This window comes from Populus trichocarpa, chromosome 4 (assembly GCF_000002775.5).
Source record: "Populus trichocarpa isolate Nisqually-1 chromosome 4, P.trichocarpa_v4.1, whole genome shotgun sequence".
Lineage (NCBI taxonomy): Eukaryota > Viridiplantae > Streptophyta > Magnoliopsida > Malpighiales > Salicaceae > Populus > Populus trichocarpa.
The window spans coordinates 1,232,345-1,294,616 of NC_037288.2; the positions used below are offsets into that span (position 1 = coordinate 1,232,345).

Consider the following 62,272-nt stretch of genomic DNA (forward strand, 5'->3'; position numbering starts at 1 on the left):
TTATGGACTAACACGAGTCTTTTTGTAATTGATAGTCACTTAGTTCAATATTTACTTGCACTCGAGTAAGAGGATTCGAACTCCTTTTTCACACGAAAAATTGGAAAACAAAAAAAAATTATTCAGATTAATGATAATTTCCCTGGACCGAGTGGATATTTTCCAGAACTTGTTGCGGTCACTGTCTCCCATCCTCCTGGTCAGGCATATGATGAAAAGGCTAGCTCGACACCCACCAAGCACGCTGAACCACCCAGGGAGGAGATCTTTGGTGATGTAAGAGTAAATTCAAATGGCATCTTGAGGAGAGGTATTGTGCATTGTGTGAGAAAGAAGTTCATTGAGACCAGTCTCCAATGTTGTGCGCAGTACTGTTGCTCTGTGTTCTACTGCAGTTCTCTTTGCCAGAAGCAGCTCAACATCATGCTTTAAAAAGCACTGCAGCAAAAGCATCATCTCTGGGTGCTTTTGCTGGCGAGGTGTTAGTGCAACCATAGCGCATCACGTTGTCAAACGGGCACGAAGAAAAACAGGATATGCGACACAGAGTTGCGGTACAATAAACTTTGTTCAAGCACTTGAAGATCTTCGTGACAGGGTCATTATTTGTGGACATGGTAGGTTTCACCAGAGCATTCCAAAACGGTGGATCTGGAATGGGCCAACCCTACTTGAGCTACTTATCAAGTTGTCAAATCTCGACAAGAATCTCTCTTAATTGGTGCAAGACACAGCTCTATTTTCTGTTCTTGTAAAAAGAAATACCTGTAACAACTTGTCAAGAAATGTCCAGTTCTGTTTATGTTCATCTAGGGTAAAGTAACAGGTAGCTGCAAAAACTATCATTAGTGGATAGTTTTGTCTGATAGCATTAGTCTATGCAACTAGCACCGTAAATTTTGACCATCCACCTCTTCTTCTATAGAAGGAAAACAAACCCTACTGCAAAGTTCAGAGAGCCAATCAACTTGCAAAACCTACCCTCACAATCACAGCACGCGCGGCAGCAACTTGACCACTTGCTCTGTAAAAGGGCTAAACACCTAATCCTTTCTCTTATAAAGTCGTGCAACTATCAATATCATGCCCCCAGAGAGGTCTGATGGAGTTGTCCATGTATCATCAACCTTCACCATGGTACTATCTCCTTACAAACCCTGCCCTCTTATCCTTACAAACCCTGCCCCAGAAAACCATGTTAGTTGGTCTGAAACCCCCGAGTCTCACATTTACTCTGCTGACCTCCCTGGTACTTGACAACTTTCTTGAGCTTCCAATGAAGGAAGCTCATCAAGTTCTAATGAAGAATCAGACTGATCAGAACCTCCTCCAAGAGATATCCACCATTAACTGATATTTACAATTCTTATCATGTTACTTTCTTTTCAAAACCTCATAATTTTGAAGAGACAATAAAAAAGAAGGAATGGAGGAACGATATGAATGAGGTAAAGATAAGTATTGAAAAAATATGGGAGTTAGTTGATGAGTTAGTTGATCTCAAAAATAATAATTAAGAGAGTAGGTTTAAAATGAGTGTTCAAGATCAAATATAATGAAGATGTCACTATACGGAAGCATAAAGCTAGAATTATTGCAAAGACTATTCACAACAGCCCATAGTTGATTTTTTTGAGACTTTACATTTGAAATCAAAATTGTCCTTGCTTTGGTTGCACTATTACATTTGCATGTTTTTCAACTTGATGTTAAATCAGCATTTTATAATAGAAAATTGCAGGAAGAAGTTTATATTGAGCAGTCTCCAAAATATAAATTAAAAGGAAAAAAAGATAAAATTTATATATTTTATAAAGCTCTTTATGGATTAAAACATACACCAAGAACATGGAACATCAAAATTGATTTTTATTTCCATCAGAATAGATTTGAAAAAAGTCAATATAAACCATCACTCTATATGAAGAAAAAGGAGAGAAGATTTTCTAATGGTAAGTTTTTGTGTTGATGATCTAATATATGCGAACAAACAAAGATATGGTTGCAGAATTCAGGAATACTAGGATGAAAGAATATGAAATGTTAGATCTTGGATTGATGAGATATTTTCTTGGCATTGAAGTGAAGCAATCTCCAGGAAATTCAACATGTCAGAATATAAATCAACAGGTACTCCTATGACAGTAAATGAGAAGTTGCAGTAGAATGATAGTGTTGTTAAGATGGGTTCAAAGATGTTTTGAAGTCTTGTTAGTTATTTGATTTATCTTACAAATACAAAACCTAATATAGTGCTTCTAGTAAGTATAATTTCTAGATTTATAGAAGAACCAAGCACATTTCATCTTCCAGCAGCAAAAAAGATCATGTGATATCTTCAGGGGACAAAGGATAATGTACAAGGAACAAGAAGATAATAGGCTAATTGGGTTTACAGACAATGATTGAGTTGGAAGCTATGATGATAAAAAGAGTATATCTAGTTATATATTATGTCTGAGAACAAATATGATTTCTTGATGTTCTAGGAAGTAAAGTTCTTTAGCTTTGTCTTATGATGAGGCAAAATACATTGTTGCAAATGAAAGAATTTGTTGAAGATTATGGTTGAGAGGAATCATTTCTGATATATAGCAAATTGTCTCTGATCTTACTATTATGTTATGTGATAACATGTTAACAATTGCAATGACTAAGAATCCAGTTTTTCATGCTAGATCAAAACATATAGAGTTTAGGCATCATCTTATTTGAGACATGGTTAGCAAGGAGGAGATAAGACTAGAATTTATCGATATAAATTCCTCATCTTTCTTGTCCCTTTGAAGATTACATAATTTCATTGGTTTTGCTCAAATTGACCAAGTGAATTGAAATTAAGTATCCAACAAGCTAACTCATGACTCTATTAATCTAGAGTCTAGGTCAAACCAGGTTTTAATAAAAATAGAAGAAGAATTCACCTGGTATAATTCAATCAAAAATCCAACTTGATCTACAACCAATAAGCCTAGGAAAACTCTTCTTTTTTTTCAAAATTTTATCATTTTAACTTTCTTATAAATAAAATTAAAAAAAAATTGAATTGAATTGATTTAGATAATTCAGGTCAATCCATTTTATCAAGAGACTTGTCCTAGATCAGCGTTTCATGCCTGGTTTAAAAACTATGTTGATTTTTTGCCAAACCCTTGTGCGCTTAGCTTCATGATAAATTCTGATTAATTATAAAGAAACGTAGATAAGAAAGCATCTTATGAGATTTCTCCTAATATATGTCCCTGGCATAAATAAATCAAGATAATTAACATAGTTTTGCAATTTGTCTAGTGGTTTTTGATCCGTCGCAGCGTTTTCATGGCATCTACGAGGCACTTGCAGGAGTAGAACAGTGCTGTGTTCTAGTTCCAACTTCATGTCCTCTGCCCTAGAAGTAGGGAGGGAGAAAAAAACAAAGACAATTAGTGATCCAATATTCATTACAGTTTATCAGTAAAGAAGATCAACTTCATCTCAAATCTGCACACCTCTCAACACACTCTTTACTTTACTAAGAACCTTTGAAATTGAGACACAATGAGATCAGAAGATCTCCAAGCTCAAGCATGCAAAGATAAATTACAAGGCAATAGCAAGAACGCCTAAAAACATGGCCCTGGAACAGCTCCAGAATGTTGCATTTTCCATACCTTGTAGGGCAACTACAAGTGCCACTATAAAAATTTACTAGAAATACAACAGGCATAAATTGTATCCGAGTTTGACTACCAAAGTTTGCTATTTATCAGTTTCAAAAGTTCGACGGCCTCCCGTAATCTTCTTTCCATGTTGTCCCTCACTGCCATGCCGCGAGGTTTCCTGCACAAAGATAGGTTGTATTGAACTTAGCTATCTTTTGCTTATTGTGATAACATGTTTTTTTCTATAAAATTAACCAAAAACTAGGTTTTTTTCCCTATAAAAATCATTGCAGTTTCAGTTACACTCATCTCAAGTATAATTGTAAGGGAATAGAGTTCTGAATGCCAGCAACTTACTTCTTCTCGAAGTTTGCCTTCCTTGTTAATTCTTCCACAAGACTGTGTAGCCTCTTTATAATGGGTGGTTTCCTCAGCACCATTTCAACGCCTTTTTGATGTGAACAGATCTTCTTCATAACCTCAGAAGCAATGAAATATCCTTCCTCCTTGTTCCTGGACAACATTAGTTAAAAGACAATTTGTTCATACATAGCAAATAAAAACATACCATTGACTTCTAATCAGAACATAACAAAATAACCTGAGCAATTGCCAAAGAATTATTTCTACTACTCCTTGACTGTCAATAAGCACTTCAATCAAATGTGGATAACGGGCAAGATTCCGGAGAACTGAGAGTGCATGCTTTAAAACCTCCTGGTCAGGCATGCTTTGACTGACTGAGCGAATCAGCTTCAGTAAGTTGTCAATTGCCCCAGCAGCCACAAGTTTCTCACAACATTTTTGAGAGTGTTCTGTAGTCATATCTGGCAAAAAAAAAAAAAAAAAACTTGGAATAAATATACAAAATGATACCTTCTTTCAAGAAGTATATGGTTGACTCATTATTTCAACTAAAAAGACAAATGGATATCCATGCTCACTCAATAAATTGAAGATTCAATAACAGATCATGAACTGCGTAAGATGGCATGGAGATGCATTAGTTTTCATGCCAACACAAGCTAGTGAAAGCAAGTGTCTTTGCATCTTGTCCAATCATGTCATGATAATGTCGAACCAACCAGTACTTGCTTCAGGAAAGATGAGTGTTTTTTATGCAGGCTACAATAATTCCACAACCACCATTGATTCCCATGCTACTTCCCAGTAAAGCATGGATAACACTATCAAAACATTCAAAATTCTAAAAGATCTGAGACATAAGAAAAATCTTACCCAAAGTTGCACAAGTGTGAAGAATGCCACTAACACTTTTCATGCTTGATAGTTCTGAAAGAGCCACTATGAGCCTGTTAATAATACGCATGCTGTCATCCACATTTTTAGCAGAATTTTGCATTCTCAGGCGCAAATCCAGGAGCTGCCCTCTAGCATTTTTACGTGCAAGGAAACCTTTCCAGTGCGACTGTTGAATTTACAAATGCCAGTTAGCCTAGAAATATGTACCTTTCCAGTGCAACTGTCGAATGTCAGTTAGCCTAGAAATATGTTCCACGGAAAATATTGAATCATAAATGGGGCAGATAATATAAATGCCAACTCAGGAATATAATTGGGCTGACTAGAGGAGACCGATGCACAGAGAAAGGTGCCAAAGCTAAAACAATTCCAACTTCCAAGGCTTCAGGGAAGCAACTAATTCACCTTGGATCCGGGAAAATATACACCCATGACAGAGAAAGTGGAGAGAAAGCAGTGTGTCAAATTTAAGTAAACGCCATGTGACCAAGACATGGATTCATAAAGAAAATTGTATTTATCCAAGTCATACATGAACGACTACTAAATTCAGGGGCAAAAAAGTTTTCAATTTTGTAATCACTTGGAAATATTTTAATCAGATATCCAGTTATAACGAACCAGCTTTATTACCATGGAAATGCAACATAGAAAAATAATAGCAGAGATCTATTAGTCTTACTTGAACCACTACAACGCGCTGCCTCTCTCTAGAGGCCTTTTTCCTGCCAATCCAACCTCGAACATGAGACTGTACGAGGATTGCTGATTTTGCTCTATGCTTCAGCAACAAAACACCTCTCCACCACCTTTGCAGCTTCAGAATAGAAGACATCACTATTTTCAATTCCAAACTCTGCAAGCAGACTCTTGAGGTTTGCATTTTGCAATAACTAGCAGTAGCTCTATGAAAGTGAGAAGCCCCTGCATCAGTCCGATGCCAGATATTCTTAAGATAACTAAACTCGAACCATATTTCAATAATGCAGAGAGCTTGTGTGAAATAAAATGTGCTAGCAACTAAAGTTCAGAAGAAATTTTCACAAACCTAATAGCCTATTTCGAGTAATCTCCCCTCTGACAAACCCCTGAATCTCTATAGCAGCTTGTTTACAGCAATGAAACGCCTTCCAGCAGTTCAAACATCGAACAGCACTTTGGATTTTTAACACTGCTTCTCTCTGGAACAAAAAGTTACTGTTTATTAGCCAAAAACAGCAGTGTCAAACGTAATCTAGAAGCAGGCCAATTTCAGCTAAATTTACAGGCTCATTGACTTCACGAGTGGCAAAGATTACATAACAGCCAACTGTATAAGGTGATTGGTCTGAGACAAAGGTCTACTGACACAATTACCAGAGAATACCAAGACTTCAAAGAAAGAACTAAAAAAAAAAAACACAAACAGAATAAAGGACAAAAGAGAAACATAAGCATTTTGCAGTTAAGTTGGGAGTACACCATGTCTAGTTAGATAGGACCATGCAGAGGAAGTTTGTTTTCTATATGCATAGTTAAGGCAACCATGTAGAGGAAATTTTGTTTTAATCACACCAATATGTAACCAACCAAAAATTCAAGGGCAAGCAAATGGTTTGACCTTACACTCAATCAGATATTCTGGTAAATGTGCAAGCCATTTCCTGTAAAAAATAAAAGCAGAACTCAAAAGAAGTCACAGTCTTACTTGGAGAGCAACACATTGCCTCTCTCTAGAGGCCATTTGCCTGCCAATCCAACCTCGAATATGAGCTTGTATAACAATTGCAGACTTTGTTCTGAGTTTAAGAAATAGAATGCCTCTCCACCACCTTTGTAGCTTCAAAACTGAAGACATCATTACTTTCAGTTTCAAGCTCTGAAAGCAGACTCCTGAGGTTAGAAAATTTCCGTAACTAGCAATGCCTCCAGAAAAGTGAGAAGCCCCTGTAACAATCAGATGCAAAATATATTGAAAGCCAAGCAAGCTAAACTTGATAAGCAATTCAGAAATGAACAACCAGTTAAACAAAGAAAAGATGCAGGCATTTAAACTTTGGGAGAAGACTTTCACAAAATACCTAATAGCCTATTCCGAGTAGTATGTCCCCTGACAAACCGTTGAATTTCAATCGTAGCATCTTTGCAAGACTTAAATGCTGTCCTGCAGTTTAAACATCGAATAGCACTTTGAATCTGTGTTGCTGCTTGTTTTTGGAACAAAAAGTCCCTCCTTATTAGCCAAGCCCGGCAGTATCTCTGGATTCATTTGAACATAATGGAACTTAAAATATATAAAAGAAATTTTTTTCACTTCAGGTAAAGTTTGTCTAGAGCATAAAGCAGTGATATTTCATGGAAAATGCTTTAAGGTTGGAGCTGTAGTGAAATCATCCCCAAAACACCCAGCTTTTCCAGGACCACAGTAAGTAAAGCAAATTCTACCCAGTAGAAAAACTTCACCATCTTGCTGAATTCAGATAGCACATAGAAGCAAGAAATGCACATGTAATGCCTTACAAGTTGCTATATACAAGTGAATTTCATTCAGACAAATGAACAAAATAAACAAACATTTATCTAGATGCAAGTAGGTGTTACAGGAATTCAACAATTATGAAAACCTTTGCCACTTCTGATAGGCAGCAGAATTAGTACTTAACCTAAGTGTTAGCACCCACATAGAACATTTACTCGTGATAAAAAGAACAAAGAAACTCATTTTCGCAATCTCCCCCTTCAACCCTCAAGTGGCATTTAAATTAGTTATTTTGTCAGTAAAGTAAATGGACCAACACAAAAGCTAAATCCTATAAGTTTAAGGATTCTACATGCATTATTTATCAATTCATAAATGCATGTAACTCATATTTTGATGCAAAAAAATGTGCATACAGGAACACAATAGGCAGATAGCTTACTTGAAGCACACCAATGAGATACCGATATCTTCCCACTTTTCTCCTTACAATCCATCCACGAACACAAGACTGAATAACAATGGCTGACTTTTTAGCAATACAAAATTGTTGAAAAGCCCTCCGACATCTTAAGCATCTATAATTACTTTGAATTTTCATTATAGCTTGCTTCCGGATTAAAAATGTCCTTCTCAACAGCCAACCTTGGAAATGAATTTGAATTTTAGTAGCAGCAAGCTGCTGTTCGTGGATGGACCTGGAAATTATAGTCTTTGAAGAAAGCTGAACTGTTAGACCATCAAATTGGCACGTGGATGAAGCCTTTTCCAATTGAACATCCTTATACCTAGACCTTGCTGCCCAACCACGAATGAATTTCTGAACAGCAATGGCAGCATTGACTATATCAAGAGTGGATACATCAAGATTACCAACACAATCACTTTTATGTCTTTGTCTGATCCAAATCCTCGTGGCTTTCTGAATAAGCATAACATCTCTTCGTAGCTTGACAAATCTATGCCGGTCAACAATGAACTTCACATATCTCCCTAGATTTTCAGCCTGGCTCCACCTTTCTGCATGATTAACCAAACAAAAAAGTACGTGAGTAACTAAACAGAATTTGCAGGGATTCATACAAATGAACTGGCGAATAGAAGTACGTACCACATCTAAAATCCTGAACCGTGACACTACTGAATTTTAAAAGGAATGGTCTCTTCTTCACCATTAACCAAGCCCGAATAGCAGTTTGCAAAAAGGAAGCCGCTCTTCTCATCTTCAAAAAGTTATGGCGTTCAACTGATCTCCTAAAGTGCGATTGTATTACTTTTGCAGCATTTTCTGAAACAGTATTGATTGTTAGTTCGAAGGAAGAAATTAGTGATCAAAGATTATGGTATAAAGCAAAGAAGCGATGCGCTACTTCTAATAAACTTAGATGATCAATCCATGAAAAGATGATTTCCATAAAAGGGAAAAATTTACAACTATTTAAATTGTTGCCTCTAAAAACAGAAATTAACTGAACAGCATGGCAATTCCTAACAAATTTGCAAACAAGAAAAAACTACAAACTTCAATAAAGATCATATCAAACAACTTAAACAGAACAATTATTGCAATTTGAAATATAGGTGCACTTTTCAATTGAAAAGAAAACTTAATGAGAATACCTCTTTGACTGATGATGCCCAGATTGCTAGTTGAGTTGCAATCCAAAACAGAAGTACCAGGTTGTGTGATGAATTTGTTGTTTCGTTCCGCCATATCTTGCCACCAAGCCTTAATAGCCCTAAACTTTCTAGCAGCATCTGCATAAACAAGTTCAAATAACAGATAAAAAAGAGAGCTTTAAAACCAATATTCTCGTTTCCATTCCTACAACTACATGTGAATGGTGCTAGCATTTTATCATTTTAGTTTTAAATCCTTTCTTTTAATCTCATTCCAGGTAAATATATCTCGTTCATCATAAGCCATACATATTGTTTTTATATATGAAACAAATTTAATGAAAGGTAATGCTCATCCCTTTATTTCCCATTCGAAATGGGACCCAAGAGGCAAAACCCTTTGAAAACTTCGGTGCTTTTGAATTAAGTACACATTTGAAAACATTCAGTAATAAGAGGAAAAGGAAAGAGAATATTTACATAATGACAAGAAACACCAAAAAGAGATTTACTACTAAATTAAAGGTGGAAACCTTCTGTACTGGAGCCATCTATTATGTCTTGGTCCAGCTCTGCTTCTGAACTTAAAGAACACCTACCAACGCTTGAAGTTCTCCTCTCTTGACAATCACAACACAATAGTTTATGGAAATTCAGTTGATCCTATCAAACAGAAAAGAATTATTAAAATATATCCCAAGAGTGTTGCCTCAGTCATTATCCAGCAAAAGAATTCTAGCTTTACCATGGTTTTCTTTACAGTCAGTTGTGATGAGAGGAACACCAATAAAATTACCACACTTCGATGATTAATTGCGCCACTATGTTCAAGAATGTCACTGATATGAAGAACCTGTAAATACAATACATAAAGTCATACACATAACTTCTGACAAAAGTTCAAACATGTATATCTCTAATCAAGAAACAAGGTCACATGTTGACACTATAAAAGGCCAATTTCTCAGCCACCGACAAGCTGATCTAATCAAATTTTCAGGTCATTTAAAAAGTACAAAACTTTTTCTCAAGATGTCCTTTAAATATGCCATGCCTTAAAAACCAACAACTTCAACACGTCTAAATGTTTTACTTATTGTTTCTCAAGTTGACATGCCTTAAAACATATAAATGGATTGTCAGCTGTTGGTTAAGCGTTATGCATGTAGACAGATAGTTTATGATCTTTACCTCAGGAAAATTCCACAGTAATGTTGTAAGCTTCTGTGACAATAAGAAATTGTGGACTGAATCTGTATAATCAATAGCTGACATAAGTGATTCTTCTCTTCTACTTTCATGAGGATCCTGTGAAAAAAGATGAAGTGAAAATAAAACATGAGAAAGAAGAATTTGTAGAGCTTGAAAACCAATAAAACTGCAAGACATTCCGTACCTTTGGAGAATGAGAACAAGAAAGTTCTTTACGGAAATAGTAGTCAAGCAAACACCATATGGCTTTACCGTCAACCAACGAAGCAAAATTATCAATTTTATTATCATATTTTCCACAAACTGCCTGCAGAAACAATTTCAATGGCCATAAGCAAGTAAAACTACTAAATGAGCATAGCAAGTCAGAAAAAAATTGATAAAATCTACATGTTTTTGCTGCCAAAACAAAAAAGGAAAAGACCTGACATGAATAAGTGATCTCAAGAAGTGAGAGGAGGAGGGTGGGGGGTTGGGGGGAGGAGATCCATGCATAGACGTAGTGGCATATATTCTCTATATAGCAGCCATACCTGAATCCAACTCAAAAGCAACTCCAAAGGAGAGGAACCAGGACTGATGTTAGCGGAGTCCTATGCAATAGAAAACAATGAGAGCAACATTAATATACAGCGGCTCTGAAAATGACTTGAGAAAAAGATGAAAAGAAATACAGAAAGCACAAGTGAAAGAAATCTCAGCTACCTCTTTAAAGTTCAAAGCTAGAAAGAGAGACTTTATGTAACATTTAATAAGCAAGAGGAAACTGATCTGATTGAAGCATACCATGTTAACTCCGTGAATTTTCAAAATTTCATTTGCTAAGGTTGTTTTGTTGAGCAGAAGAGGCAACTGTGGAATTTGATTAAAGTTATAACCAGTCAACAACCTTAATCACTCCTAATATATTGAATATTACAATTCCAAAATCAAAGACTTTGTGAAATAGGAAAAACCCAACAAACCTGCAAGTGAACAAACATGTTCCAGAGCAAAGAAACAGTTAGCTCCATATCTCCATTAGCAACATCGTCTTCCAAGATTGTCATTCCATCTTCATCTTGCAATGTTACACCAGCACGCTTTAGATATTGCAGGGCAAGGCCACAATTTGCTAAATTTCTCTTGCGGGTATCTGATGGAACTACCATTTTCTGCCACATAACAAGCCCAACTAAGTAAGACAAATAATGTTCAATAATTACAAAGAGTCATTTTCCTAATGAGCAAGAAAGGGGAAAAAAGGGCCAACCATAAGAATAGAGGAATCATTTTGTAAGAGCTGGATGGCTCTACAAAGCCTCACTCCATCTTGAAGCTCCGCAAATAAATCTGTCACTCTGAAGTCATACTCAACGAGGGAACACTGCCAAAATAAATTTTTGTTGGTAAATTAACCAATTAAAAACATAACAGTGTTCATAAAATTGAACTTTGAGATGTTATTATCAATGCAGAGTGTCTAGCCCCTTTTTTAACTTTGAACAGAGATTTAAAATGATGATGATACAGCACTAGCCTTTTTATCCTGAAAAAACACACATGCAAGTGCTAATAAACAAGTTATTACGAGGACTGAACTACATACCTGTTGATAAGATACTTTGTAACCTATGACCACTAGATGTGCAAGAAGATTCCCTTCTCCGTGCATTACCTCCGATGATAAGAAATCTAGAGATAAAAGTCATTCTACAATGAATAGGATGTAGTTATAACTCAATCTGTAAACAACCAAAATAAAGAACTTCAAAAATTACCATTAATCATTTGACGGCTAGACTTTATACTAGACTGCACAACGAACAGAAGAGGTGAACCCCCATCTACTCCATCAATTCCATACTTTAAAGAAAGACCACTCTGTAATTTAGTTCTATCTAGAATAAGAACCAGCAGCAAAAACCTCTTCAATATAACATTTCCCAAGGACTCATAGTAACCTGGTCTATATAACCCTTCAACCTTCCTGTTATAAGCATAAGTTTTTGCTAGTCCAGTATGTGAAAGAAATTGTTTCTCTATCACCATCTTCAAGAATGATATTTCTTGATCAGAATCAATATCTCCACTGGGCAACAAGGAATCGCCACCAAGAATAATTTGTAATCCAATTCGAAGCCAAACTGGATTATAGCACATGAGAATTCGCATGGCTTTCTCCTTCATGCCAAAATCTGTTACAATAGGACAATGTGGCTTCATTTTCAACCTCCCTTCATCTATAGTCTGTGAAATGAATAAAAATATTCAATTCTCTGCATCGAAAACAACAGTTTCTTGACTAAAATCACAAGAAAACACATCAGTTTGCCCAGGCAAGTCCAACAAAACAAAATATCTCCTTTCACTATCCCTACATTTTAAGTAAAATGGCACTAAATACATTAATTTTTACTAATCAAATTGAACAAAAGAAACCGATGCAACTACTTAAACCAAATCAGAAGGAAAGCAAATAAATTTCCCAAAGCAATACCACCAAAATAGATTATTCAAAGCTACAGCTTCTTTAATTTTCCACTACCATGTTCAGTAACAACACATAATTCCTTCATATTACATACTAACTTAAAATACATGATTTTTCTTAATCAAGTTTTTTAAAAAAACGTTACCAATTATTTTTCCTAACAAAACTTTCATTAAAACACATAATTTAACCAATATTTTCCCTTGTCAAATACAACAAAACCCACAATTATCAAGCAACTAGCTTATAACAATTCAACAACTAAAACGAGATTTAAACAAAACGCATAATCCTCCCCTAATCAACCAATAAAACCCACAATAATTCCGCAATCGAAATCCCAATTAAACAAACATAACTCCCTGAAATCAATCAAACAAACAAAACCCACAAAAAATTAAGAGAACCCCACAATTTTACAAACCTTAACAACAAGAACCATAGCATCAAAAACTTCCTTACAACATCCCAAACTCAAATAAACCCTCATTCTCTCCATCAAATCCTCCACACTACACACTTCCTTCAATCCCTCCTTCAATTTTCCATACCTCTTAAAATTCAACACGTCACCATCCCCACCACCCCCTCCTCCTTGCCACGTCACATCCCTACTCCTCTTCGGACTCCTCCACGTATCACCCACCCCGGCTGCCCCACCTTCCCTCTTCCCCAACCCCACCACAACACTGGGCCCCACCACCGCATTCTGGGTGAAATTGCAAGAGCACCCACAAGCACTAGGGTTTTCGAACAGGAAATTAATCCAAGTAGTGAGAGATTTCGACAGTGTTTTCAGCGCCTGTTCTTTCCTAATCTGTGCCTTTCTTGATGACTGTGACTGCTCGATCTCGAACGCCTTGAGCCTTCTCCGGGCCGTGGTTGAAGCAGGCTTGGGCCTGGACTGGCCTGATAAGGAAGGACGGAAGGAGGAGGAGGACATTGGGGTTCGTTTTGAAGCAGTGAAGAATTGAGAGCTCGGAGAAGTAAATTTGGAGAGATTTGGAGGGCGTTTTGGGGTTTTGAAATTCGATACGTCTTTGAACGGCTGGGGATACGGTGACGGACATGGAAATTGCTCGTTGCCTTCCATTGGCTGTGATTTCTAGAGAGAGAAAGAGAGCTTTTTTCTCGTAGTTAGAGAGAGAGATTTTGAGAGAGAAGTGAGAGTGGGGGAGAGAGGGGTCTGGTTATGTGGGTTTTTGAATTTTGAAATGGAAGAGGAGGGAGGGGAGTTTACGAAAATGGGCTTGGAGAGCGGGAGCGGAGGTTTGAGATTTGAATTTGAGTAGGGGTATTAAGGGAATAAAAGATGCGGATCCAATGAAGACGTTAAGGGAAAAAGGGAAACCTAAATTTAGTGCTTAATGTTTACTCAATTTATCAATTGAGTACTAAACTTTTTTTATTTTTTCAATTTTGCTCCAATTGTAATCCATAGATGACAATGTTATTTCCTTATTCATATAAATTTAACGATAGTTAGAGATTAAGAAACCTTAAATTAGCCTCTAATGTAGAATTTCTGAATTTTCATTGATAATGGATGGACGAAGGGTGAAATTGTTTTTATTAATCATATTTAACGTAAAATTGATGTCGGGTAAAGTGGTATGAGCAAAATTATGATTTGTTTACCAATTATATTTAATTTGCATGTGATTATTGAGAAATTTAATGATGATTGAGAAATAATTAGTGAAATTTCATTATTACTTATTGAGACACACTTTAAAGAAGAAGATGGATAAAGAAGAGAAGAAATTATAGGTGTAGATATTCTTATCATTTTTGTTTTCTCTTCCCTTCTTGTGTCGGTCTCTATCTTTAAAGTGAACCTTAGAGAATAATTAATAAGATATCATTAATTGTTATATATCCACAATAAGTTTTTTCATGATTGTTAAGCATTTTCACCCGATATACTAAAATAAGTCTAAAGTGATCTTAAAAGAAAATTCTAGAATCAAATCATTGTATTCTCTCTCTCTCTCTCTCTCTCTCTCTCTCTCTCTCTCTCTCTCTCTCTCTCTCTAATTCTCTAGCTTATATTAACTAAAAATTTTGAAAAATCACTATGATCTAGTGTTATAACATTTAGGATAAACTAGCAATTTAACTCGAGTTTCGTTGTAGGTCACGATTTTTTTTTAAATATCAGCTATGTTGGCTGCTTTAATGTATTTTTTAACATAAAAAATTCAAAGTATAAATTGAAAAGCCTATTCAAGTATCTCATTAAATGAATTAACAATCATTTATGTAAATAAACGAGGAAAAAAATCGTTAACAATAACTAAAATAGAAATTTATAAAATTAAGAGATTAATGTAAATAAAGATATTCAACCACACAAAATGAGATATTCACCTGATTGTATTTGCTAAACTTGTTTATTAAAATCAATAAAAGATAAATTCACAACCTAAAAAACTAATAACTTAAAAGATAAACAGAAATGAAATTGAATTCTAAATGAATTAGCATAATATCTTGAAAAATCAAACACAAACAAAACAACTCTAAACAAACTTATATTAAAAAATGACATGCAAAACTCGTGACCTGAATTATAAGATCAGGATAAATTTATAAAAAAAAGAAATTAAAGATAATTACAAAACCAATATTTAAAAAAAACACAAATGCAAAGCGATAAGATCGAAGTCGAATCTCTAACAAATCAAATATCAAAAGATGAAATCAAGAAAAAAATCAATTACATAAAAGAATCTAAAACATAATGGTGAAAAAAAAATTAATTAGAGGGCAACTAAAAATTTGATTTGATATGCGCTCCATAACATGTTATAATTTTTCTTTCTAAAAAAAACTTGAATATACAGACTATTTTGATATGTTTTTTTACATAATATAAATTATAAGTGTAAATCAAAAAGTTTATCCAAACATCTAATAATCATTTATGTAAATAAATAAATTTTTTGTTAATAATAACTATAAGAGAAACTGAAAAAATTAAGAGATAGACGTAGATCAAGATATTTGATCTCGCAAAATGAGACATTAATTTACTTATTTGTGTCCACTAAATTGTTCATTAAAATCAATAAAAGATAATAGAAATAAAAACACATATGAAACAGAGTGAATAAAATAAAAGGAAAAAAAACATATAAGAAATATTATTTCAAAATAACTATTTTTTGTACAAGACAAAACCTGCTTGTATAAAGTAAAATAAAAGATAAAAAATAAAATAAAAAATCAGCAAAAATTAACACACAAAACAAAACAATTTTTTAAAAAAAAACCTTTTTATCCCAAAATAGATTGCAAAAACCGTGGTTTAGGTAATGAGACAAAGACAAACTGATAGAAAAAAATATGAAGGTAACCATAAAACATTTTTTTAAACAATGTATCATGATAAAATCGCAAAATATAATGAGGAAAAAAAAAGAATTCCTAACCGTATTAATACTTAAAATTTGTAACCCGTGTCATTAAATTGAAAGCATTACAAATGGAAAAATCATGAAGCCCAATCTCAAATAAATCAAACACTGAAGGATATATCCAGGAAAAAAATCAACCTTGTAAAAAAATTTAATTAAAAAATAAGGTTGGAAACCAAAATAAAAAATAAATTTGAGGGCATTTAAAAATTAAATTGCAGTGTTAAATCAAAAAGAAAAAAATAATTAACAAAGAGAAAAAAGAAATCAAAAGAATGAAGGCTAAATTAAAAAAAAAATAACATAAACTTTGATTGAAGGATAAAATTGAATACTAATAAAACTTTAACAAAAGATCCAAGGGTAAAAATGACAAATCAAAAGAATAAGTACCGAATTTGTGAAAAAAATATATGACAAATTGTAATTTAAGGACTGAATTGAAAACATAAAAAACTTTCCAAAAGGGTCAATGATGAAAATAAGTAATAAAAAAACATTAGGGCTGAAAATGAAAACAAAAAGAAAAAAGGGACAAACATGTACTTTAATTGGAAGAGAGAGAAAAGTAGGAAGAAGAAAGAAGAAATGACCATCGATGACAAATCGTCGGACCACCACTAACACACTCCATACCAGGAGAAAGAGCACATGACGAAGCTCCTAGTGACATGATAGAAGGCCGGTTTCGAACAAACAGTGGCATCGCACAAGCCGTTGAAAGAGCACGGACGCCACCTCATAATTTAATAATAAAAATAAATGATAAATTACTAAAAAGCCCCCCATAACTCTAAAAATAACAAATAAACCAATGTGAAAGTACTAAAACACCCCTAAATGCATAGAAGCTATTTTGTCTTATCTAAGAGCAAAGAAGTATTTTACTTATTGTAAAGTTTGTGCAAAGTTAAAAATACCATTGGTCAGTGGGTTTAAATTTCATTGATCTTGGGGGTATAAGAATATTTTACTGTACAAAATAATATGAAAATGACAATAATACTCATGTTCAATCTTTTAATGACGAATGCATCAACGTAAAAAGACCAAAATACCTTTATATCCCAGCCTTCCAACTTTTCCACCGAGGGGCACAAATGTAAATTCACTATAGCAATTCATAGTAAACTTTGTCTATTGCTACAATAAATTCACCACGTGTTTTTGAGTTTTGTTTAATTGGAGTTTATTTTGAGACACTTGAACTAAATAAATAATTTGATATGATCAAACGATTGGAGACTTGATTAAAAATAGGATAAGATGTTATGAGCTAAATTAAAGTTTTTTTCAAGAGAAGATGAAATTTCCTTTTCTCTATTTCTCTTTGGCATAACCAAAATTTGTTCTTAATTTTTATTTTTGTTCATTTTTTAAAGGTTGGATGATTCACATAAGATGCAACCAACGTAGTTTGAATTCTTAAAAACAACCTATCCAAATTGGTTGTAAAATTTTATGACTCTTGGAATAGTTTTGTTTTATGTAAAATATTTTACAAATAAAAAATATATTACATGTAAAATATTTTTCTATATATTTTCTTGTTCTTGTAAAATATTTTTCAATAATAGTGGTGAAGGAGATGGTAGTGATAATTGTGAAAAAAAAGGTGATGAAAGAGGAGGTGGTGGTAATGATTATGGTGAAAAATGATGTGGTGGTGAGATGACATTGGTGGTGGGGGATTGTGGTGAGATGACTGTGGCGGTGGTGGTGGTGGTGGAGGAGGCGAAAAAGGTGGCAGCAACAAGATGATGATGGTGGTAAAATAGTCATGGTGGTGGTGGTGGTGGTGGTGGTGAAGGAGGAGGTGGTAGTGAGATAATGGTGATGATGGAAAAAGTTGCAAGGTGGTTATTGTGATGGTGATAGAGAAGGTGGTGGTGGTAGTCATGGTGGTGGTGGTGGTGGTGAAGGAGGAGGTGGTAGTGAGATGATGGTGATGATGGAAAAAGTTGCGAGGTGGTTATTGTGATGGTGATAAAGAAGGTGGTGGTGGTCATGGTAAGATGGAGGTAATTGTTGAAATAGTTAGATGATATTATAAGTGAATCATTATTCATCAAATATTACTGAAAATTTCTTTTAGCAAATAAACTAAGTTTGAAGGTTGATTATAAAATATTTTTCATTGACCAATTTTATTGTGAAATATTTTACAGGAAATAAACATAGGAAAATATGTTTTGGAAACAAACACGAAAAAACTTTAAAAATATTTAAAAAAAAACAAACAGATTCTTAATAATTGTTTAACTAGTGAGTTGTGATTTATTTGTATTCTAACCATAGCATTTTGAAGTTATTGATATGATTCAAATAATAAAGTTTAATTAATTAACAAAAAAACTAGGGGGAGGGTTATTATACCCCTGCTGACATAACATTATTTATTGGAATGATTTTTTTCTTTGGTTTTTTCCTTTCTAATCTATGTTTTTTTTTTCAATTTTAATTATATCATTCAACATTAGGTCTATTAGAGATTGAATTTCATAATGTTTTTTAATTTACTTCTTATGAGATTATCCCAGTCTCATAATTTGGACCACGAGTTTGATGAGTTAATTTGGTTGACTCGAAATTTTTTTTCTAATTAATTCCCCCCCTTAATTTAATCCTTCAATAGGTTAATTGAGAGTTAGGCTATATAATTTATTTTGATTTGTTTTTTATAAAGTTATCCCCTCTCATGACTCGGATCACGAGTTTAGCAGGTTAATCATGGTTGACCTAAATTGTTTTTTTATACTTTTTTTTTATCAAGTTCATTCGTATATAATTGAAGAGCAAACATAACATCCATAAACACAATTTTAATTCGTATATATTTCGCACACCAATTTTAAAAAAAAAGTACAAGGTCCGTCCTGAAACACTATAGCAGGACAAGATGAGATTGGTAACCGATAAGTGTTTATTTTCTTCTATATATAGAAAGTAGAACAGATATGATCATGGTGAAGACAACTCCTTCCAGCAATATAAACTGACCAGATCAGGCTCGATCGTGTGCTTGTTTAGTGAAGCCATCTACTCTGGTGAGGAAGGCAAGGCCAAGATGTCCGGATCTTGTTGGAAGTGAAGCATATCAATTTCCTTTAAGGTCATCCATGCCTCAATTCCATCTCCAAATTTGTCGTCCTTCAGAATACTAACATCTATAGGAAAATTCATTGCACTCATCCATGCAGGCTTTCCCCAGCCAAAGTTTGCTTCCTCCATACCCAGCCTACACCAGCTTGAGAACTTGAATGAATCTACTTCCCCCTTGTTCAATTCTTCAAACAACTCTTTATGGTACTTAGTTACCATTGAAAACACATCGTCGCTGTTTACTGCATTTGCGCAATCTGAAATGGCTTTCCTCTTAGCATCCCTCAGCAGACTCGCAATGTCACTTAACTCTAACCTATTGCTCTCACCATTTGCATTGAATCTAGAAATGAAAGGCATATACATGTTCCCACAAGCATTTTCTGGTAAAGGCATACTCACCTTTCCTCTCAACGTCATTATCTGGCGCACTGAAGATGCTCTCAGCTGTCCGTGCTGTGCTTTAACTGAACCAATGAGAGCCTTCCATATAAGTGCTGTGACCACCTCCAAGCGCGAATGATGGTACTTGACTCCTGAATCGGTGCCACCACCAATTTTAGATTTCAGCTTGTCTATGGCTTCCTTGTTAAACACAAATACTTTTGTGACAATCTTAGGTTGAACTTTTGGTGCTGGTCGAAAATTGAGACGTAAATCTCTTTGTGGGAAGAGAAATGGGCAATCAAATCTTGGACGACGAACTTGATCACTTATCCCACGTTCTCGGAATGTTGTAGCCCATGCATTGATGAATGTGGAGATTGTTGGTATATCAGCTATCCTGTGCGAAGTGAGCAAGCCGATCGCTAAACCTCCACACTTAAACTTGTTAATTTGGATGGCTAATAAACGACTAGTGTCTGATTCAGTTACACAAGGAACAAAATGATCCAGCAGATCAAGATTGCTATTGGGGTCTTGTTGGATAATTTGTGTGAGGTCCACCCCATCAACTTTGGCTTCCAGGAACTCCACCCCTTCATCATTACAATCAACTGAGAGATTATCTTCGATGTATCTTCCTGCTAGAGGGTAAAAGAGGGTTAATATTTCGGACAAAGATTTCTCTAGATCTTCGATGTTATTGACATGGTGGTTGTTAGTATAGTAGAAAATATTGGGTACATTCAGTGAAGGAGCAAGCTGATCGAGAAATGATATGTTCAGATTCTGAAGGTGAGGAGGAGTTTGAACTGATGGTTTTATTAGCTTTCTAGATATGAGCTGAACCTCCATTGCCAGCTTGCTATATATATTTCGCCTCGATCATTGCCTTTCCCCCTTTTAATAGCTACGTACTGAGATGGTAGGTGGGTTTTGAATCATGAAAGCTGAGTAGGAACTTGAAAGTTTGATGAAGTGGTCAACCTAATCTCTTAGATTATTTGTTTATTGTTTCCATGTATTTCCTTGGACTTTGGTATAGAACTTATGTATGCTTGTGTAGGAAGAAAATCTAACAGATTTATTTATGAACAGTGAAATACAATATGTTAAGTCAAAGATTTTGTGCTAACAGATTCATTTATTTTCAGCTTTATTGTTATTTCAAGGCCACGATATCCTCATATTCATTTATTTTCAGCTTAATTTTAGATTTTGTGCCTAATTTTCTTTCATTTTTTTTATCTAGGATTCTAATTTTTCTACTTTGTAAAGTTCAGTTTTTTTCACCTATTTAAGAAGTTATAAAATCTATCAGAGAGGCATAATATATGTCTGAGATAATTATTCAGAAATAAAATACAAATCCATCTACCCCATTTGAACTTCGCTGTTGCAATTCCCAGTCAATCATAAAGAAAGTTCAATGCGTCAACTTTGAAAACCCAAATTGGAAACGGAAACGAACGACCATGAAGTAATTAAGAGGGCCGAAGCCATCAACGAGAAATGAAGACAAGTTCAACGCGTCAATTTTGCAAGAACCCTACTTAGTAGTGGTATTTCTTATATTTTCTTTATTATTCTGAAGACAGCAAGAGTGACTGATTTTATCCTGACAGTGACAGTGTAATGATGCGGAATTTGCAGAAGGGTTTGGACACTGATATATGGCTATCTTTATTTTCCTTTCATGCCAACAGAGTGTCTTCGTCCTTGGACACTTTAATTGTTCTGTTCATCATAAAGGAAGATGCTCGGAGGTTGGCTCCAGCCTCCACTTTTGACTTCTGTATATCAAACAAATTATATGGGATTGTGACCGGAAATGAGAGGGCCAATTGGCCATGACAAAGAATTGGCCAACTCCATTCTCAATTATTGGCAATACTTGATTAACATTACTGTAACTTTGATGTTGCTGCCCAGAGGCAAGCATATCTTTTGTTTCACCTCAGCAAGTTCTTTTTTTTAGTTTTTCCTCCATTTGAATTCCATTGAATCCAAATCAATGTTTCGAAACCCAACCCGCTTTGATGGATTGACTCGTGATTCGAAACTTGAGCTAAACCGGGTTTAAATAAAAATAGAGAGAAAATTAGCTTGGTCTGACTCGGTCAAAAATATAGATTGACCCGCAAACTGGTCAACCCCAAAAATACTTAGTCAAAAACCATTAATTTTCTTTTTATTTTTAAAATGATATTATTTTTATTTTTTTATTTTTTAAAAATAGTTAATCCAGGTTATTCCGTATAAACTAAAACCCAGGACTTCTTGAAAGTTTAAATATTATGATACAATTTTTTTTAAAAAAAAAACCATGATGTAATAGGGTTGATGTCATAAAACGGAAATGAAAACACGTTTGATACATGAATTTTGCAAGACCGTTTCGATTTTTTTTAGATGTGGAAAAAAATAATTATAAAAAAAGAGATAAAATTAGCTTAATTATGCACTTTATCACTCAATTTTTTTTCTAACATATTTTGTATTTTTAAAAGATTTATAACTCTTTAAATAAGTTAGAAACTTACATTTATAAAAAAAGAAAAATCAGAATTTTAAGTTAAATAAAAAAATCATAAAATCCAAAATTAAGTTAAAAATAAAAAGGAAATTTTTTTGGGGTCTAAAACAACATATTTAAAATATAATTTGAGAGTTTTTGATGTAGATAAAAATAACACAAGAAAAAAAATATAATTCAAGCAACACAAAATTCTACTAAATAGAGTTATTATATAAAAATTAATTTAAAATTTTATTATTAAATATTTACAAAATTCTACTAAATAAAATTATCATATAAAAATTTAATATTAAATTTTATTATTAAATATTTTTTTCAAAATATTCTCTTAAAATACAAATTAAACAACTCTATTTTATTATTGAATGACCTCGAGACATTCTGAACAATTAATGTGATTTATATTTTAAAAGGTTCATAGTTAAATAGATAAGAAACCAATCTTTATAAGGAATGAAAATGAGAATTCTAAGTCAAATAAAAAAATCAAGATAAAATCCAAAATTAAGTTATAAATAAAAAATAAAAAGAAAAATAACAAAATTAACTGAAACATCATCTTCCAGACCTAATTTAAAAGGCTTCGACGTAAATTAAAATAACACAAGAAAGACATCAAGAACAAGCAACATAAAATTTTGCTGAATAGAATCACCATCCTAAAACTTTAATTTTATTACTGAATATTTATTTTTACATAGTTTTTTGAAATACAAACTAAACAACTTCATTTATACTAGTTCTTAGCCTAAACTGAATACATAAAAATTCCTATATTAAATGATTCATCTAATAAATAAGAAAATAACAAATATTTTCTCCTAAAAATCCTCCTGCATTAGTCTCCTCGAGTTGGAATGAACACTTCCTCAAGTTCAAATTGTTCTTACTTAAATATTTTGGATGTCCAATCAAAACTTCTCAACTCCTTTTTTTTCTTTGCTTCAAGTGTATAATAATTTTAGATATCAAATACAATCCCTTCATGTTAAAATTTGTATAAGAAACAATAATTGACAAATTATTTCTCTTCAATTGGCTTCTAGAGTAATGAATTGTAAACTTCAAACTTGCTTCATTAACATTTGTTGTATCCATATAGTAAACTTTTTTATAATAGTAAATTTATAATCAAAAGGATCAACATTGCCTAAATTAATCATTTGTTGAGAACATTTAATTCTATTGGCACTCAACCTCTAACTTATCAATTAGGACATTATTAATAACATCATGTTTGTTGTTATTCACTGTTTATACTATTATTATCAACATAATTATAATCAAAATAAAAAAATCATAAATTAATAGGAAATAGTAATCCACCTTTATCTTGTCATAAACAGGATAATTGAAATCTTAATGATTCTTATTCTAATCAAGAAGTTCGCTCATCTACTCATGCTTTTAAAATGAATTCTTAAATTTAGCTATGGATTCATGATCACTTTCCTCACAATTCTCTAGTCTTCTCTTTTTCATCTTTGTTAATTGACTGAATAAATCTTCAACTTGCCTCTGTAATTTTATCACTGCTAGTTAAATGATTAATTCTGCCTCTGTAAAAAAAGAGATGACTTTTTTTTTTCTCTCATGATGATACATCAATGACTTTAGGATACATTTGTGAGATGACTCTCTCCTTTTCACTCGATGGTACATTAAAGTCTTTGTGATACAACATATTTTCTTCATTCTTTGTTTTTAGTGTTAGTCAATGAATTGGTGGCTTATATTGTTAATAAAGGGGGTGTCTGGTATTGGGTTTCCTGAATATTATACATGCAATGAAAATTATGAAACAATTATTTGGGAGTCTCTAGGATCTCATTAGATAGATCTAGAGTTTTGAATTTATTACCTATAGATCTAATCTTCTTCATCTTTGTATAATTCTTTAAAGGCTGGGTTATCGCAAACCATAAATTGTCCAATTGTCCGGCCTCCAACGGTAATCCGCACGAACACCAGTGAGAAATTTTCTAAATCCCTATTTAAGAAAGAGAGATTGTTATGTCTAGAGTGTTAGCTCAAATTCTTTGTTTTTTAATTTTTCTATCTAACAGACAACAACCCCTAAAATAAGAGGCATAACTTACAATTTATAGGAAAAATATGAAAAACCCTATAAATTAGCAAGATATCAATTTGCCCTCTGAATAATATCCATATATTAATTTAGGATAATTTTAGAAATTAACTCAATCAAGTGTTTACTTGATTTTTCTAGGTTTAGAAATATAATCTTTGTATTAATTATATTCTAGTCCTTAATTTCTAAAATATATTTTAATCAAGTCATACTTAATTAAATCATGTCAATTTAATTTCTAACTAATGGTTCTTAATGTGCGTGACCCATTAGGTTCTTAATATGTTAGCTCAAATATAAATTATAATTCTAGTTAAATAGAATTAAATAAATTAAAAGACTTAATTTATTATCAATTAAATAATTGATTAATTTATATTAAAGATCAGGTATATTATTTAGCATCGTGTCATGATCCTCCAAATATTAGAAAAGTCATTAGTGGTTTGACTAACCTTTCAGTAATTGGTTTCTCAGTATAATTAATATCCTTTCATTAATATGTTTTGATTTAACATTAAAGCACGAAGAATGTCTGTCATGCTAAATTATATTTATTCTCTACATAATAGTCATTGATCATTTAAATAAAATTTAAAATTCTTTTCAAATCTCATTCCACATTGGTCAAAAATTTCTCATCAATAGTATTTGAAAATAAATGAAATATATTTTTTTAATTCACCTAGGGTGATGAATCCTCTCTTGATCATTCAAGTACCTTCATATAGTTCATGTTATACCCAATATATATCATTTCGTTACCTCAATTAAGATAACATGTAACAGGATTAAAGAATAACATTTTGTATATAAACTAACTTAGTGATCTCAAGTCTAAGGATCACATACACAACTATCACGTGAGCCTTTTCATAGACATAGGTGATTTCTTTATATAAAATTTGCATGCGGGTTAATTCAATGTACATGTCTTATGAGAAGCACCTGCATATTAGTTCTATGTATTTCTTATACCTGAGCTTATGAGAATCATTGTTTTCTTTCATAAATGAAATAATATAATATATATTAGTCTCTATAGCTCTAATGAATGTCTAATATTTAAGAGAGCATTGACTATGAATATTTTAGAAATAATGCTTTGATGCAATAAGAATCGCATAATTATAATTACTTTATTATTTTCTTTGCAAAACATTTTTGTTTATGGACTTTATCTTTACTCTAAATTCATAAATCAAATATTAGATTCATTAATATAATATTATATAAATATTAAAGATAAATTAAACCTTTATTAATAATAGACATGTAGTTACATGAATATAATAATATCACGTGTAACTAACTGATTGACTATAATGCATATTAAACTAACATTTGAGATCGTAGTAACAATTATTTTTTACTTAGAAATACATTAAAATATTTTTTTATTTTTTAAAATTTATTTTTCACATCAATATATAAAAACATCAAAAAAAATTAATTCAAAGTAAATTCAAAAAACATTGTAGACGGACACAAAACAATGACAGCACCCATCTATCTTTCTTTAGTCAGCAAAATGGGGTGGCAGCTCCACACAGAAAACAACCCATCAACCCATATAAGTGCGCTAATTGCATAGCATCAATCTTCAGCAGCTATGATGACTCAAGTGTTCCTTTTCTTGCTTGTTTTCCTTCTCTCTGTCTACCTTCTCCTCACCAAAAATGCTTCCAAAAGGCTTCCACCAGGTTCTCTGGGTCTTCCCATCATAGGTCAAAGCCTCAGCTTCCTAAGTGCCATGCGCAAAAACACAGCAGAAGAATGGCTGCAGGATAGAATAAGAAAATATGGCCCTATTTCGAAAATGAGCATCCTTGGGGCCCCTACTCTGTTCATTCATGGACAGGCAGCAAACAAGTTCGTCTTCAGTTGCGACAGCAACACTCTAGACAGTCAGCAGCCATCGTCGATAAGTAGGGTTTGCGGTAAGAGGAATATCATGGAACTAAGTGGCCATGACCATAAGCGCGTAAGGGGAGCACTCTTATCTTTCTTAAAGCCTGAAATTCTAAAGCAATATGTTAGTAAGATGGATGAAGAGATTAGAAAGCATTTGGAGATGCATTGGCACGGCAAGAAAACGGTTTTGGTCAGTGAATTTTATCTAACAATTGCTAACCTCCACTGATTATATATATCACAAGTAATATTTTGTATTCTTGCACCTTTGATGCCTTATATATCTGATTTATCTCTTGACAACACAGGCAATGCCATCGATTAAGACCCTCACCTTCAATATTATGAGCTCGCTCATTATTGGGATAGAGCAAAGTGCAAAAAGAGACATGCTCCTACACCTCTTCCAACAACTGATGGAGGGTATTGTATCAGTACCATTCAATTTTCCCTTCACACGATTCAATCGAAGCCTCCAAACAAGTGGGAAAATCAGACAGATTTTAGAGGATCTTATCCGAGAAAAAAGAGCTGCATTGGAGCATGGAACTGCCTTTCCTCAACAAGATCTTATCACGACCTTGCTTAGTCTCCGAAACGAGGAGAATTCAGCAGTATTAACTGATGGGGAAATTATAGATAATGCAATCGTGATAATGATAGCAGGCTATGACACCTCCTCCGTCCTCCTCAGTTTGTTGATCAGGCTTTTAGCCGATGATCCATCTATTTATGCCAGCATTCTTCAAGGTATGTAACTAAATTGATTCAATAAAAACCAAACAATATTGCAAGAAATCTTAGCAATCACTACGATTTGAGACTGCAGAACAAGCAGAGATTTCCAAGAATAAAGCCTCTGGGGAGCTTTTAACATGGGATGATCTCACAAGAATGAAACACACATGGAGTGTAGCATTGGAGACCCTAAGGATGACCCCTCCTGTATTTTCTATGTTCAGGAAGGTTCTCAAAGATATTGAATATGAAGGGTACCTGATTCCCAAAGGATGGCAGGTGTGATATGATTCTGAGCTTTCATACCTCATCATTAATATAGTTTAACCAAACCACTTAAAAACATATATAATGCTGTACAAAGTTACAACTTCTTTGACTCAGGTAATGTTGTCGACCAGCATGACACATATGGATGACAGTATCTTCCCACATGCATCAAGATTTGATCCAGAACGTTTCCAGAATAAAGCATCAGTCCCGCCGTATAGTTTTTTATCATTCGGGGGAGGAGCACGCATATGTCCTGGATATGAATTTGCAAGACTTGAAACTCTGATCACAATACATTACCTGGTGAACAGGTTCATTTGGAAGCTCTGTCACCCTGGCATATCTTTTTCAAGAGAACCATTTCCACTCTTCAAGGATGGACTGGAGATAGAAATTGAGCCAAGGACCCCTCTGTGATAGATAACTAAATGCATGCTCTAATATATATATGCTCTCTGTCCTTCAATTTGCAGAATGTTCTGTTGAATAATTACTTAAAGTTGAATCCAGATATGAGGGATCTTCCATCTGTGCTTTTGTAGCATTGCTAATTGCCGAGCAATTTGAGATTTCCTTTTTTTTCAAGTTAATGATGTAGGGAATTGAACAATCGGATGTGAATGTGTTGTAACTGGAGCACGCGGAAAGCTTAGGGTGATCCTTAGGCATGGTTATAGGTTTTCTCAACAAGGGAGAGAGATCGAAATCCTCTCTTTCTCGAGATCCCCTGAATCGCCTCATCCCCTCTCCCCCGCAACGGGGCTAAAGCTCACAGTCCTAGGTGGTGAATCACTAAACCGGCGGACACATTTATGGATCAATGAGACAATCTAAATAGCTAAACCATGCTATTGATTTTAGGGGGTGTGAAAATGGAGAGAGACTTGTTAGGATTTTTCACAGTTTTGGATAGTTTCAAGGCACATGTGGATCCTGCTCCCCGCATCATCAAGAACTTTCTTGCTTCTCAAGCTGGGACAAGTAAGTTTGATGAATGCAGAGACATTTTTTAGTTTCTCAGACACAAAAATTCTATGAACAGAACCCATTAATTAAAGTAAAAAAAAAAAAAAAGGATTTGATAGAAAAATCGTTCAAGTGGATGTTACATTACTAGGAAATTGGAAAAAAGCAAGGAAATGCTAACAAAAAAATATTTCATCACTGTTAGTATAGTAGAAAATATTGGGTACATTCAGTGAAGGAGCAAGCTGATCGAGAAATGATATGTTCAGATTCTGAAGGTGAGGAGGAGTTTGAACTGATGGTTTTATTAGCTTTCTAGATATGAGCTGAACCTCCATTGCCAGCTTGCTATATTTCGCCTCGATCATTGCCTTTCCCCCTTTTAATAGCTACGTACTGAGATGGTAGGTGGGTACTTTTGAATCATGAAAGCTGAGTAGGAACTTGAAAGTTTGATGAAGTGATCAACCTAATCTCTTAGATTATTTGTTTATTGTTTCCATGTATTTCCTTGGACTTTGGTATAGAACTTATGTATGCTTGTGGAGGAAGAAAATCTAGCAGATTTATTTATGAACAGTGAAATACAATATGTTAAGTCAAAGATTTTGTGCTAACAGATTCATTTATTTTCAGCTTTATTGTTATTTCAAGGCCACGATATCCTCATATTCATTTATTTTCAGCTTAATTTTAGATTTTGTGCCTAATTTTCTTTCATTTTTTTTATCTAGGATTCTAATTTTTCTACTTTGTAAAGTTCAGTTTTTTTCACCTATTTAAGAAGTTATAAAATCTATCAGAGAGGCATAATATATGTCTGAGATAATTATTCAGAAATAAAATACAAATCCATCTACCCCATTTGAACTTCGCTGTTGCAATTCCCAGTCAATCATAAAGAAAGTTCAATGCGTCAACTTTGAAAACCCAAATTGGAAACGGAAACGAACGACCATGAAGTAATTAAGAGGGCCGAAGCCATCAACGAGAAATGAAGACAAGTTCAACGCGTCAATTTTGCAAGAACCCTACTTAGTAGTGGTATTTCTTATATTTTCTTTATTATTCTGAAGACAGCAAGAGTGACTGATTTTATCCTGACAGTGACAGTGTAATGATGCGGAATTTGCAGAAGGGTTTGGACACTGATATATGGCTATCTTTATTTTCCTTTCATGCCAACAGAGTGTCTTCGTCCTTGGACACTTTAATTGTTCTGTTCATCATAAAGGAAGATGCTCGGAGGTTGGCTCCAGCCTCCACTTTTGACTTCTGTATATCAAACAAATTATATGGGATTGTGACCGGAAATGAGAGGGCCAATTGGCCATGACAAAGAATTGGCCAACTCCATTCTCAATTATTGGCAATACTTGATTAACATTACTGTAACTTTGATGTTGCTGCCCAGAGGCAAGCATATCTTTTGTTTCACCTCAGCAAGTTCTTTTTTTTAGTTTTTCCTCCATTTGAATTCCATTGAATCCAAATCAATGTTTCGAAACCCAACCCGCTTTGATGGATTGACTCGTGATTCGAAACTTGAGCTAAACCGGGTTTAAATAAAAATAGAGAGAAAATTAGCTTGGTCTGACTCGGTCAAAAATATAGATTGACCCGCAAACTGGTCAACCCCAAAAATACTTAGTCAAAAACCATTAATTTTCTTTTTATTTTTAAAATGATATTATTTTTATTTTTTTATTTTAAAAAAATAGTTAATCCAGGTTATTCCGTGTAAACTAAAACCCAGGACTTCTTGAAAGTTTAAATATTATGATACAATTTTTTTTTAAAAAAAAACCATGATGTAATAGGGTTGATGTCATAAAACGGAAATGAAAACACGTTTGATACATCAATTTTGCAAGACCGTTTCGATTTTTTTTAGATGTGGAAAAAAATAATTATAAAAAAAAGAGATAAAATTAGCTTAATTATGCACTTTATCACTCAATTTTTTTTCTAACATATTTTGTATTTTTAAAAGATTTATAACTCTTTAAATAAGTTAGAAACTTACATTTATAAAAAAAGAAAAATCAGAATTTTAAGTTAAATAAAAAAATCATAAAATCCAAAATTAAGTTAAAAATAAAAAGGAAATTTTTTTGGGGTCTAAAACAACATATTTAAAATCTAATTTGAGAGTTTTTGATGTAGATAAAAATAACACAAGAAAAAAAAATATAATTCAAGCAACACAAAATTCTACTAAATAGAGTTATTATATAAAAATTAATTTAAAATTTTATTATTAAATATTTAAAAAATTCTACTAAATAAAATTATCATATAAAAATTTAATATTAAATTTTATTATTAAATATTTTTTTCAAAATATTCTCTTGAAATACAAATTAAACAACTCTATGTTGTTATTGAATGACCTAGAGACATTCTGGTTCACGTAATAAAGCATTGGGATGAGATAGATAGGTAGGCATGCGATTTTCGAATTTTTTAGGGATTATTTGAACTTACATCATTGTATGCTTTATACTCTTATAATGACACTAAAGTGTTTGGGATTTTCGTTGGAAAATATTTTTTTAAAATTTTAAATTTTTTTTAAAAAAATTAATATATTTTTTATATTTTCAGATAATTTTAATGTGTTGATGTCAAAAATAATTTTTTAAAATAAAAAAAATATTATTTTAATAATTTTTTTTGAATAAAAAACATTTTAGAAAGTAACTGTTTTTCATGTAATTTTTATATTTCTTATAATCCTGTATACATAGAAATGGGGTAATTTGTTTTTTATGTGACCAGAGGTTGTTTCTTTTTTCTTTTTTTTTTATGTAATTTTCACATTTCACATTTCTTATGTGACCTTCTGTTGTTTTTTTTTTTTTTTTTTTTTCTTACTTTGCGACTTTCCTCTCTCGCTAAAAAAAGATTTTGGTTTTGGACTTAAAGATTTTGGGTTCAAGAAGCGTTAAAGAAAACAAGGAGGCATGCCCTCTCCTTATTGTTTACAATTAGAGAATTGAATGTGGAAGAATCGAAGAAGAGTTGGGGTTTTTATTTTGAGTTGATGATTTTATAATTTAAGAAATTTAATCTATATATTAGGATGTTAGTTGAATTGAAATAAATTGGGTTAATGTCTAGATTATGAGGTTGTTAAAAAATGTAAAGTTTATTTTTTTGGGCTCTATGGATTGGAAATTGACATGTTAGGATTTTGAAAAATCCTAACCAACCAGTTTATCTGTGTAATGGTTGACTGGTTACTTCTACAATGGTAGTTAATCAAGTTTGTTAGGTTCGATTAATTTGAGTTATATTCGGATTCGAACGAGTAAATCAGTTCGGCTTTATTATTACGATTTGATCTTTAAATTTAGAGTTTTAATATTTTATGTTTTGTTGCTTTGAGTTATTTTTTAGTGTTTTTCATATCTATTATAGATTCTATTGACATTCCTCTTAGCGAGCTTCACTAATCTCCGGTTTTGTATTCGTTTATCCTTTTGCACTGCTTTTTGAGTGGGTGGAATGATTTCTATTATGCATTTTATATCTATATATATATATATATATATATATATATATATATATATATATATATATATATATATATAGGAGGCCAATTTGTGTAGTACGGACACCCTACTTACCGGCTAGAAAACAAAATGAAATGTGTACACAAGCTAACAACTCTTTATTAACACGGTTTAGCTTTATTTTTTAAAAAATAAATGAATTAACACGGTAACAAAAACATTTTATGAAATAATATATTTTTATTTATCATAATCACAATCATGATATATATTAAATATCATATTTTAAATTGCAATAAATAATTAATACTATAGTTAAAAAATAAAATTTTAATTAATATCATTATTTTCAACTACAACATCAATTAATTGTTGTTTCAATATCAATTATCATCTATTTTTAACGGAGTTGAAGTTTATACTCAAAGAAATTTATCAAAGGTTGCTGTCTAAGCTGTTTTAATGCAGAGACGACATTCTAGAAAATTTACTGTGGTTTCTTTAAACACAATTAAAGAAAGAGTTTGTCTGGGTAATATGATATTAACTAAATATTATTTTTTTGAAGCGTTACATGCGGAAGGTAAAAATATATTATTTTTGAAAAAATACAAACAATATTATTCTGTAAATTTTTATTATTGCTGTGCTAATTTAAAAAATCCTAAAAATTGCAATATACATATATGCGTAAAAGAACTGAACCACATATAAAATTATATTAGATAATAAAGTAAATAATAAAACATAAATGAGAGTGTTTACTTGCTAAATTTTGGATGGAAAGAAGAAAATAAAATCCTTGTTCTCAAGGATTATATTCTTTTTCTTTCAAAATAAATTGACTGTTATTTGGAATAAATAATATTAACACAAGTAAGATAGCAGGATTCTAATATCATCATTTTAAAAGGTTACGTTACTTATAAAGGTGTACAAACATATAAAAAGTGACTCGAGATTTTCTCATCACAATCAAACCTAATCTATAAAAATGACAATCTTAGGGTTACTGAAACATTATATAACCATTAATTTTAGAGCCCGTAAAATTAATCGAGATACAGATAAACTGGTCCGAACACCTATCTTAATAAAAAAAATTTCACTGAATCAAAAAATTAATTTAAAACCAAGCCTGAGCCATCAAATATGAGTGTGTGGTTTTAACACAAGTTCCACATTGGCTAAATCTTTTATTTTTCGAGAAATTACTAAATAAGTAACTTGAAAAATTTATAATCTTTTAGTAAAAAATCAAGGTTTTGGGTTGAGAATTATAACAAATTATAAACATTTTAATATTTTTTTGTTGGAGTACTTGTGTTTATAATATCTAGGGCTATTGTAGGATACTTTTAGCAAGTGAAAACTGTTTTTTTTCCCTTGTTTTTTCTCTTTTATGGATGAGATTTTTCTCATTGTTTTGTTTTCTACTATCAATCAGGGTTGATCTTTTCAAATCTGATATGTATCATGAGAGACTTAAGTCTTTAGATTTGGAAAATTAGGTAATTTAAATAAATATTTTGAGATTCTATATCTTATTTGAAAAGGATTGACATTTAGTGGCAGTGTGGGATGACTAGAAACCTTTCATCAATTGGGCCCGGTAGTCACAAGAAAGTTTAGTTTGGGAAGAAACTTGTTATATGCCTGATTTGAAAGAAAAGTCCATTTTTCAAAAAAAATTAGTTTGGTACGGATAGTTTGGAAACGTGGATCAACTCGTATTTTTAAAATATTTTTTATTAAAAATTAATTTTTTATATTTTGAATCGTTTTGATGCGCTGATCTTAAAAATAATTTTTAAAAAATAAAAAAACATCATTTTGATGCATTTTGGAATGAAAAATACTTTGAAAAGTAACCGCAACCACACTCCCAAACAAGCCCATCTAACTCATTTTTATCGAACTCTAACTCGTTTCTCTTACTAGTTGGTTGGAAAAAATTCATTATTATTATTATTGAAATTGAATTAATTATAATATTTTATTTGAATTCAGATGATAAATAAGTTGAATTTAAATATTTAGAAGAGATAAAATTCAATTACAATATATGGGTAGATTTGAAGGTAAAGATGATAAATAAGTTGAATTTAAATATTTAGAAGAGATAAAATTCAATTACAATATATGGGTAGATGAGTGTTTACCTTCGTTACCTTTATCTTATTCCTTTAAATATCTCTAAAAAATATATGGGTAGATGAGAATTTTAGGAATCTAGTTTTAATATTAATTTCTATTTTTTAGTGTAGTAAATAAAAAGTGTTAGATCTCTAATTTATTTTTATATTATTTTAAAAATTAAATTCTATAATTAAAAAAAAAACCTCAATCACTCGTAAAATACATCACAAAATGTATCATTCACTTTTTTTTATGTGAGATGACTCTTTTTTTCTCATGATGGTACATCAATGACTTTGAGATAGAATTATGAGACAACTCTTTTTTTTTTCACTTGATGGTACGTGTGGCAAAGAAACAGTGCATGTCATAATTTTTTTTATTAATATAGATATTTGGGTTAGTTTGTGCGTGCTTCAACTAATTATACAGGTCCTGAAGTTAATGACCATATAAATCTCTAGTGACCCTGAAGGTTATGGGACTCAAATTGAAGACACCTCTAAAAAACAAACTCAGAATTTAACTAGTTGAGTTGCATATTTTATAGTTACATGTCACAATTTAATAACACAGATAATAGCAGCTATGTTTTACCCTTACACACAATCTCTGGGAAAAATCACCCTGAAAAAAAATAGTAAAAATAATGAGAACAAATTTCCTGGACTCCTTTTAAGATGTGTAATATTGCTTTGAAGCATAATCATATTGTAGATTTATTGGCTAATTAAGCAAACATTGAGAAGAATTATTTTATGCAATTTGCTTCCTTGTCCACCAGAAGTTTATTGAAAGTTTCTAAATAATTAGAGTTTTTTGTTTAGATAATCTCATTGTTGATAGTCAGATTTTAATTATAATAAATATTTTAAAAGTATCTTTTACTTAAAAATATATCTAAATAGTTTTTTTTTATATATATATATATATATATATATATATTTTAAAATCACTACAATAAAATCACCGAACAATTTGTTTGGAACTATGAATGGAATTTAATTTTATTTTATATGTGATTTGAATTCAATTGATAATATATATATATATATATATATATATTATAATTTTTATATTTAGAATAAAATATTAAATTACGTAATTGAATTGAATTGGCTATTTTACTTTTAATTTAAAAATAAATTTGATACGAAATCAAACGTGGGTATGCATATCATTGGATTCACCGAATCAAGTCAATTTGTTTTTTAGTTTTTCCTGAATTTGAAGTCCACTACGACTCTGAATCCATGAAGTCAAGAGGGCCGAAGCCATTAACGAGAAATGAAGACAAGTTCAATGCATCAATTTTGCAAGAACCCTACTTTGTAGTTTTTCTGATATTTTCATTATTATTCCGAAGACAGAAAGAGTGACTGATTTTGCCTGATGGGATCGTAACCGGGAATGAATGGGCCAGGACGAAGAATTGACTAAAAAAAGATAAAATACTCAATTAACATTACTGTAACTTTGATGTTGCTGCCCAACCACTCCTAAGGCAAGCAATTTTGTCTTATATATATAAAATAACACAGGAAAAACACAACAAAGATAAAATTAGTTGAATTGTGCATTTATTATTGAATATTTATTTCTTTGAAGTGATTTATCTTTTAAAAGGTTAATAACTCATCAATCTTTATAAGGAACGAAAATGAGAATTCTAAGTCAAATAAAAAAATATATAAAATCCAAAATTAAGTTATAAATAAAAAATAAAAACAAAAAAACAAAATTGACTCAAACACCATCTTCCAGACTTAATTTAAAAAGCTTTGATGTAGATTAAAACAACACAAGAAAAACATCAAGAACAAGCAACATAAAATTTTGCTGAATAGAATCACCATCCAAAAACTTTAATTTTATTACTCAATATTTATTTTTACATAGTTTTTTGAAATACAAACTAAACAACTTCATTTACACTAGTTCTTAGCCTAAACTGAATACATAAAAATTCCTAAATTAAATGATCCCTCTACTAAATAAGAAAATAACAAATATTTTCTCCTAAAAATCCTCTTGCATTAGTCTCCCCGAGCTGGAATGAACACTTCCTCAAGTTCATATTGTTCTTGCTTAAATATTTTGGATGTCCAATCAAAACTCCTCAACTCCTTTTCTTTCTTTGCTTCAAGTGTATAATAATTTTAGATATCAAATACAATCCTTTCATGTTAAAATTTGTATAAGAAACAATAATTGACAAATTATTTCTCTTCAATTGGCTTATAGAGTAATGAATTGTAAACTTCAAACTTGCTTCATTAACATTTGTTGTATCCATATAGTAAACTTTTTTATAATAGTAAATTTATAATCAAAAGGATCAACATTGCCTAAATTAATCATTTGTTGAGAACATTTAATTCTATTGGCACTCAACCTCTAACTTATCAATTAGGACATTATTAATAACATCATGTTTGTTGTTATTCACTGTTTATACTATTATTATCAACATAATTATAATCAAAATAAAAAAATCATAAATTAATAGGAAATACTAATCCACCTTTATCTTGTCATAAACAGAATAATTGAAATCTTAATGATTCTTATTCTAATCAAGAAGTTGGCTCATTTACTCATGCTTTTAAAATGAATTCTTAAATTTAGCTATGGATTCATGATCACTTTCCTCACAATTCTCTAGTCTTCTCTTTTTCATCTTTGTTAATTGACTGAATAAATCTTCAACTTGCCTCTGTAATTTTATCACTGCTAGTTAAATGATTAATTATGCCTCTGTAAAAAGAGAGATGACTTTTTTTTTCTCTCATGATGATACATCAATGACTTTAGGATACATTTGTGAGATGACTCTCTCCTTTTCACTCGATGGTACATTAAAGTCTTTGTGATACAACATATTTTCTTCATTCTTTGTTTTTAGTGTTAGCCAATGAATTGGTGGCTTATATTGTTAATAAAGGGGGTGTCTGGTATTGGGTTTCCTGAATATTATACATGCAATGAAAATTATGAAACAATTATTTGGGAGTCTCTAGGATCTCATTAGATAGATCTAGAGTTTTGAATTTATTACCTATAGATCTAATCTTCTTCATCTTTGTATAATTCTTTAAAGCCTGGGTTATCGCAAACCATAAATTGTCCAATTGTCCGGCCTCCAACGATAATCCGCACGAACACCAGTGAGAAATTTTCTAAATCCCTATTTAAGAAAGAGAGATTGTTATGTCTAGAGTGTTAGCTCAAATTCTTTGTTTTTATAATTTTTCTATCTAACAGACAACAACCCCTAAAATAAGAGGCATAACTTACAATTTATAGGAAAAATACGAAAAACCCTATAAATTAGCAAGATATCAATTTGCCCTCTGAATAATATCCATATATTAATTTAGGATAATTTTAGAAATTAACTCAATCAAGTGCTTACTTGATTTTTCTAGGTTTAGAAATATAATCTTTGTATTAATTATATTCTAGTCTTTAATTTCTAAAATATATTTTAATCAAGTCATACTTAATTAAATCATGTCAATTTAATTTATAACTAATGGTTCTTAATGTGTGTGACCCATTAGGTTCTTAATATGTTAGCTCAAATATAAATTATAATTCTAGTTAAATAGAATTAAATAAATTAAAAGACTTAATTTATTATCAATTAAATAATTGATTAATTTATATTAAAGATCAGGTATATTATTTAGCATCGTGTCATGATTCTCCAAATATTAGAAAAGTCATTAGTGGTTTGACTAACCTTTCAGTAATTGGTTTCTCAGTATAATTAATATCCTTTCATTAATATGTTTTGATTTAACATTAAAGCACGAAGAATGTCTGTCATGCTAAATTATATTTATTCTCTACATAATAGTCATTGATCATTTGAATAAAATTTAAAATTCTTTTCAAATCTCATTCCACATTGGTCAAAGATTTCTCATCAATACTATTTGAAAATAAATGAAATATTTTTTTTTAATTCACCTAGGATGATGAATCCTCTCTTGATCATTCAAGTACCTTCATATAGTTCATGTTATACCCAATATATATCATTTCGTTACCTCAATTAAGATAACATGTAACAGGATTAAAGAATAACATTTTGTATATAAACTAACTTAGTGATCTCAAGTCTAAGGATCACATACACAACTATCACGTGAGCCTTTTCATAGACATAGGTGATTTCTTTATATAAAATTTACATGCGGGTTAATTCAGTGTACATGTCTTATGAGAAGCACCTGCATATTAGTTCTATGTATTTCTTATACCTGAGCTTATGAGAATCATTGTTTTCTTTCATAAATGAAATAATATAATATATATTAGTCTCTATAGCTCTAATGAATGTCTAATATTTAAGAGAGCATTGACTATGAATATTTTAGAAATAATGCTTTGATGCAATAAGAATCGCATAATTATAATTACTTTATTATTTTCTTTGCAAAACATTTTTGTTTATGGACTTTATCTTTACTCTAAATTCATAAATCAAATATTAGATTCATTAATATAATATTATATAAATATTAAAGATAAATTAAACCTTTATTAATAATAGACATGTAGTTACATGAATATAATAATATCACGTGTAACTAACTGATTGACTATAATGCATATTAAACTAACATTTGAGACCGTAGTAACAATTGTTTTTTAAAGTGTTTTTCGCTTGGAAATACATTAAAATATTTTTTTATTTTTTAAAATTTATTTTTGACATCAACATATAAAAATATCCAAAAAAAAATTAATTCAAAGTAAATTCAAAAAACATTGTTGACGGACACAAAACAATGACAGCACCCATCTATCTTTCTTTAGTCAGCAAAATGGGGTGGCAGCTCCACACAGAAAACAACCCATCAACCCATATAAGTGCGCTAATTGCATAGCATCAATCTTCAGCAGCTATGATGACTCAAGTGTTCCTTTTCTTGCTTGTTTTCCTTCTCTCTGTCTACCTTCTCCTCACCAAAAATGCTTCCAAAAGGCTTCCACCAGGTTCTCTGGGTCTTCCCATCATAGGTCAAAGCCTCAGCTTCCTAAGTGCCATGCGCAAAAACACAGCAGAAGAATGGCTGCAGGATAGAATAAGAAAATATGGCCCTATTTCGAAAATGAGCATCCTTGGGGCCCCTACTCTGTTCATTCATGGACAGGCAGCAAACAAGTTCGTCTTCAGTTGCGACAGCAACACTCTAGACAGTCAGCAGCCATCGTCGATAAGTAGGGTTTGCGGTGAGAGGAATATCCTGGAACTAAGTGGCCATGACCATAAGCGCGTAAGGGGAGCACTCTTATCTTTCTTAAAGCCTGAAGTTCTAAAGCAATATGTTAGTAAGATGGATGAAGAGATTAGAAAGCATTTCGAGATGCATTGGCACGGCAAGAAAACGGTTTTGGTCAGTGAATTTTATCTAACAATTGCTAACCTCCACTGATTATATATATCACAAGTAATATTTTGTATTCTTGCACCTTTGATGCCTTATATATCTGATTTATCTCTTGACAACATAGGCAATGCCATCGATTAAGACCCTCACCTTCAATATTATGAGCTCGCTCATTATTGGGATAGAGCAAAGTGCAAAAAGAGACATGCTCCTACAGCTCTTCCAACAACTGATGGAGGGTATTCTATCAGTACCATTTAATTTTCCCTTCACACGATTCAATCGAAGCCTCCAAACAAGTGGGAAAATCAGACAGATTTTAGAGGATCTTATCCGAGAAAAAAGAGCTGCATTGGAGCATGGAACTGCCTTTCCTCAACAAGATCTTATCACGACCTTGCTTAGTCTCCGAAACGAGGAGAATTCAGCAGTATTAACTGATGGGGAAATTATAGATAATGCAATCGTGATAATGATAGCAGGCTATGACACCTCCTCCGTCCTCCTCAGTTTGTTGATCAGGCTTTTAGCCGATGATCCATCTATTTATGCCAGCATTCTTCAAGGTATGTAACTAAATTGATTCAATAAAAACCAAACAATATTGCAAGAAATCTTAGCAATCACTACGATTTGAGACTGCAGAACAAGCAGAGATTTCCAAGAATAAAGCCTCTGGGGAGCTTTTAACATGGGATGATCTCACAAGAATGAAACACACATGGAGTGTAGCATTGGAGACCTTAAGGATGACCCCTCCTGTATTTTCTATGTTCAGGAAGGTTCTCAAAGATATTGAATATGAAGGGTACCTGATTCCCAAAGGATGGCAGGTGTGATATGATTCTGAGCTTTCATACCTCATCATTAATATAGTTTAACCAAACCACTTAAAAACATATATAATGCTGTACAAAGTTACAACTTCTTTGACTCAGGTAATGTTGTCGACCAGCATGACACATATGGATGACAGTATCTTCCCACATGCATCAAGATTTGATCCAGAACGTTTCCAGAATAAAGCATCAGTCCCGCCGTATAGTTTTTTATCATTCGGGGGAGGAGCACGCATATGTCCTGGATATGAATTTGCAAGACTTGAAACTCTGATCACAATACATTACCTGGTGAACAGGTTCATTTGGAAGCTCTGTCACCCTGGCATTTCTTTTTCAAGAGAACCATTTCCACTCTTCAAGGATGGACTGGAGATAGAAATTGAGCCAAGGACCCCTCTGTGATAGATAACTAAATGCATGCTCTAATATATATATGCTCTCTGTCCTTCAATTTGCAGAATGTTCTGTTGAATAATTACTTAAAGTTGAATCCAGATATGAGGGATCTTCCATCTGTGCTTTTGTAGCATTGCTAATTGCCGAGCAATTTGAGATTTCCTTTTTTTTCAAGTTAATGATGTAGGGAATTGAACAATCGGATGTGAATGTGTTGTAACTGGAGCACGCGGAAAGCTTAGGGTGATCCTTAGGCATGGTTATAGGTTTTCTCAACAAGGGAGAGAGATCGAAATCCTCTCTTTCTCGAGATCCCCTGAATCGCCTCATCCCCTCTCCCCCGCAACGGGGCTAAAGCTCACAGTCCTAGGTGGTGAATCACTAAACCGGCGGACACATTTATGGATCAATGAGACAATCTAAATAGCTAAACCATGCTATTGATTTTAGGGGGTGTGAAAATGGAGAGAGACTTGTTAGGATTTTTCACAGTTTTGGATAGTTTCAAGGCATATGTGGATCCTGCTCCCCGCATCATCAAGAACTTTCTTGCTTCTCAAGCTGGGACAAGTAAGTTTGATGAATGCAGAGACATTTTTTAGTTTCTCAGACACAAAAATTCTATGAACAGAACCCATTAATTAAAGTAAAAAAAAAAAAGGATTTGATAGAAAAATCGTTCAAGTGGATGTTACATTACTAGGAAATTGGAAAAAAGCAACGGAAATGCTAACAAAAAAATTATTTCATCACTGTTTACTACAAAAATTACAACAAAAAATTTCCGTTTGTAATTTCCAACAAAAATGGCGACGGAATAAAAAAAAATAATCAACAATTTTGTCGGCATTTCTAAAGTGTTAAATTGCCGACATAATTCTCATCAGAGATTTTAAAATGAATTAAAAACCTGACAATTCTCTCTTCTCCATCCCCTCATCTTCATCTTCTTTGATTTCAATTCAAGCCCTAACCCTATTTCTTCAAGTTTTTGACGAGCCCCCTCTAAATCTGGTTACCCAACCCGCCGATGCAACCTCCCTATTTTAATTCTATTTAATATCAAGCTTCACTCCATTAAAAAAGAAAACTCATCCATTTTTATTGTAACACCTATTTATATTTAAAATTAATTTATTAAAATTTGTTTACAGAATTTGTAGTTTATATGTATATTTAAATATTTTACTTGTTTTATAATTATAATTTTATTGTATTAATGTATGATTTGTATTTTAAAATTAATTTGGGATTTAAAGAAAATAGATTTAATTTATCAATTAATAAAATTAATTGTTTGGAATTTCTATAGAAGCTAGTATCGACATCAAATAATTTTTTTTTTTTTTGCATGTTGCTTTTATGACCTTTGAATCCCCACACTGAAAATCACACAATCAATCCTTTTTTGGTTGCTCTGCATCCCTGTTAGTTCCAACTTCCACGAATAAATTATTACAATTTGTTTTTGCTAATAATGCACCCGAAAATGCAATCAATCAGTTTGTTATATTTAATATTAATTTTGTTCATATAAATATATTTAATTTAATAATAATAATTTATTTATTTTTAATATTTATCAAATATTTTATTAATAAATCTAATACTTTATTAATAAATGAGAGTATAGATAAAATACTTAGGACAAAAATATTCTGAAAAAAAATTATCAAGTTGTTATAATTATGAGATTCATATTGCAGCATTATTTCTAATTATTATTGGTCAATATTATATTAAAACTAGACATTAATTAGAGTTATTGAGACTGATATATATTATGTTCTTTTTTTATGAAAGGAAATAGTTGTTCTCATAAGTTGAGGTATAAGAGATACTTATAGCTAATATGTAGGTTCTTGTCAGATGGCATGTACACCGAACTGACTCGTATGTGAATTACATATGAAGAGATCATTTGTGTAAATGGAAATGATTATGTGACGGTTGTGTAAGTGATCCTTAGACTTGAGATCACTAAGTTATTTTATATAGAGAGTGTTGTGTTTTGATCTTGTTACATGTTGTTATAATCAAAGGTAACAAATAGGCAGATATTGGGTACCACATGAACTATATGAAGGTATTTAAGTAATCAAGAGATAATTCATCACTTTAAGTGAATTGAAAAAAATGTTCCACATGTTCTCAAATAATATTAATTGTAAATTTTTGCGCAAGGTGGGATGAGATTTGAAAAGAGTTTTAAATCTTATTCAAATAATCAATGACTATGGTGTTGAGAACAAACATGATTTGGCATAATAGAAATACTTCATGCTATAATGTCTAAATCAGAACATTGTTGATGAAAGGATAATAATTACACTGAAAAATAACTAAAAATTAAGTTAAATCACTTATGACTTTTCTAATATTTAGGGATCATGACAGGTTGCTAGACATTGTATTTGATCTTCAAATATAAATCAATCAATTGTTAAATTAATAATAAATTAATTTGTTTAATTTATTTAATCTTAATTTATTTAGGATTGTAATTTATATTTGTGCTAACTTATTATGAAACCTAATGGATCACACATATAAGAATCATTAGTCAGAAATTAAATTGGGATGATTAATCAAGTGTGACTTGATTATAAATAAATTTTAGAAATTGAGAACTAGAATGTAATTAATATCGGGGATTACAATTCTAGACTTAGAAATAATCAAGTAAGGACTTGATTGAATAGATTTCTAAAATTAGCCTAAAATAATATATTTTATATTATTTAAGAGGAGAATTGATAATTTTATATCAGACTTAGAATAAAGTTCGAGCCCTGTGGTTGCTAATATGATGGCCACTGGAGGCTTACATGGTCGTTAACTTCAGGGCTCGTGGAATTAGTTGAGATGCGCACAAGCTGACCCGGACACCCACGTTAATAATAAAAAAAATACTGACAAAATATTTCAACTATATTTTTCAATTTTCTAGTAATAATTAAAAAGAGTCTCATAGCATCCATAAAACCAAATACTTATATTCCAAATGTTTATTTTTTTGGATTTTTTTTTTTCAAGTGAACGAGTCTAACATGGGACACGTATCCCATTATTTTGATTATACAAAACAGATAATTGTAGATAAAATAATGGAATCTGCATCTTGATATCAACTTTCTTGTAAGAACCTTGAAGTACTTCAGTTCGCCGGATTCAATATTCTATTCTCCTTATGACAAACCATTGAAGTCAATCATACTTGCTGAATCCTCGTGATTTATGATTTCGTCCAACGACAAAGGCATGCTATGCGTCGATAACAAGAGAAACAATGGAAGAATACTGCTGATAAAAGACAAATCAGATTCTCACATAGGAAGAATTATCTCTCTCATAGACACTGGTTGCTTTAACACCAATCTTGAGAGCAAGCAGCAATGGATCCTGCAATGATTTTCTTCTTGCTTCTTTTACTTCTCCCACTTTACCTTCTCCTGAGCCATAAAAGACCAAAAGGGCTTCCACCAGGTTCTTTGGGATTGCCCATCGTAGGCCAAAGTTTGAGCTTCCTCCGTGCTATGCGCGAAAACACAGCAGAACAATGGCTTCAGAATAGAATAGACAAATATGGCCCCATCTGGAAAATGAGCCTCTTTGGGAAACCGACAGTGTTCCTGTGTGGACAGGCAGCAAACAAGTTCATCTACACTTGTGATGGTACCAAACTTGCCAGTCAGAAACCATTATCGGTAAGGAGGATTTGTGGAGATAAGAATATCCTTGAATTAAGTGGCCATGAGCACAAGCGTGTGAGAGGTGCACTTGTATCGTTCTTAAAGCCTGAAGCGTTGAGGCAATACGTTGGTAAGATGGATGAAAGAGTCAGAAAGCATTTGGAGATGCATTGGCATGGCAAGCAGAAGGTTTCGGTATGAATTTTATCAAACAACAGAGTATCAGCACATCTTTGAAAATATTCTATAACCACAAGTGTTAAAATCCCAAATTCTGACCTCTACTAACTATAAAGCATAGGCGATGTGTATGTATAATTGTGCCTTACATATCTTCTTTTTTTCTGTTATCATATCGTAGGCAATGCCATTGATGAAGATCCTTACCTTCAACATTATGAGCTCACTGATAATGGGAATAGAAGAAGGTGCAAAACGTGACATGCTTGTAGGGCTCTTCCAACAACTGATCAAGGGTTCTCTATCCGTACCAATCAATTTTCCCTTCACACGCTTCAGTCGTAGCCTGCAAGCAAGTAGAAAAATAAGGATGATCCTCGCGGATCTTATACGTGAAAGAAGGGCTGCGCAGAAGGAGCAAACTGCCTTTCCTCAACAAGATCTTATCACCACCTTGCTTAATCTCAGAAATGAGGACTCTTCAGCGGCTTTATCTGATGAGGAAATTGTAGATAATGCTATCACTATAATGATAGCAGGACATGACACGATCTCTGTCCTCCTTACCACATTGATTAGACACTTAGCAAATGATCAAGCTGTTTATGCTGGGATTGCTCAAGGTATGCAACTAAATTAATTCAATTAATATTGAACAATATCACACGACTTCATAGAAAATTATCAAAATCTGAGACTGCAGAACAAGAGGATGTTGCCAAGAGTAGGGCCTCTGGAGAGCTTTTAACATGGGATGATCTTGCAAGAATGAAATACACATGGAGGGTAGCATTGGAATGTCTAAGGATGTTCCCTCCTGTATTTAACTCCTTTAGGAAGGTCCTTGAAGATCTCGAATATAAAGGGTACCTTATTCCCAAAGGATGGCAGGTATGATCCAATTTATGCTTGTTTCCCTTAACTGGAATGACATGATAACATGTTACTCCTATGCTAAGTTTCAACTTTTTAACTCAGGTAACCTGGGCAGCCTCCATGACACACATGGATGAGTCTCTCTTCCCAGATCCAACGAAGTTTGATCCAAACCATTTCGATACAAAAATCCCCCCATATAGTTTTGTTGCATTCGGGGGAGGAGCACGCATATGTCCTGGATATGAATTTGCAAGACTTGAAACTCTGATCACAATACATCACCTGGTGAACAGGTTCACATGGAAGCTCCGTTGCCCAGACATTTCTTTTTCCAGAGATCCAATGCCAACTTTCAAGGATGGACTAGAGATAGAAATTGTCCCAAAGCTCTCTCTCAAAGTCAACTGAATGCATAATCCAACAACTTGATCATCATGTAATTTACAGATTCTACTTCTGGATTGTTCATCCGGATGTACTATGTAACAAATAAAGGAGTTCTTCAAGTTTCATTTAAACGGTTATGTTTGGAAATTACTCAGGTTCTGCCACCACCCCCTTCCTAGAAGGCAGGCAGGCATTTGCATCGGAATCATAACCGTAGGCCTTCACATTACCTGGCAAACTGGACATCGCATCTTCATTGAGAGCAAATATATTTAGGAAAATTTTAACTCCATAGCTTTCAGGATTGGAGTGCCCAATTATGAAACATAGGTTGGCAGTCATAATTTAATCTTGATTCGTTTGGACAAGTTTTTTGAGGAATATGCAAATCCTGCTCTCCGCATCATCAAAAAATTTGTTTGGACAAGCTTTTTTTTAAGAATACATAGAAATTCCTGGGACTAAAAAGCACAGCGCGGACTACCTGTAAATTGCACATGAAAAAAGATTTGATGAAAAAGTCATGCAAGAGAACCTCCAACTACACAGACTGATCACATAGCTTCCATAAACCAGCTACTAACACAGAATCTCAATGAGTACATATCCAGCACACCAATAAAAGAAAAAAGAAGAAGCAAGAGGTTCTTCCTGAAATACAGCAGGACAAGATGAGATTGATAACCGATAATCGGTTATTTTATTCTGATAGCTATATATAGAAAGTAGAACATCATGGTGAAGACAACTCCTTCCAGCAATAAACTGACCAGACCAGGATCGATCGTGTGCTTGTTTAGTGATGCCAGCTACTACTGTGAGGAGGTCAAGGCCAACATGTCCGGATCTTGTTGGAAGTGAAGCATATCAATTTCCTTTAAGTTCATCCATGCCTCAATTCCATCTCCAAATTTGTTGTCCTTCAGAATACCAAATTCTAAAGTTAATTGCACTGCACTCATCCATGCAGGCTTTCCCCAGCCAAAGTTTAGCTTCATCCAAGCCCATCTTGCATCGGCTTGTGAACTTATATGCATCTACTTCCCCCTTGTTCAATTCTTCATAGAACTCTTTGTAGGAATTAGTTACCATTGAAAACACATCATTACTGTTTATTGCATTTGCGCAATCTGAATTGGCTTTCCTCTTAGCATCCCTCAGCAGCCTCACAATGTCAGTTCACTTTAACTTATTACTCTTATCATATGCATTGAATCTAGAAATGAAAGGCATACACATGTTTCCACAACAATTTTCAGGTAAAGGCATACTCACCTTTCCTCTCAAAGTCATTATCTGAAGAAGTGAAGATGCCCTCAGGTGTCCGCGCTGTGCTTTAGCCGAACCAATGAGAACCTTCCATAAAAGTGCTGTGACCACCTCCAAGCGCGACGGATGGTACTTGACCCCTGAATCGCTACCACCACTAATTTTAGAATTCAGCTTGTCTATGGCTTCCTTGTTAATCACAAATACTTTTGTGACAATCTTCGAATAGACTTTTGGTGCTGGTGGAAGATTGAGACGTAATTAATCTCTTTGTGGGAAGAGAAATGAGCAATAAAATCTTGGACGAGGAACTTGATCACTAATCCCACCTTCTCGGAATGTTGTAGCCCATGCATTGATGAATGTCGAGATTGTAATTCCATCAGATATCCTGTGCGAATTGCGCAAGTCAATCGCTAAACCTCCACACTTAAACTTGTTAATTTGAATGGCTATAAAGGACTAGTGTCTGATTCAGTCACACAAAGAACAAAATGATCCAGCAGCTCAAGATTACTATTGGGATCTTGTTGGACAATTTGTGTGAGGTCTACTCCATCAACTTTGGCCTCCAAGAGTTCCACCCCCTCATCATTACAATCAACTGAGAGATTATCTTTGATGTATCTTCCCGCTAGAGGGTAAAAGAGGGTTAATATTTCGGACAAGGATTTCTCTAGCCTGTCGATGTTTTTGATGATTTCATGGCGGTGGCTAGGGTAGTAGAAAATATTGGCTACATACAGTGATGGAGCAAGCTGATTGAGAAATGATATGTTCAGATTCTGAAGGTGAGGAGGAGTTTGAACTGATGGTTTTATTAGCTTTCTAGATATGAGCTGAACCTCCATTGTTAACATGGTATCGTCTCGAGCAGTGCCTTTTCCCCTTTTTATAGCTACTGATCTGGAAGGATATGTAGGTGTGTTTTCTGAATCATGGAAGCTGGGTAGGAACTTGAAAGTTTGATCAAGAGATCAACCTAATCTCTTAGACAGTTAGACTATTTCTTCAATGTTTCCATGTCATTAAAAGACTCATTTTTTCTATGGACAAGCACCCCAACTATCCCATTTCCTAGCTAGAATTTCTTTTGCTCGTGAAAAAAGTGAAGCAAAATCATGTTGCAGATTTATTGGCTAATCAAGCAAGCTTTGAGAAGAATTATCGAATGAATTTTGTTGTTAAGCCTGTCTTCCTTGTCCACCATAAGCTTATTGAAAGTTTCTTGGTCTTCTCTCATTAATTTAATGGCTGATTTCGACATGCTAATCTTTTGTTCCAACCTCGAATATCCAAAACAAAACAAAAAATAATCAGCTTCAGATCCATGCGGATCAAGATCTGAAAATATTGATAGAACAAAATAAAATGAGATCGAAGAGAAGAGAAGAGAAGGATGAGATTGAAAATAAAAAAACATACAGCAAAAGGAATTTAGGAGATAAAAGAGCTGGTGAGAAAGTCACCCACGGTGTAGTTTCCCTCTTTTTTTCCCTTCGGAGATATGAATGAGAGAAAAGGGTCGAGTCTTTTTTCTTTTTTTTTTCTCTTACCGTTTAGGGTTATCAGACTTCACACAATTTCATAGGTTACATTCCCTGATACAGTTTAACATGGAAGCTCTGTCCAAGTTTAACATGGAAGCTCTGTGGCTGAGCTTTTTGTTTTTTAGAATGTGTTTGGCATTTTAGTATCTGTTGCTCTTACAATTTGAAAAAATAAATAAATAAATAAAAACTACAAATTTATTATATATTTTAATTAACCAAACATTTTCAAATATATAGTTATTACAAAACGCAAACAACATATTTCAATGATGAAAATATGACGGAGAGGTTTTCAACAATGGATGCAGATCTGTTCTAATTGGATCATGTGAAAAAGGCATATTTATAGATTAGTAGACCAGATCTAAACCTAAGAAGAGTTCTAGCCATGTCAAACAACTTGTTTGATTAAAAAGCTCTTAACTTCAGATCTAACAATTGATTGAATCACACTCAAATATTGCCAGTAGATTCTATAGGTTATTCTATGATAAAGGTGATTACTTGGTTGATTACTTTCCTGTTTACTAGGTTGAGCCTTGGCAAGTTCTTGTTGTTAACACTTGAACAGAAATTAACCTAACAGCCCATGAGAAATGTCATTTCCCTCTTATGGAGGTAAACAACTTGTGGGCGACCTCCCGGATATCTCCACCGGTAGCTTACCCAGCCTGATCCTTAGGGAGTCAGTTTAATCACCGAGGTATTGGCACAAAACATAATGTGATAAACATCAGGCTCACAGCACAACTCAATGAATTCAAAGACCTTTAATTCTAACATCAGCATTTAGTAATACTCTATCCAAAAATATGTCCTTCTGTTGCTTAGAACTAGATCATCATGGAAATTCAAAAGCAAGCACTAAGCCATGATAAGCTAAAGAAGTCACCAGGTGTCCTAGTATGCGATAGCCTTTGTAAGGAAATGTCATCGTCGCGTGCATGTATTATTCGTTTATTTGGAAGAAAAGATCTCTTCCTCCTTGGCCAGCCAAAAATGCTCCTCGGGATGGTCAGGTGCGGCAAATTACACGGCCGGCGACGCGTCATTCAAATCATTGCCCTATTAGCTATAACTCCTGATGGCGGGATTAGAGGCCTACCATGGTGGTGAAGGGAGGCACAAACCGTACAAGTAAGAGTTTTTCTGAGGCTGCTTAAAAAAACGCTCCTCGAGATGGTCAGGTGCGATAACTCGTTGGATCGCGCGACCATCATACCTGCGACGCGCCATTCAATTCTCTTCTCTATCAACTTAACTCCTGATAGCGGGATTAGAGGCCTACCATGGTGGTGAAGGGTGGCGAAGACTGTGCAAGCAAGAGTTTTTTTTCAAGGCTGCCCGGAAAAACGCTCCTTGGAACAGTCGGGTATTGGGACGGTCGGGTGCTTATGTTTCAAGCTATCATTCCTGGTGTTGTGATACACAAGATATTCAGCAAAACAAAAGCTTGAATGCTCGTTTCAATACATCTCTATAAATATAGAAAAGGAAAAAAAAATCAAAGTCGCGCATGCACGTTGTGAATATATGTTGTGAAAAGTAAAGAAAGCATCACAGGCCTCGTCATGTTAGGTCCTTGAATTTGACAACCTCACTTGTGGCCAAAATTATAGTAGCTAGAGTTAAGGGATCAATCCCATGCCAAGAATCAGATAAATTTGACAACTTTCAGACAGCTTATAAAACATATAAAGAGAGTAAAGAGGAAAGCAACTCATGCTACAAAATTGAAAACTCACCTTCATCAAAGCAAAGCAACATTTTCATTAAACAATAAATTATGCTCAACAATCCAACAGCTAAGAGCGAAAAACTATTATTTCCTCTAAACTAGCATAGGTTCTCATTCCCATACAATGTTCCCTTGATCTTTCAAACAAGCTAAAAGCTTACCATATCCCCTTTGCTACTGCGGCAACCCCGCTTCGACCTCATTCCACAACTCAACATTCTTCGAAAACTTCTCTTTTATTTCTCCAATAAGCTCTTTAGCCTTCTCCACATTCCCGCTACTCGCAAGTCCTTCCACTAACATCTTCATAGTTGAAGAATTTGGCACCAACTTCTTCTCCATACTCTCCTTACAAATCCTATACGCCGACTCAAAATCCCTGCCTTTACTTAAAAAGCAAACCAGAGTGGCATAACAATAATAATCCGGTTTACACCCTCTATTCACCATACTCTTAAACAAACTCTTAGCTCCCTCCAAATCACCTTCCTTACAAAACCCAAAAATCAAATACCTATAAGTGACCGCTTTCGGCTTCACTCCTCTCGCTATACACCCTCCTAGCAATGCCTCCGCTTCTTTCGACCTCTTAAGTTTACACAAACTCCGAATCCTAATATTATAAATATCAATCCCAGCTTTTGTCCCATAATCCTCCTCCATCATTTTCAATACTTTCCCTACATCCTCATACTTCTCTTCCTTATAAAACCCAGTAATCAAATTCCCAATTGTCGTCGTATTCGGCTTCACTCCCTTCTTATCCATCTCATTCAAAATCGAATAACACGAACTCGAACTCCCACCCTCACTAAAAGCCTGAATTATTGTATTATAAGTATCCAAATTCGGCTCGATTTTAAAACTCTTAGTAAAATCAACAAAAACCCTTTTCACTTCATTATATTTTTTCGCTAAAATACACGAATAAAGCAAAGAATTTAATAATTTCACTGATCCAGAAGATAAAACGACGCCATTTTGATTCTTCTCGTGATATTCCTTAAAAAGCCGAATTGCATGATCGATCATACCAGCTTTTCCGAAGAGGACGATGGAATGAGCTGCGAATTGTTCGGTGCGGAGATCAGGGCGTGAAGTGCGGAGTTCAGTAAGGAGCTCGTCGATGTAAGAGAAGTTGTTGGATTTGGCGAGCTTGTCAATGGCGACTGAGAAAGTGATTCTGTCGATGTTGGCTTCGGGAGTTAGGGAAGCGGATCGGCAGATCTCGAGGATTTTTTCAGGGTTGGTTTCGGTTTTTAGGCGGGAGAGGGCCACGCGTGTCTTGGATATGGAGGAGAGTGGGGAGGTGGAGAAGTTAAGGTGGTGGTGGTGGAGGCGGCGGAGGGGGAGTATGGATTGGAGGCGGAGGCGAGCGAAGAGTGCCATTTTGGTGGAGAGAAAGCGAAATGAACTTAGGGGATGTGGAGAGCGAGGGGAGTGGAGGGTTTGGGGTTTTAGGGGAATGGTATGGTGGGTGAGGGTGTATGGAGATGATGGTGGATGTTTTGGGTATTTGTGGATTTGTAAATGTGGAGATCAATGGTGGTGATTCGAAGATTGTGTGGGAAGAGAGCACAAGTTTCAAATTAGTCATCACACTATACGTTAGATCTCAATTTAGTCTTAAAAGTTTTCTTTCATAATTGTGTTCTGTTTTTATAAGAAATTAAAGGAGCTTAGTTTATGCAAAGAGGCTTTGAAGCTGACATAGAGGTTTTTTATTGCTTTTTTTTCTTCATTAAAATTCCAAAGCTTTGAAAGATCCGAATTACATTATGTTCTTCATAGTTTTCACAAGATTTTAACTATGAATATTGAGCTCTCTTCAAAATAATTTTATTTTTACGAGAAAGAAATTGTATTTTAGATGGAATCCATATGTGAACATAAGAAAAAGAAAACCCTTTAAGGACCTAATTGAAAACATAACCCTTTAAGGACCTAATTGAAAACATACCCTTAAGGACTAAATGAGACCTAAGTCATAGTTTGAATGCTAATTTCAGATTTGTCCAAAACAATTTTGAAGGGATCTCATTCTCGCATGAGGAGTTTGGGGGATGAATGTGGTGTTTGCGGGTGCATGGGGGCTTATTGTACGGGATGGTTGTGGACGCTAGATGGATGTGCTAAGTTGTCGGGATATGGAAATGGACGACGATGATTTGAGGATGGTGTTAGGAGAAAAAAATGTTGTCCGGTTTGGGGATTGAACCCGACGTGAATCGAACACGCAACCTTCTGATCTGGAGTCAGACGCGCTACCATTGCGCCACGGATCCCTTGAAGATATATGGTCACATAAACATTATATGTACAGTAATACACAGCATTTGAGAACCTCACCAAATTTCATGGAGAAATTACTTAGTAATATAACGATCGTTCATGATAATTATTTATGAACCCCATATTGTTTTTTAGATAACTTTCAAAGGTCGAATCATGAAAATAGTAAAATGTCTTGATTACAAAAAAAATAAATCTGGAAAAGCAATGACAACAGAAACAATTGATTAAAGATGAAAGATTCATAAATTGGCTCTTTCTCAATATGTTATTTTATACCATTCAATGAATTAAAAAAAGGGAATTTATCGTTTTTATATATTGAAATGTATAGTTTTACGAGGTTTTTTTAATTAATTTATACATGTTTTTATATTTTTTTTCCTTGAACGTGATAGAGATGTTAATGAATTTGGCTTGGAAAGAAATGGAGAGTACAGGTAATAGGATTTCTTTGAAGAGTTGTTGATTTTAATTATTTTCTATCAAAAGTGCATTGCATTTGAAAAGATTAGTGATCTGCTTATGAAATATAATTTATTATAATATATTCCACTAATTTGCTCCATATTAAACTCTATATTAAAATAAATAAATTAATATTTAGTTTCAATTTTGCTACGAGAGTATTTAGTTTCAATTAACACCTTTCACCGCAGCAAAAAATATGATTTTATTGTATATAATTTGCTATGCATAACAAATGATCATTATGATAATTTTTAGTGTGTGTGTATCTGTGTGAGAGAGAGAGGGGGAGAGAGGGAGAGAGGGAGAGAGGGAGGGAGGGGGAGAGAGAGAGAGAGAGAGAGAGAGAGAGAGAGAGATGGGGGGACACTCTTTCAAGAAACCAAATTGCAAGGATCATGCAAATCTTGAGAAGAGAAGAATCTAGAAAATTGTTTATATAAGATGCCGGGAACGATACAAGATAAGATTAGTCGAAGAGTGTTGTGTCGAGGTATTTTATATATATATATATATATAGTGGAAGGCCATAACGCATGACGTGTGGTGAGGCTAGCAACACATGAAAGGAATTTCTAGCCATGCACTGAGAAAGGAAAGAATATCTACTTGAGAAACTTTTCAAAACACTACCCTTGCTGTTCTTGATTTTGTTTGTCAATATGCGTAGATTGAGTAGTTGAGAGAGAGTGAATAGGATAAAGTGAAGATAATGAATAGGAGATGGATGTTCCCATAAATTATTTGAATAACAATTCAAAAAAGAAATCCAAGTTTCTCTAAAACTTATAATAAAGAAAGGATAGAATGAATTTCCCAATGTTTCGTTTGGTTTTCAAACATATTGTTGAAAAATAAAACTCCATTCATATTATAGTTTTAAATATATTCAGGTTTTATTGGGGTGACTTAATAATTGAAAGTTTAACGCAGTTAGATTTCATTTTGAATCTTTTTTATGTTGACCCATCTAAACTTGAATGACCCAATATGTTGACTTGTATCTCAATTGATTTAACTAAATCAAATGATGCCAAGATCAATAAAATTTTTGTATATATAAAGATGAAACGATATTGTTTTAGATAAAAATATTCTTTGTACCAGACCCAACGAGCCACAAGCTACATGTGAATCGGCGATCGAGAGCTTGACCCAGGCAAGGTTTCATTTTGAAACCATTTTTTACATTGACTAACCTAAGCACAAGTGACTTGACGAGTTGCACCGTGTATCGATTGACCCGACTAAACCTAACCAGTTCAAAACCAAGGGGGTATCATTTATTATATGAGTATCACTTATTATTTAACATAAAATTATATATATTAGTAATCTGTTTATTATATAACTAATTTATAGGTTCATGCTATGTCGTGGATTGGATAAAAAAATAAATTAACATAACAAAAAATATTCAAGTCATTGAGAACTATTTGACATTGTTATTAAATCTGAATTAGAGGGTCAACCTTGAAATACACCGACCCAAATCCAGCTTAGCCTGGGTTTAAAATCTAAACATGTGGGAACTTCCCCAACATTAACTAGTCAACTTGGTCTGTTCATAAACAACCCGGCTGGCCGGTAAAAAAAATATGAAGAAAAAATTGAGAAAATTGATAAGAAAAACCTCCTTACTCGATTTTTGAATTTAGTTAGAAGAAAAACCCATCAAATCTTTAGTTTAGCTAGAAGAAAATAGTTGAACAAGCTCACTTTTTTTTTTTTTTTTGAATGACATCGGTTTTTTGCCACCTCTTAAGAGAAGTATCATAACAAAATGATATCATAATTCCTAAATATTATATAAAAGAGATGGTCTTAAACTTTTTCATAGTAATAATGGACTATAAAGGGATATATGAGAATTATATTTCTTTAATCGTTTAGTATACAATATATGGTTAATTTCAATTCGAATAAGTTGGAAAGTGAAGTATTGCAAACATATCTAAATACTTTCTTAACATGATATGTGAACTTCTAGGTTTTCTATGAATAGTCTGTTTTTTGGTAAAAATTAAACTGGCAAGTACACTTCAAGATTACCTTTTTAAGGAAAAAGAATTTATTCACTTAAATATTGAATAACTATTTTAACTTTCTTTTTTATATGCTTGTATTTATCTCTTTTCATATGAGATAATATTACTTGAGAATGATATATAATTTCAAATATTCTTTGACCCTATTTGAAAACATTTACTTAATTAAGATGCTTTTGTCCTTTTCCTCTCTCTGTTTTTTTTTTTTGATGCAATGCAAAATTGTTTTTATATGTAAATGCCATATAAAACAAACATAGTAGCCGCTTAATCGAACCGGCGAAGCCGCCCATGCCGCTGTCCACGGACGCGAGCAGTGAGGAAGTTTCGCGTCACAACCAGTTAAATTAGTACTGCTCATCATTATCTACTCTCTTTAAGTCATGGTGAACCGACAGGTAAGGAATCTCCAGCAGCATCTCCTGATGTTTTAACATGTGACCACCTAAATTTCAATTCCCCACCACTGTCCTTCTCACCCATCTCCTTTAAATTCCAAAAATAGTAAACTACAAATCGATTTTTAGTTGATTTTAAACAAGTTTCAAATTCATATTCTTCATGTTCTAAAATCTGAACCCATTACTGGTGGGATATTGATTTATAAATATCATAGCCTCGTTTAATTTAGCTGATTACTAAGAAAATTCATGACTTGAAATCTGATATGAAATAGAAAAAAAATATTAATTTTGTGAAACTTATTTAACTTTATCAGATTTTTAGTTATTTAATTAACCCGCTAAATATAATTTTATTAATATCAATTGTTTTTTAAAAATAAAATAAAATAATTTTAATAAAAATAATTGACTCGAGTTTAGCTAATAATCCAAACTTTTTTTCCACATCGATCCTCAAGTTTGACAAGTACAAGATAATTAATTCAAATTCTATTTTTATAACTCCTTTCATCCTAATTTTATTAGTCTTTCACCTATCAAAGATTAATATGATATATTTTTTTATTTCATATGAAATAAAATTTTTGAAAATAGAAATATGGAAAATATAAATTTTAATCTTTGATATTTTAAATATAGTTAGAATGTGTTTGGTATTGTAATAGCTTTTGTAATCATGGTTTTAAAAAAATAAATTTAGAAAAATCACTTTTAGTTGTGACTAGTTTGATTGAAGTTGTTATTAAGCAAAAAGCATGTTCAAGGTGTTTGATTAAAACTGTGGTTGAAATTAATGTTGGTAATAAAATGACCTAAAAGAACATGTATTAAGTTTTTATTTTGCAATTATATTAATATACATTTCATTATTAATACATTGTAAAAACAATCATGCAAATTACAACGTATATTCCTTTAAACTTGTTGTAATGCCATCACAAACATAATCAATACAGGGTGACCTCTAATTTTTATAGACGTTAAACTACATCTATTAAAAAAGACCCATGAAAAAATTACCAGGATTTTAAGACCCATGAAAAAACAACATCCATTAAATCATGGCTTAGAGCTTGATCTATTATAGATTTTTAATTAAACTAGATAAACTATAGACCTTATGAAATTTAGTTGACTACACCAATTTTTAGTGAACTGATTAATCCAAAAAAATATATGAGATTAACATCGAAGAGAAAAAAAAAAGGAAGAAGAAAAGAAAGATAAAAAATTACATTAATGACATCATGAGTTGATCAATAACCCACGTCTTTTTCCGGATTAATTATCAAATATGACAATTATGCCTAATACTTCTAAAAATAGATAAACTAACCACAATAATCTCACATGACACACGGGGGTAGTTAAAACCTCTTTGCCGCCAAAACTACAACCAGCCACCTCCGGTGGCGTTTCCGAAATTAACTAAAAATCCAACACTTAATAATAATGACTCGGATTCTCTTTCTAGTTATTACAGCTCCTAAATACTCGAAATCTGCTAGAAATAAGCAACCAATTAACACTGCCCACGTGTAATAAATAATTGAAAGGGTTAACTTCATTTTCGCCCTTGTAGTTCGTCAATATCACTCTTCTAGTTCTTAAGAAGTTTCAAATCACCCCCTAACTAGCTTACCTTCCCCCCCTTCTAATACTAATAATAACATTACTCATTTTTATCATATTGATGCCTATAGTTACAAAAATAAATAAATTATAAAGCATTCCAAACAACTATTCTAATTTCTACTAATAACATGGTAATAACATAAATATCGATAAAGCGATCAATATTTTATTTTTTTTATTATATAAAATTAGATGTAATATCATCATATTTTTTCTATGAGAATATATTAATATAATGTTTAATTGCTATATATATATTCAAAATAATTCTTGATTTGATAAATTTGTTTTTTCTCTTTTCACACCACAGCCTCAAAACCAAATTACATTACTAAATAATCAATTATAAGCAATGTTGAAAAATTGGAGACTATGAGGACAGAAGTGAAACATAGATGAATCTACAAGGTCAAAAACATAATATACCATAATTACAATAAAATCTGTAAAAAAAATGTTAAAAGGAAAAACAATACAATACAACACACAACCACCAAATCTGATGATCCTCCCTCTTTCTCTCTCCAGACGCTTAGCTACTTCTTCTTTTCTTTAGAAGACCGTCTGGTAGAAGAAAAATACTAAAAGAAGCCACACCAATATCTTCCTTTCCTTTTAAATTCCGCTCTTTTTTTAAAATTTTAATTTTTTTGTGATTTTGAGCTAGAATTTGTTAAAACGAATGGGAAGGATAATTAAAATGCCGGTGGAGTTACCGGCGATGGAGATTGGAGCTATGGTCGGCGACTGGTGGGAAGAGATCAACGAGTCGACTCAATGGCAAGACGGAATTTTCTACGCTCTCTGTGGCGCTTACGCTCTTGTTTCCGCTGTTGCTTTGGTTCGTACGTGTGTTTGATTTTTTATTTTTATTTATTTTTAATAATTAATGATTTGTTGCTGTGGTTCTGTTTTATTCCTTAGATTCAATTAATAAGGATTGAATTGAGAGTGCCGGAGTACGGATGGACGACGCAGAAAGTTTTTCATCTCATGAATTTTATCGTTAATGGAGGTTGATTTTTTATTTTTTAGTGTTGTGTGTGTGTGTGTGTGTGTGTATTTGTTTGTTTGTTTTAATTTTGTGAAAATTGTAAATTTGTAGTGAGGGCGATTGTATTTGGATTTCATAAGCAAGTATTTACTATGAATCCTCAGGTTTGTCTTCTTCAATTATTGATTTTTTTAATTCTTTGAATTTTGATAAAAAAATTATTTTTTTTGGAATTAGACGGTAGGTAGAATTTGTTAGGGTTTTTGAATTTTGTATTTATGAAGGCTAATTGGTTCTTGGAGCAGGCATTGGTGTTGGTATTATTGGATCTACCAGGGCTCCTGTTCTTTTCGACGTATACTCTTCTTGTTCTATTTTGGGCTGAGATATATCATCAGGCAAGTGTGTATATTGGGGTTGGTTTTCCATAAGTTCAGGGTTAGCTACTCGAGGAATTTTTAATTTTTTGCTTGGTTTTTTAAACTACCAGGCGAGAAGTTTGCCGACGGATAAGCTTAGGGTTGTTTATATTTCAGTCAATGTTGCAATGTACTTCGTTCAGGTATGATAACTGTTGATACAAAGTATACTGTCTTGATGATATTATATTTAGTAGCTGGCCTCTGCAGGGATCTCTATTAGCAATTGTCATTCCTCTGTACTTCGTATACAAATTATACTCTCTGGCACATCTATGACATTTTGTCTAAATGAGCCCTAGCTGTTTCCAATAAATTATGTTCTGTGAAGTTTTAGTGTATGTGCCAAATTACCCAGGTTGATGCAGCATGACACGGCTGAATTTATGCCAACCAAATACTTAACAATTGTGTGACATTTTGGAAACTGGATAAAGGTGCTGCTTTCATGTATACCAACAAATTGGGTACCTGAGTTTAAGTGACATTACTGATTTCTTTTTTATGTAGACCCTAGACTAGTTTGAATTTCTTCAATCACTTGCCTGAGTGTTGATCTCTTACTGTGGGAAGGAGTACATGCACATGCTTTGTATTGATCTGGCTGTACCAATAGCAGTCAATAGTTAGCTATCATAAACAGCGCTGAACTAATTACTCATGTCACATTTCAGTGAAGTGTCTTACCTTAATGAACTTTTGAATCAGGTTTGCATCTGGGTGTACCTTTGGGTAGACGACAACAGCATTGTGGAATTAATTGGAAAGATATTTATTGCAGGTTAAGTCTTGTATCCAACATGGATAAGTTCAGCAGTCCCATTCTGATATTAAAGCTCTAGCTTGCCATTTTCGCTTAATTGTGTGTACTTAATGATAACTATTTCTTTTTTCAGTTGTGTCAATCTTAGCTGCATTAGGTTTCTTGGTGTATGGGGGAAGGCAAGTATTCTACTTCATATTTAATGATTATGGTAGTTAGAATATCAAGAGATGTCTGGTTTTATTTACTCATGTAATTTCATTTGTGTGCTTTTACTTTCTGCGTCTTCTTCCTGTCGATTGGCATGTACATCCCTCCAGATTATTTTTCATGCTCAGACGCTTCCCTATTGAATCTAAAGGGAGAAGAAAGAAGCTTCATGAGGTTTGGTGCATTTCCTTCTTACCTTCTGTTGCTTTTAATTTAGAATCCATCCATCATATTACAAAACATGACTGGATTAATTGCATTGTGGCTCTTGACCATTTCATTATCCATAAATGATATTTGCATGTTATTGTTTGGGTTTTAGTTCTTATCATTCTTGTGAAATAAGTGCAGCATTGTCAGGGCTGCGGTGGATCCAAAATCAGCCTTCTTATATACACATTTCAAAGACTTACTTTTCTCATAACTGGATCTATTAGGTGATAGCAAGTTTGCAACATTCCCATTGAAATGGTTTTTTGAGTTTGTGAACTCTCCATTGGACCTGATTTGTGTGTATGATCTCTAGGGGTGTGCATGTTTGGTATTGGAATTGGGGCAAAGCATTATACTGTACTGGCACTTTCTTGAATAATGTAAAATGAATTGTGCATTTTGTGCTTAAATATAAATCATTACTATTAACGCTTGGGTTTTGACAAGCTTGAAAGAGATATCACCCAAAATTTGACCTAATGGAATTAAAAATCTACACTATCACGGCAAACCTTGCTTCCTACAATGTAATTGGCCAAAAATGACAACAGTTTTTTTTTTTTCCAGAACAAAGAAATTTCATACTGACATGCTGGCCATCCACAAAAACTTGCATGGACTTATCATTTGAATTTAAATTAGTATGATGATGCAATATTCGCTCCATTGCAGGTTGGATCAGTCACAGCCATATGCTTCACTTGCTTCCTTATACGATGTTTTGTGGTAAACCTCTATAATACATGACCCTGAATTATGTTCTCCAGGAGCTCTTTTAGATGCTTTACCAAATTTAAATACTGTAGCGGTTAAAGAAACTTCATCTTACCTATTTCATACATGCTATAATCATGTAGTTAGAAGTGAGTCTTGAATAGATTCTGAGACTAACATGTAATAAGCATGGAAAAATGACTGCAAAGGTGTAGTGCATGAATTTACATTTTCTTTGACTTGTCGGAGTAGTCATGTGGTCAATACTGCCATCTTAAGGAGTTTTTGCTTTAGACTGGGAAAAACAATAGTGATATGGCAATACTGGTTCAGCACGTGCTTTCTGAGGCATTGCTGCTTTCTTAACCATACAGTTTCTTATTTAACTCAATTTCAAACATGCAGGTCTTTCTATCTGCATTTGATGCAGATGCCTCACTTGATGTTCTGGATCATCCAGTTTTGAACTTGATCTATTACATGGTATTCTGTTACACTTATTTATACATGTAAATAAGCTTGTAGTAATATAAACCACATTCCATGGCTTACTTTTATTTCTGACATGAAACTTATGTTGCTCAAAATTACAGCTCGTCGAGATTCTACCGTCAGCTCTAGTGCTCTTCATCCTGCGGAAGTTGCCTCCAAAGAGAATATCAGCACAATATCACCCAATTCGTTAGCCAGCAATGCTTCTTTAATCTTAACGCCCCGCCCCCCCCCCCCCCCAAAACAATCAGTCCTGTCTGATTCAACGGTATGTAACTCTGGAGTTGTGCATGCAAGCAGAGCCAGAAAAACATTCCAGAATCCAGATGTCTATTCTGGCGTGGCTCATGATGGCGGAGATTCTTTTTAGATGTATATTACTGAGTCAATTGGAGCTTGTTGAAAGGGAGATTTGATTTCTTAATGGGTTAAACGATTGAGGCATCGGTTGTTTGATACTTTCATAAGCAGTTTATTTAATTCAAATCTGCTAAAAGAAAATTTTCTATAGTTTGAGGTAGTAGTTGTCAGTCAGTTTGTAGAGAATTCAATTTGATGTTGTATGCCAGCTGAACAAACCATCGAGATTATTTATCAAGTTTTTCCCCTCATTTTTTCTCTGTGGTACTTGTATCTTTGTAGAGGGATTTATTTAAGATTTGGGTTCATGTTTCTTTGCCTTTGGTGTTAGAGCCATGAACAAATTCATACTTATGCTAGTTAAGCTCTATCGTTTTGGCCCTGAAAGCTGCTTTCTTCTCCAATTTCACAACTGTTAAAGGCGGATGATAACCTTTTGGAAGGGCTGATCTCTCTGATTCCTCTTGCTTTCTCAACTCGTTAGCTGTTTAATTTTTTATTGGTTACCTTCATGAAGACGGTGAAAACATGTCTTCTATCTCTTGTTTATCTGTTCTCAAACGCAAACATCAGAAAGAACACAGGTTCTGTGAAAGGACTCCATTCCATGAGCTTAACTTGGCTGCTCTCTCCAAGCACAGGCAAGACCCACACTGAAATCTCAAAAACAGACCTTAGCCTGAAAAAGAACAATTAATAAAAAATTAAGCCGTCCTGACATTTTACGGTACATGCGTGTACTGTAATCCCTCTAATATTTTACTATGGACTTGGTCATTAAACTTTGTTTATGGACAATTTGATCCATTTGCAGTCAAATTGAAGGTCAAATGCTTTTGATTTGTTAAGGGATGAGACGACAGAGATCGAAGTGAAAAGGAGAGAGGAAGATAGATGGCATTCTCAAAATGAATGAGAAAAATTCACTTCAGCCCTTCATCTTTCTATCTTTTACATTTTTGATACCTTTAGCTTTTGAAATTTCAATTTTAGTCCAAAATTTATTTCTCTTATTTTTCATTCACTAATTTGAGAGAGGAGAGAATTACGAGATTCCAGTGGTAGAGAGAAAATTATCGGTTAACACCGTTTTCGACCATGAAAATGGTCGATCTTGGTGTCAATAGGTTTTATTCGATAAAATTGGTTTTATTATGGTGTTCTTTGCCCT

General features: G+C 33.1%; 8 protein-coding genes and 1 non-coding gene across 9 annotated transcripts; 4 read left to right on the forward strand and 5 right to left on the reverse strand.

Annotated features, from left to right (window-relative positions):
- Positions 1-3,468: 3,468 nt before the first annotated feature.
- LOC7458538 (uncharacterized) lies at positions 3,469-13,834 on the reverse strand. Its single transcript, XM_024598642.2, has 22 exons — positions 13,092-13,834; positions 11,955-12,423; positions 11,783-11,868; positions 11,447-11,560; positions 11,160-11,348; positions 10,981-11,046; positions 10,728-10,787; positions 10,379-10,501; positions 10,174-10,290; positions 9,728-9,835; positions 9,516-9,645; positions 8,983-9,120; positions 8,474-8,650; positions 7,805-8,382; positions 6,965-7,142; positions 6,592-6,830; positions 5,953-6,085; positions 5,587-5,828; positions 4,881-5,070; positions 4,243-4,468; positions 3,999-4,154; positions 3,469-3,819 (listed from the first exon to the last, which is right to left on the reverse strand). Exons 1-22 carry the CDS (start codon positions 13,758-13,760, stop codon positions 3,726-3,728), a joined length of 4,482 nt encoding a protein of 1,493 aa, XP_024454410.2. The 5' UTR covers positions 13,761-13,834; the 3' UTR covers positions 3,469-3,725.
- Positions 13,835-18,893: 5,059 nt separating this feature from the next.
- Positions 18,894-20,582, reverse strand: LOC7479064 (acetyl-CoA-benzylalcohol acetyltransferase). Its single transcript, XM_002305549.4, has one exon. The coding sequence runs from the start codon at positions 20,425-20,427 to the stop codon at positions 19,126-19,128; it is 1,302 nt and encodes a 433-aa protein (XP_002305585.2). The 5' UTR covers positions 20,428-20,582; the 3' UTR covers positions 18,894-19,125.
- A 5,182-nt stretch (positions 20,583-25,764) lies between these two features.
- Positions 25,765-27,657, forward strand: LOC7479065 (cytochrome P450 716B1). The gene is made up of 4 exons (XM_002304884.3): positions 25,765-26,307; positions 26,426-26,867; positions 26,947-27,134; positions 27,240-27,657. Exons 1-4 carry the CDS (start codon positions 25,816-25,818, stop codon positions 27,543-27,545), a joined length of 1,428 nt encoding a protein of 475 aa, XP_002304920.2. The 5' UTR covers positions 25,765-25,815; the 3' UTR covers positions 27,546-27,657.
- Positions 27,658-38,633: 10,976 nt separating this feature from the next.
- Positions 38,634-40,509, forward strand: LOC127905233 (cytochrome P450 716B1-like). The gene is made up of 4 exons (XM_052452396.1): positions 38,634-39,159; positions 39,278-39,719; positions 39,799-39,986; positions 40,092-40,509. Exons 1-4 carry the CDS (start codon positions 38,668-38,670, stop codon positions 40,395-40,397), a joined length of 1,428 nt encoding a protein of 475 aa, XP_052308356.1. The 5' UTR covers positions 38,634-38,667; the 3' UTR covers positions 40,398-40,509.
- Positions 40,510-43,786: 3,277 nt separating this feature from the next.
- On the forward strand, positions 43,787-45,614 carry LOC7458539 (cytochrome P450 716B1). Its single transcript, XM_002304885.3, has 4 exons — positions 43,787-44,278; positions 44,445-44,886; positions 44,967-45,154; positions 45,242-45,614. The coding sequence occupies exons 1-4, from the start codon at positions 43,787-43,789 to the stop codon at positions 45,548-45,550; spliced, it is 1,431 nt and encodes a 476-aa protein (XP_002304921.1). The 3' UTR covers positions 45,551-45,614.
- A 727-nt stretch (positions 45,615-46,341) lies between these two features.
- Positions 46,342-47,649, reverse strand: LOC7458540 (acetyl-CoA-benzylalcohol acetyltransferase). The gene is made up of 4 exons (XM_002305550.1): positions 47,316-47,649; positions 47,128-47,250; positions 46,805-47,037; positions 46,342-46,449 (listed from the first exon to the last, which is right to left on the reverse strand). The coding sequence occupies exons 1-4, from the start codon at positions 47,647-47,649 to the stop codon at positions 46,342-46,344; spliced, it is 798 nt and encodes a 265-aa protein (XP_002305586.1).
- Positions 47,650-50,097: 2,448 nt separating this feature from the next.
- Positions 50,098-51,550, reverse strand: LOC7479066 (pentatricopeptide repeat-containing protein At1g61870, mitochondrial). Its single transcript, XM_024598808.2, has one exon. It carries the CDS (start codon positions 51,476-51,478, stop codon positions 50,264-50,266), a length of 1,215 nt encoding a protein of 404 aa, XP_024454576.1. The 5' UTR covers positions 51,479-51,550; the 3' UTR covers positions 50,098-50,263.
- A 752-nt stretch (positions 51,551-52,302) lies between these two features.
- On the reverse strand, positions 52,303-52,374 carry TRNAW-CCA (transfer RNA tryptophan (anticodon CCA)). Its single transcript has one exon. It is a non-coding gene; the product is annotated as a tRNA-Trp (tRNA).
- Positions 52,375-57,409: 5,035 nt separating this feature from the next.
- Positions 57,410-61,361, forward strand: LOC7479067 (tobamovirus multiplication protein 1). The gene is made up of 11 exons (XM_002304886.4): positions 57,410-57,777; positions 57,861-57,951; positions 58,042-58,094; positions 58,236-58,328; positions 58,421-58,492; positions 59,058-59,130; positions 59,246-59,291; positions 59,433-59,496; positions 60,208-60,261; positions 60,655-60,732; positions 60,843-61,361. Exons 1-11 carry the CDS (start codon positions 57,619-57,621, stop codon positions 60,933-60,935), a joined length of 876 nt encoding a protein of 291 aa, XP_002304922.1. The 5' UTR covers positions 57,410-57,618; the 3' UTR covers positions 60,936-61,361.
- Positions 61,362-62,272: the final 911 nt, after the last annotated feature.

Bases quoted from the DNA above. Each gene is read 5' to 3' on its own strand.
- LOC7458538 (XM_024598642.2), bottom strand. From the start codon at position 13,760: ATGGAAGGCAACGAGCAATTTCCATGTCCGTCACCGTATCCCCAGCCG. The intron at 10,502-10,727 runs GTATGGCTGCTA...TTGTTTCTGCAG, and splicing joins TGCTTTTGAGTTGGATTCAG to GCAGTTTGTGGAAAATATGA. The intron at 8,651-8,982 runs GTATTCTCATTA...ATACTGTTTCAG, and splicing joins GGGCATCATCAGTCAAAGAG to AAAATGCTGCAAAAGTAATA.
- LOC7479065 (XM_002304884.3), top strand. From the start codon at position 25,816: ATGATGACTCAAGTGTTCCTTTTCTTGCTTGTTTTCCTTCTCTCTGTC. The intron at 26,868-26,946 runs GTATGTAACTAA...TTGAGACTGCAG, and splicing joins TTATGCCAGCATTCTTCAAG to AACAAGCAGAGATTTCCAAG. The intron at 27,135-27,239 runs GTGTGATATGAT...TCTTTGACTCAG, and splicing joins TGATTCCCAAAGGATGGCAG to GTAATGTTGTCGACCAGCAT.
- LOC7458540 (XM_002305550.1), bottom strand. From the start codon at position 47,649: ATGGAGGTTCAGCTCATATCTAGAAAGCTAATAAAACCATCAGTTCAA. The intron at 47,251-47,315 runs GTAATCTTGAGC...AGTCCTTTATAG, and splicing joins TGTCCAACAAGATCCCAATA to CCATTCAAATTAACAAGTTT. The intron at 46,450-46,804 runs GTGAGTATGCCT...GGTATTCTGAAG, and splicing joins TAATGACTTTGAGAGGAAAG to GACAACAAATTTGGAGATGG.
- LOC7458539 (XM_002304885.3), top strand. From the start codon at position 43,787: ATGGATCCTGCAATGATTTTCTTCTTGCTTCTTTTACTTCTCCCACTT. The intron at 44,279-44,444 runs GTATGAATTTTA...ATCATATCGTAG, and splicing joins ATGGCAAGCAGAAGGTTTCG to GCAATGCCATTGATGAAGAT. The intron at 45,155-45,241 runs GTATGATCCAAT...TTTTTAACTCAG, and splicing joins TTATTCCCAAAGGATGGCAG to GTAACCTGGGCAGCCTCCAT.
- LOC7479066 (XM_024598808.2), bottom strand. From the start codon at position 51,478: ATGGCACTCTTCGCTCGCCTCCGCCTCCAATCCATACTCCCCCTCCGC.
- LOC7479064 (XM_002305549.4), bottom strand. From the start codon at position 20,427: ATGGAGGTTCAGCTCATATCTAGAAAGCTAATAAAACCATCAGTTCAA.
- LOC7479067 (XM_002304886.4), top strand. From the start codon at position 57,619: ATGGGAAGGATAATTAAAATGCCGGTGGAGTTACCGGCGATGGAGATT. The intron at 58,329-58,420 runs GCAAGTGTGTAT...TTAAACTACCAG, and splicing joins GGGCTGAGATATATCATCAG to GCGAGAAGTTTGCCGACGGA. The intron at 58,493-59,057 runs GTATGATAACTG...CTTTTGAATCAG, and splicing joins TTGCAATGTACTTCGTTCAG to GTTTGCATCTGGGTGTACCT.
- LOC127905233 (XM_052452396.1), top strand. From the start codon at position 38,668: ATGATGACTCAAGTGTTCCTTTTCTTGCTTGTTTTCCTTCTCTCTGTC. The intron at 39,160-39,277 runs GTCAGTGAATTT...TTGACAACATAG, and splicing joins ACGGCAAGAAAACGGTTTTG to GCAATGCCATCGATTAAGAC. The intron at 39,720-39,798 runs GTATGTAACTAA...TTGAGACTGCAG, and splicing joins TTATGCCAGCATTCTTCAAG to AACAAGCAGAGATTTCCAAG.